This window comes from Drosophila montana, unplaced genomic scaffold (genome assembly GCF_035044405.1).
Source record: "Drosophila montana isolate Dmon_TW-CO22-7 unplaced genomic scaffold, ASM3504440v1 contig_3733_1, whole genome shotgun sequence".
NCBI lineage: Eukaryota > Metazoa > Arthropoda > Insecta > Diptera > Drosophilidae > Drosophila > Drosophila montana.
The window spans coordinates 4,983,427-5,054,553 of NW_026998620.1; the positions used below are offsets into that span (position 1 = coordinate 4,983,427).

The 71,127-nt window shown below is 39.8% G+C and overlaps 4 protein-coding genes across 4 annotated transcripts; all 4 read left to right on the forward strand.

Annotated features, from left to right (window-relative positions):
• The first annotated feature begins 9,248 nt into the window (after nucleotides 1–9,248).
• Nucleotides 9,249–10,703, forward strand: LOC135436865 (uncharacterized). The gene has a single exon (XM_064694623.1). The coding sequence runs from the start codon at nucleotides 9,342–9,344 to the stop codon at nucleotides 10,224–10,226; it is 885 nt and encodes a 294-aa protein (XP_064550693.1). The 5' UTR covers nucleotides 9,249–9,341; the 3' UTR covers nucleotides 10,227–10,703.
• A 1,731-nt stretch (nucleotides 10,704–12,434) lies between these two features.
• Nucleotides 12,435–17,278, forward strand: LOC135437012 (uncharacterized). Its single transcript, XM_064694814.1, has 7 exons — nucleotides 12,435–12,713; nucleotides 12,784–12,958; nucleotides 13,728–14,803; nucleotides 15,214–15,420; nucleotides 15,507–15,672; nucleotides 15,737–16,520; nucleotides 16,589–17,278. The coding sequence occupies exons 1-7, from the start codon at nucleotides 12,489–12,491 to the stop codon at nucleotides 16,995–16,997; spliced, it is 3,042 nt and encodes a 1,013-aa protein (XP_064550884.1). The 5' UTR covers nucleotides 12,435–12,488; the 3' UTR covers nucleotides 16,998–17,278.
• An 806-nt stretch (nucleotides 17,279–18,084) lies between these two features.
• On the forward strand, nucleotides 18,085–24,557 carry LOC135437013 (serine protease gd). Its single transcript, XM_064694815.1, has 8 exons — nucleotides 18,085–18,374; nucleotides 19,243–19,408; nucleotides 19,473–20,103; nucleotides 20,171–20,576; nucleotides 21,212–21,433; nucleotides 22,981–23,146; nucleotides 23,210–23,903; nucleotides 23,973–24,557. The coding sequence occupies exons 1-8, from the start codon at nucleotides 18,156–18,158 to the stop codon at nucleotides 24,397–24,399; spliced, it is 2,931 nt and encodes a 976-aa protein (XP_064550885.1). The 5' UTR covers nucleotides 18,085–18,155; the 3' UTR covers nucleotides 24,400–24,557.
• Nucleotides 24,558–41,109: 16,552 nt separating this feature from the next.
• Nucleotides 41,110–54,843, forward strand: Dop1R1 (Dopamine 1-like receptor 1). The gene is made up of 4 exons (XM_064693821.1): nucleotides 41,110–41,246; nucleotides 44,859–44,988; nucleotides 51,408–51,653; nucleotides 53,382–54,843. Exons 1-4 carry the CDS (start codon nucleotides 41,216–41,218, stop codon nucleotides 53,917–53,919), a joined length of 945 nt encoding a protein of 314 aa, XP_064549891.1. The 5' UTR covers nucleotides 41,110–41,215; the 3' UTR covers nucleotides 53,920–54,843.
• The last annotated feature ends 16,284 nt before the right edge of the window (nucleotides 54,844–71,127 follow it).

Consider the following 71,127-nt stretch of genomic DNA (forward strand, 5'->3'; position numbering starts at 1 on the left):
GGTGCAGCCCCAACCCAATATAAAATAATAAATAAAATAAAAATAAAATACAACTCTGAGAGGGCGTAGCGAGCATAAATCTCATCAATCAAATGGAATTGTGCGCATAAAGTTATCGGCTCAGCTTAAAGCAGATAACTCGCCCGAACTCAACTCGACTCGACTCAACTCAACTAAACTCAGCTCTCAGGTTTCGACCTTTTTGTTTGGGGCGATTTCAGTTTATTGTTACAATCTGTTAAAGTGGCCCACAGGCTGGGCTACAACCATGCTCGTATTACAAAAACTGCGTCGCTGTATCTCTAAATTTTACATTTAGCTTGTATATTTTTATGCTTTCAGTTTGTTTTGTTTCATTTTGTTGTTATTCGCTCTGCCATTAAAATAACAGAGACAATCGAGTACATAAAAAACAAATCTATTGTTTTTCCTTTTTTTATGTGTATTATGGAACTACTTGTGTACAATATTCATTAAATAATTCGATATCAGTTTAAACTGTTTTGGTAATGTTTTTAAAAATTATTCAGATAAATATTTTATAGCAATTTACTGATCCAATATGACGACTTTTTAAAAATCAATTGTAAATGCTATATTTGCAAAATATGTCTACCAATTGTAACTTCAATTGATTATTTCCATCATTTAATGTTTAAAATCAAGATAGTTTAGCTTTTTGGTTTAGCGTTTTTAGTTTCCTCAAGGAGGAACCTTTTAATTTTGTACCCATTAATATTATTTATTGGTCTCATACATATACTATATGTAAAATATTTATTCTATACTACACTTACCTGTAAATTCGCACGTCATTTATCAGTAGGCGGGATGCGAACTTTTAATAAGCAAATAACTGAAAGAACAGAAAAGCAGAGATAATGTTTATTAGCTTAAAAACTCAGCTTGCTTGCTCAACCTTACTTAAATTAATGAGAATTGCAATATTTGGAAACACGTTTTTTTTTCATTTTCCGGTTAGCTCATGTGTGTATTAAATACATTAAAACAAACATGCATTCATACGAATATAATAAGACATAGTTATGTTTTTAATACATAGCAGTTTTTTTAATTTCCACTTTAAAAATAGCCGCCTCCTCCGCCAAGATCATAGCCACCGTCGCCTCCTCCATAGTTGAAGCTGCCGTCCATCCAGAGACTTGAATTCATGAGAATCGCGTAGTAGGGAATTACTAAAGAATACGGTTTTTTTTAATTTGCAGCTCTGCTAGAGGTTAACTTGGTCTTGCATATAAACGTACAAAATATATGCATACATTCATTTACATATATACATGAATACAAAATATTTACATTTATACATGCATACACACATGCATATATTACTGAAAAACATACATCGATTCTTATATACATACATACATTCATATTAAGATACAGTAATACATGTAAACAATCACACATAAATGAATACAAACATGCTTACATGTATTTAAACATATGTATATACTTATATGCATAGGCACATACATACATGCATACTATATAATACAAGCATACGTACACACATAAATACATGCACATATACATACACACATACTTAGGCACATACACACATGCATACACATATACGTACATACATAAATTGACATACAAACATACACACTTACATACATTTATACACCCACACATGCACGTATACATACATACCCATACGTATATATAGCGGGTACTCCCTGGCCTTGTCCGTAGCAATTTCTACTTTTTATTTGAAAATTGTAATTATATTTTCCGTGTAAAATTTAATTCTACTTTACAGGCCACATCTAATTTTACAGAGATATTTGAAAATAAGTTTAAAATCAAAAAGTTGGAATCAACTGTTTACAACCATGTCAGTCTTGTGGTGATAATCTTGGAGCCGAAAAAAAATATTCGTTCATAAAACCTTTCATCCGCATTTTTTATACGGGAGCGTATCAAATTAATTTTCACAAATATATTTACACCCTGAACGTATTTAAAATGGTAAAAAAACATATAATGTAAATGTATGTAACAGGCAGAAGGAACCCATAAAGTATATAATTCTTGATCAGCGCCAATAGCCGAGTCGATCTAACCGTGTCCGTCTGTCTGTCCGTCCGTTCATCCATCTGTCCGTATGAATGAACGTGTCGAACTCAGAACATAAGAGCTACAGACTAGAAATACTAGATGTATATTCGTGTTACAATAGGCAGGACGAAGCTATCATTTTTAGTTTCGATGCTTTCTCTCACATTTTATATATTTTGGATTATTGGTCATAGTTAGAATATTATAAAGATTATAATTTGGTTTGTTGGTTCTGGTATAGTATACACAGATACCTCACCTACATTTGTTAATATTATATAATATTTGTAAATTTGCATTAAACACGTTCAGCCATCTTGTAAGCAAAAATAAAGAATAACAGAATATTATTAAAATATGAGTGCAAGCAAAATACAATTCTTGCTGCATTTTGTTTGATTAGAAATATTTTTGTACGTTTGATCGATCGATGTCTAGTATTCTGAGACAATAAAATTGATGTAAGCTACGTATTTACATTAATAGTATATATGTTTAGAGGTGTGCTCGGGGTATCTCTTAATCGGGCACTGCCGATAAGAGCAGTTTCACATGTTTTTCACCTGTCAATCTGTCAAATTTAAAAACCTATTCAACATGCACTCAATCTCGATTATCTGCTTGTTAAAGACAAAGTATGAACTTTACAATTAATTATTGCTAGCTTGCCGATAAGGTGTTTTTAGCTAATAGACTTGAACTGCTTCCCAGCAAGTGAGTAGTTTGTCAGCAGGATGAGATAATGTGTCGAACAGCTTTCAACGTTCTATTTTAAGCTTAAAAACCTCTTCAGTCATTTGCTTGAGAGCTTTGGTTTGGGCTATTCGTTCGTATATTGTATGGTGATTGTTTTGTATTCTATGCGGCTTTCAGCACATTTTTTAATTGCGCTGCCAAGCTTTCAAGCGCCTTGTCAATATTGACAGCAGATTGAAAAAACGAAAACTTTGAGTACCATAACTTTTAATTATGTTACTTAATTATTAATAAACAGTCACTTACCTTGGAAATATTTGGCAATGCGAGCACCAAACAGCTAGTTCACTTAGCTGCCTGCGACTGTATTGATTGGGTGCGTAAATATGTACGCCCAGGGCCGATTTGTGTCAATATGCTGTTGAGTGGCGCTCGCTTCGAGTGACGTTAACGGATTGTGATTATAGCCCGACGGGATGCTGTTGCCGCTTGACATTTGTGTGTCGGAAAATTGCGAAATTGTTGGGCTAACGTCAAGTGCAGTTTGAAGGACGCTGAGTCGCTAATAACGGCAATCAACCCGCAGATTCTCGGTAATAAAACGCTTAACGCTGTTGGGTAACCTCCTATGTATAAACTTTAGGGCTGTCGATATTTTGAAAAGTTGTTGCTAATTTAGCTGAAGTACTTGAACCACTGAAATTTCGGGTAATTAACAGCAACGTTTGCTGACGGCGTTCTCGTCGGCGCATAACTTTAATAGACTTGAACACGAAATGTGTGTAAAGTTTAAAATACGTTTGAATAATGGAGAAAGTTTATGCAAAACTTTGAACTAATCGATAAGTGAGGTGAGGCGAGGCGCAAGCAATATGCTATATTAAGTATACGTAATGCTGGCCAAGCGTCCCAAAGGATGTGTTGTGTGTGTGTGTTTGGTTGTGTGAAACAAAGCATGATTAATGATAACTGTGGCCAGCAATGTATATATCATTTCGGTTAGCAAATAACAAATATCAGAGCGAGCCACAGACCGAGAAAGACCCAGAGCCAGAGCCAGAACCAGAGCCAGAGATATCAAGATAAATAGCGTTTGAAATGTTGCTGTTGCTTTTCAACTGAAACAAAATTTGTTACACACTCGAGTGAAGCGCAGAATGCAGACATGTTCTTACTCACTCTTGCCCACTCTCTCTGTGTCTCTATATAAATAAAATGGTACAGCACGCTTAGCAGGCAGTAGCAACAACAACAACAGCAACAACAACAACAGCAACAACAACAACAGCAGCAGCAGCAATAAGCAGCCACAGCGACAACGAGCGCATTTGCAACATTTATTGAGTCGTTGAACGAGTTGAATGAGTTCGGATTTTATTTTTAAACGCTCACTGGCAGAAGCGAACCTCACATGGACTAAGCGAGCGTACGCTGTTTAAATATTGATTTCCGAGTGGCGACAAACACACATAAACACACACACACACGCACACTCATGGACACACATGCAGACATACGCAGAAATATCCAAATGCAGGAGCATTGAGTGGCGACCACACAAATTGATAACAAGCAAAGAAACGCAAAAAACGGCAATTGAAATTTGTTTTTGTACCCTATATCCTTAAAGCAGAGCTTAAGGGCATATCACTTACCGATTAAATAATAAACAAAGACATTTGAGAATTATATTTTAATTGAAAATATATTCTATTTTTTATATCGGGCCCGATCAAGAAACTTGTCGATAAACAAAAATAAATAAGTTCCTGTAGCCAGATTGCTAAGAAACTGATTGCATATGTGCTTACATGCATGTACACATATTTATATAGTACATACAAACGTGATACAGGGTATTTGTTAGTCCTAGCATGCTTTTCAACCGTCGAAACGCGTGCATTTTTGTACAAATTGACAATTTTATTAGTAGAAAAACATGAATTTAAATAAAATATGCATACATGCGTGCAATCAATAACATAAATGCCGCCATAAATGCATTCATAATTGGTAAAATTAATGAAAATAAAAAATCAACTTAACTGCTGTAAATTAAATTATAAACGGTTACAACTTGTTTGAGCAAAGTAGCGACTGAGCCTCACCACAAGCAATCAACGCTTTGGGCTCTGCTTGAGAAGGGCGAACTCGACAAGACCTGAAACTGCTTGTGCAAGCATCGTCGAGTCCGTGGTGACTTTAGGCTATCAGGAATCTCATCAGATGGCACGCCAGAGCCAGGGCAAGAGCGAAGCCAAAGCTAAAGCCAAACACAAACACACGATAATGAGGCTCATTGAGCCAAGATGCCTGCGGCAATGACTGCTCGGCGGCTGACCTGCACTTAACATGAGCATGTGGCGAATGCAGCTGGCCAGTGCTTAAAACCGAACGACTTGAAAGCCAAACGCAATTGCAATGAAACTTTTAAATACTATCGCCGGGGTTTATTGCAGCATCTGGGACACCAGATAAATGCTTGCAACCATTATTCGTAACGTGCAACGTGCAAAGCAATTTACCAGCTAATGAAATATTTGCAACTTTGCGGCATTTGCGAAAACTGTCGGGTGCAGGACGCAAAATCGATAATCTCTAAGCCGCAGAGTCTCTGAAGGTATGCAACACAGTATGTATCCACCCAAACATACATCAGTCAGCCAATCAATCAGTCAGTCAGTCAGTCAGTCACTGAGGCAGTCAGTGAAGCGTTTCTACTTCTTCCAACGCAGATAAAATACTAACGCAAAGCATGCGTTTAAATAATCCTGCCAAGCTCCAATGGATGCGAGCTACTGCGTGCTTCATGTTGCACTCGCTGTATGCTAAACTTGCAACTCGAATGTTTTGTTGATGGTGCAATTCGCCGTTCATTAAATTGCATTTAAAGACTAAAGTAAAATAAAAAATAAATTTGGCTGCCTTTGAAACGTTTCTCCATATTTTGTTGTTGTTCTTGCCAATTGACTAAGTGCTGCTCCATTTGTTAAGTCCGCTTGCCGCTCATTGCCTTGAACTTGTGACTGTCCAGCTATGCAGCTCTCTAGGCTGACTATCTGCTTCACAATTTGAACAAGGCCTTTTCATATATTGCCGGCGCTTGAGTTGAATGCATTTCATGCTGCAAGAGCTGAGAGCTATTCTTATGCGCCAGCAAACAAAATTCAAACATTTACCTCTGAATATTGCACGAATTTGCCAGCCATTTAACCTTGCAGTCATTTTGAGTATTTACATACGAGCAGCAAAAGCAGAGAAATGCTCGAGGAACTTTATATTTATACCAAATATATATATTGTTTTGGTTTTTAGAGTGGTTATCCCTGGGTAAACAATTGGATTATACTTTCAAATGGCACCAACAAATACGCAATCACATAAATGGCATACAACTTTTACATTTTTTCTGCTTTAAATCTCTTTGAAAGCGAATACTCTAATCTCTCTATGCAAATGGAATTTTAAATGCTTGTGAAAACCAATAAGTTTGTGAATAGCCAAAATGGTTGTAAGCTCAGCATGACATACTTTCATTGGTTTCATATTTAATGTGTATAAAATCTGTTTTCTAAAAATGACGATTTTGTGGTATACATATACATTTACCTTTACTATAAGAAATAATTGGTCTATCATTTTACTAAATTGGGCAAAGTATGTTGTTTGAGAGATTTATTTGAGTCCCGTATTATGTTTAAAAAATATATTTATTCATGTATTTTATGGGTATTTGATTACATTAAACAGCAGCTACGTTGACAGCTCTGCAATTATTTCTATGCTAAAAAATTGAATTGTGTATTGTTTATAAAATTCAATAAAAGGCGACATGTTTTATTTTTTGTTATATACAAAAAATGATATGGATGACAGTGTTTGCAGCTGCAACATGTGACGCAGATGCTAACTTGACTAGCGCATTGATTTTGCTTTATCAACTCACCACAGAGCATTGCACTTGAGTCCATCGATGATTGATGTTCGGCGACGCGCACATCAATCATCAAGACTTACGCTTCAACGATAATTTGATTGATTTTCAACATCCCCAACGTTAGGGCAGCAATAAGTTCGGTCACTTGTTACTCGTACAAGTACGCTATGCATTGCCAATGGAGTTGTGAATTAAACTTGCAAAAATTGTCTTTTGATTTGATATGCAATGAAACTTGGCTGGCAAGGCGGCCAACCCCCAAGGGCTGGCAGTGGATCAAAGCGCGTACTGTGGCTGACTGCAGCCGAAAGGCTTGCAATGATGCCAGTGGTGTCAGAGTTGCAGTGGTTTTTGGCACTCAAAGCCAAAATTGCATACATTTTTCCGACACACTGCCATCCTCTTGGTTGGCTACACGACCTTACACAGTGGTCTTAAATTGGACGTGTTCTGGTTTTTTTCCGCTCTAGCAACGACCTTTTGATGTTTTTCTTGCTGGTCGTAGACTTGGCTTAAAGCTATTTTAAAATGATTGGCTTTTATGTCAATATGGAACTTAACTACTCGTCTTTCCTTTTTTGTTGTGCTTGTTTTGGTGTCTGCTTTCATTTTATTTTTATTTTTGCTTCAGTATTTTTCTTTATATATTTATTTTCCTTTTTGCTGCTCAGTATTCTCTTACAGTTTGAATTTTGAGTGCCCCAATAACAGACAATAAATATACAAATAAATTTTTATACGCTTTAGCTGGCGTTCCGCCTGGAGGCGAATGTCGCGAAATTCTTGTCGCATTTTAATAGCGCTCAGAAATGCTGGTAGAAGCAATTTTGGCAAGGGGATGCTATTCAGCTTAAATGGGGAAACTTTTGCCGGCACTTTAAGTTCGGTCAGTCCATGTGTGGGCCTTAATAAGTGGAAGTTCGAGATCGAGCTTGTTTTTCATATTGAAATTCGGCTTATATATTAAAAACACATTTCGATTTCCCCCATACGCTTTCATCTCTGGTTCTCTTCCTCTTCGTAACCTTCGAGCGCAGCCGGCGTTGGTAAACGGTCTGCCATAAATCTTCCATCGCACATGTAAAAGGCAATAAGAATTCACGCAGAATTAAATTAAAACGGCCGCTTCTGCTTCGGGGCACAAATCAAATTTTAGCACCGTGACGCCGAAAAGTAAAAACGAATGAATAACAGAATTTGGCAACGAAAATCACATTTGCGATAAGTTGTCGGAAAGTGAAGCGTAAAATAAGCATTCGTCACTAAATTTTATGCCTTACATTTGGCTGCGGCGGCGAACTTGAAATAATTGTGTGCACATAAATTTAGGTCTAAAAAGACCTTACAAAAAAAAGTTAAAAACAAATAATGGGGCTCCGATTTGGATTCTGAGTTCGACTTGTTGGGCAGCAGGTGGGCGGGCAATGGGCGTGTCAGTTAGTCACTCGGGCGCGTTAAAAGTAGCACGCACAATTGATTTATGAAAATGAATTGCACACATGTGGCGTATACGCAATGTTTGCCAGACCTGACGCCCTGTGGTATGCAACACATGTTGTTATATCCATGCAGAGGATTTAAGCGTGCATACCGCAACATAGCACGCCCAAAAACAGGACAATTAACGATGACGGCTTTGCGGTGGAGTTTAAGAAATGAGAGTATATGAGAGTATATGGGAAGAGTATCTACATGTTTCTATAAGACGACTAAACTATTAAAACATATTTAGGAAAATGTTATTAGAATATCTCCCTAGTACGGTAGGAAACTGGTTTAAAAGTGAATTAAAATTAAAATACAAAATTTATCTGGGATTTGAATAAGTAGCTTTCAGATTGTATGTATATATAAATTAAGTATATATAAATGCAAGTATATATAAATTTAGTTTAGATAAATAAGATAAAGAATGCATAGTTTATTTACTTAAGCGTTGCAACAAAATCATCTATATAGCTACTATTTTAGGGATGAACATTGACGAGAGCGGAATAAATATACCCATGTTTGGCATCCGACTGCTGTTTTTTTTTTTAAGGTAAATGGCATGTTTGATATGTCGCATCCAGCGGCATGCCTCAAACATTGTTGTACGTATGGGCAATAAAATCCGAGGCATAAAAGCTAATGAGCCCGAAAAAACAAACACAAATTCGTGGCTGTTGTTAGAGCTGCCACGCCCATCGCTGCCTTCATCACGTAATGAAAATCTTTGGCATATTGAAGCGCTTATATTGCTTCATAAAATTAGGGACAGTCCAGGCTCGGGCGAAGTCATAAAATGACGACGATCGGCGGCTACCTACGACAGAAATGGCATAAAATTTACGCAAATTGTTAGTGTTGTTATTGCTGGGAGCGTCCATAAATTTGAGACAAATATAAACAAATGTGCAGGGAATGCGAGTCAGCAGCTGATTTATGCGCTGATAATAAAATGAAATTGTTGCGCATACGCCTCGTTGAACGGCAAAACACAACAAGTGTGCATACTTACTATAAAATAGTATGCTAGACTAGGCACCATGGCAATGCTTGTCAGACAGACACTACTTACGAGTACATTCTTCGAAGCACTAAATAACAATTATAGAAATTCCAAATTTTTCGAATAAGCCGCAACATGGACACAGACCCAGACAGTAATAAGCGTGAGAACGGACCATCGTTGGATAGCTCCTTTTTCGAGACGCTGTGGCCGCTGATACTGGACGATAATCAGTGTCGTGTGGGAAGCGAATCTGTTGATTTCTTTGTGCCGCGTAAGCCATTCGATCAGCTGCGTTGGCATACCCTGCTGGCTAAGGTGGGCTACCCGGACTATGAGAAGCCGCTTGATCTGCGCTGCTGTGAGGCCGCCAAGCAGCAGGAGGAGGACGAGCAGATGGCCGAAAAGGCGGTTGATGAAGCCGTTGAGCATCAGAGTGCTGTTGCTGCTGACTATGAACCAACTGGCTCGCGGGCCATCAGGCGTGTGGACAAGGAAATCGAGTTTCTACAACAGCAGCAGCACCGCCGACAGCACTTGGCCTATTGCTTTGCCAACCGCAAGTATCCGAGAGCCATGCAAACGCCCATCCATGAAGTCACCTTTGTTCTCACACGTGAGCTGCGCGCTGGCTTCCAGTGCCTCATGGAGCACGAGATCCTGGAAGGCATTTATCAATATAACTGCAAGCTGATTCTTATTGATGCGAGCACGGAAGTCTGTGTAGATGACTTTAAGCGCTGGATCAAATTCCGGCCATATGCCCAAATGCTTTGTCTTGTGCGCTGTCCGCGTGTCCAGCGGCACTTGCAGTTGCTCAAGGTCTTTCACACGCTGCTGATAGAGGAGGATGTCCAGAACTCTTGGCACGACGAGCTGGAGTGCTCTATCCGCGCGGGTCTCAAGGAAGCCAAGAGGCTGGAGCTCTTCCCCAACTGCGCCGATGCATTTGTTTTTATCTTCTCACGCTATCGCAGTCTTTGCACTTGTGATACCTACAAAATTTTGCGGCGCATTTAACTTTTGGATATGCAATGCACAAATTTACCATTTTATCATTTCCAGATTTATGTTATAAGCGTTGCACAGTGTGGTCTTTATCAGAAAAACGTTTTAAAATCAGTACGAGTGTACGAAACGCAGGTTGACTTAATCAATTGCCAAAATTTTGTTGAAGAAAACACATCATAACGAAAAAAGTTTTATATTGTCAGTATAAGTAGGCGAGAATGACGGCAGAAATATAAAAATTAAAAAATTTACAAGTAGAAGTGGTTCACTTCAACATATCCTGTCTGCATCACCATCTACGAATTTCATTTTTAGGAAAATTTTTAAGTGAAATGGATAAATTGACTCCTCGGAAATGATGATTGCACCTCACCATTCATATGTTGATAACTTTAAATTGTCATTTATACTTTGCACTTATTACGAATATGTATCTAATATTTTAAATGAATGTATTGATTATATTATATTTTAACTGATAAATAATTGCTGCTATTATAATTTATATATTTTATATTGCAGTAACAGGCAAAATGAAGCATTTCCAAACCCATAAAGGTTTCAGGCCGAGGACTGCTGCCTATCAATATGAACGCGTCGATTAAGGGAAGACGTCAGAAACTTGAAGTTTAAAACATATATATTCTCGTACACTCATTTTAATACCGATAAATATCGTTTTGTGTAATGGTTTTTTAGCTTCTTATAATTCGTAGATTATATGGGAAACCCCAAACTTGTTTTGTCGGTTCTCGTATAAAATACATAGTTTAAGAAAAACTTTTGGAATATCTATCCCTATTCCTTCCAAAACTAAATAAACTCCTTTTACAAAATTGGGTGTCAAATGCAACGAAAAAGTCTGAAAAGTCTGACCATAAATTGCCGATGCTCAGCGGTTGCTTATTGGTATGGACTTATGTATAAGTGCTTGTGTAGTGGCTGACTAATGTTCCAATTAACGTTTCCCATAACGCCTCAATGGCAATCAAAGTCCTTCAAGTGCGCACAATTTACATCGCGCATGCACTTCCTGCAGCTGGTAATAGGCAGCTGCCATTGACTGGGTGGCTGTTCATAGCGGAAGCAATTCACCTTCAGGAGCAGTCAAATTGGTCGGATATGTGCCGTTGGAGTATGCCGGCTGTGGCTGTGGCTGGGACTGGAGCTGTCACGAGTGCCAGCAGCGCCAACTTTGTCGGCCATTAGCTCCATAACTTGGAAGCAAGTTGCGGGCCAACAAGAAGTATATTTCATTTCATTTATTTGGCAAAACGAATGAAATTTACGCGAAATCCCCACAAATTACCACAAAAGCTTAACAAACTTGAGCTGATTATAAAAGTTGCTGTGAAAAAAGAAGCCCTCTAAGCCATAACAACAATGCCACCGACCCAAAGGTGGAGGAATTTTGTTCCTTCAGCTAAACATCGAGATTGGGTGCGTTTATTGTTGTTCAAAAGTTTTGCCAACGCTTTGCTACTTAAACAAGTACATACTGACACACTCGTGTACCATCATTTTCAATAATATATTTGCATGCAAACATTGCGTTACAATATTAAAAGTTGCCTTATCGTGTGACAGGATCTTTAACTTTTCATCTAATAAGCGAAAATTGCGGTGCCAAAGCAAAGTTTTTTCAATGACAAAGTTTTGCCTAAAAGCAACGAATTTCCGTCTAAGCTGGGAATCGATGAAAGCAGGGGAAATTATAGCGGGGTATATAAATATATTTATTCGCACGATTACATGGCATGATTGCATCTGCCGCTAAACACGTTCTGCTCAAGTGCACCTATGCTGCAGCTAAGAGCGAATTGATTGTACACAAAGAGCGAGAAAGAGAGAGAAAGAGAGAGAGTTGAGAATTATTTAAACGAGTTTTACAGCAAGATAGAGACGAGAAAGGTTTTTATATTTATGCCTGAATTGAAACGTAAACAAAGCGCCGTCATACGCTTATTACATTGAAAGCATACTTTACTAGGGAAGACGTCAAATCACAAATTAACAATTATATTGGTATACACTGGAATATACATAGTAAATATCTATCTGTTTTGATACAGGTTCACACTGTGGAGGGGCTGGGCAAAGCCCGCAAACCAGTTAAAACATGAGCGCCGCCAGTCGCTCTTACGTTCGGGTATTTCACAGCGGGCAGAGAGCTAAGTTACGACTAGCCTTTGAGGTTATCAACTTCAGTTAGAATCTAGCAGCTCAGTTCTCGCTCAGCTGCTATCAGCAGCAGTTCTTACACGACATTCAATGGCAATCGTCGCAACTCAGATGCTTAAGCTGACGCTGACGCTGCTGCTGTTCAGTCTCAGTCTACGCATTGTCTTGACCCAGCGCCAACCACCCTACGGGTGTGGCAATATCTTCGAATATCAGATACAGGGCGATCGTTGGATAGGGATTGTCACGCCCCCAGAGGATGGACTGAAAAGCGTCGAGTGGCTGGTGCGTTTTATGTCTCAGGGCACAGACCAGGTACGTGTGTAGGTAGATCCAGAGAGCATCATTCAAAAAGACCCGTTCCTGACTTTCTCTGCCCTTACAGCCTGGCACAGTGAGTTCTCTGGATCCTTATCCAAATAAGCAAACCGCTCTGCAAAACATGCACAACGGCGGACGAGCCGAATGCTTTGTGCGCTTCGATGGCTACGAGCATCAGCAGCTGCCCAAGATAGTGCGCATCGAGCTGAATGGGCAAGTGCTGTGCACTGCCAGTGAATGTGAGTAATCGATTGATTTTGATTGGCTATGCAATTATTTTGTCGAATGCCATCAAAGCAAACTATTCGGCATATAGTATATTATTTTAAGTATATGATTAGACGTAGACAGTAAAGGTTCAGCTGCTCATACAAATTTTCTTTTCCGGGTGCCCATTAAATACAAAGACACATTCAGAAGGAAAGTATTCCGACTTCTAGAATTATAAATGCTTTTAAGCAGGATGATAAACTTTACATAATATTCCCCTATTCCACTAAATCGAATAATACAGATTTGCGGGAAACAATAAAAAAACATTTGTGTGTTAGGAAATATCTGAGCTGAGAATAGGGTATTTCCAAGTTGATTTCGCTAGGAAACTGTTGCCACACAGAAATTGTCTTAATAATAAAGTACTTTTAGCGAAAAAGCGACCCCATTTTTGCATACTTACTAGATACTTTTTAAACACTGTTAACAACTATTTTATATTCTGGTATGCCTAGTTTGATTGGGACTAGACTTGTTGTCACAAAAACTATTATTGGCTTAATAATTATATATATTCTTGCTCAGCAGCCCCTTTGCAGCCCTTTGCATCATCTTTGATTATGCAATTTGAAATCAAATTAGCTTAAATTATCGAAAATTTACTTCGCTTCCACGACGTCAAATGCAACGGCATATTGGCGCTAGGCCCACGTGGTTTGCTCGTCAGTTAGTCTTGATCAGAGCTATCTTACCTGCGAATATTACAACTAAGTCTCAATCTCTTATGTTTCTCAGACGGAGCACCCTCAACAACGATGACGCGCGAGTTGCACATGGCTGTTTCGTCACAGACTACACATGAGGTGGCAGGACCAAGTCCTGCACCACCCACAACAAGTCAACCACAGTACATTTCGAAAGAGCCTCAATTTAATTTCGATCAGCCAATAACTCCTATTGGGTGGCCGGCAATGACTACTGCAAGATTGGCTGCATCGCTTGGGTCAAATGGGGGCCGCTGGGATGCCAATCCGTTTTTGAAGCCGCTGAAGAACCGGAATTCTCTTTTCACTGTGGATACGCGTATTGACCCGGCAGAAGAGGAGTGCGGCGTGGAGGGTTATGTTGCCTTACAGGTTGGAGGTGAAATCGTGCCCAGAGGTCGTTTTCCTTGGCTGGCTGCGCTCTATCGCGACACCAATATGGACCCCAATAAGATTGAGCTAATCTACAAATGCGTGGCGACGCTGATCTCCGCACGCACCGTCATAACGGCGGCCCACTGCATCTACGACTATACGCCGGCCCAGCTGAGAGTCTATGTGGGGCGTCATGACACAAGCTTGCATCCCGAAAAGGATGCTACTTTGATGACTGTGGAGAGCATGCGCACGCATCCGGACTTTGTGGGCAATGTGGTGCCCGACTGTGATGTGGGCCTACTCGTGCTCACCGAGAAGGTGCAATTCTCTGCCTACGTGCGTCCCATTTGCCTGTGGAGCAACAGCATCTCGCTCGATGACAGAGAAGAGACCACTGTCGCCGGCTGGGGCAATGATGCCAATTTTAAGCCAACGCGTTTTCCTGCAGCCGTCAATGTGAGCCTGGTGTCCAGGGAGGAGTGTCTGCTTGGAATGCTGACTGCCAGGGACTTTCTGACGCCTCGCACACTCTGCGCAGGCAACAGCCAGGGGCATGGGCCCTGCCTGGGCGACTCCGGAGGTGGATTGATGGTGCTGCGCAATGGTCGCTGGTACGTGCGCGGCATCGTCTCGCTGGCTCAACGCGCGGGACTTGGCTGCAACTTGTCGCGCTTCGTCATCTACTCTGACGTTGCCAGTCATCTCAGCTGGGTGGAGCGTAATATTGTTAGATGATAAATAAAATAAAAAAATAAAACAAGACTCGGGCCGTGTATCTAATCTAATGCCGACGTTTATGTGTTGTTTACGCGCTGGAGCGGTGCCCCTTTTTTTGTTTTCCGCTTTCCTTATTCAGTTTTCACTCAATACGCCAGACTCAAGATTCACTATTGAAGATCTAAGTTCTGTTCTGCTCGCTTCATTAGCTTCGGCACGATGCGGAATTTCCAGTTTGCTTAGCATACTAGCTTGGCAATGCCGTCGACGCTCACCGGGACTGAGCGCAGTCGATTGCAGTTATATTCGCCCATTGACGCTCGTCGCGTGTGCATTAAACAGACGAGATTTCAATTAGACTTTAATATTTTTTGTTTTTGGTTCAGTTTTCGTTGTTGTTTTTTTTTCTTTCTATACTATAGCTGGCGATGAGCACGCAACTGCGGCTGCTGCTTGTGGCCATCGTTCTAATGGCATCCGTTGCTCAGCGTCTGCCGGAGAACCCGTGTGCACAGTACTTCCAGTATGTCCAAAATGGCATTGGCAGCTATCAGGGCGAGGTGACGCTTGGCTTGCAAAATGGCCGCAATCGCATCGATGTGCGGTTCTCGATGCGCGGCATTCTAGATGTATGTACTCTATAAGCTGCAACTGATTGTCTTGTTGCGATTCAAATACTGATCTGATTGTGCTACCACACTCCAATAATTGACAGGTAACTGTATTTGGCGCCCTGCAGCCATATCCTGATGAGGCCACAGTGCGCGTCAGTTTGGGTGCTGCTAAGTTTCGGCTCAGCCTCTGGCCGGATGCGTCGGGTATGCTGCCCAAGCTAACGAGGTTGGCATTCAATGATTTTACGCTTTGCACAGCCAGCGAATGTGAGTAATAATTCTTAATCAGTTGTGGTTAGCCATTAAGCTGACATTTGCATTTGATTTTTAGATGATCCGCCCACCAGTTTCTTCAATCGCTTTTACGAGCTCCACATTAACACTCCGCAATCGCCGCGATGGTTCGTTCCCACGCCTGGGGTGCAAAAGTTTTCGCAGGGGCAGACCGATGTGGAGATCAAAACAGTCATCTTTGATGGGTCGGAGGACGCAATATCTCATATTCTGTCCGATATTGTCAATGAACAGCGCTCCAGCACTGCTGCTGCTGCTCCTTGGTCACCTTGGCCGACGGAAACAGTAAGGAGCACTGCAAGCGCTGTGATCCGACAAAGCTGGCCCCCACCGACAACACCAACAGTACCTATCGCTGCCTTATCACCTTGGCCCCTAGCAACGCCTGCGCCGCAATTAACTCCAACTGCCAATTGGTTGAATCCCAAAGCCGTGCCCTCACCAACTGTTTCCAATTCACCATTCGAGTGTGGCCAAGACGACACGTTAGTACCCTTCATACAGCGAGGTGAGGGATATCCGCGTGGCAGATTCCCTTGGCTGACAGCTGTATATTACAAGCAGTCATTTTCGTATGACTTTAAGTGCGGTGGCTCGCTGATCTCGACCAGTATGGTTATCACGGCCGCCCACTGTGTGTACAATGTAAAGGAGGATCGCGTGAGAGTGGGCGTGGGACGCTATGATTTGCGTGATGACAAGGAAGAAGGTGCTGAGGCGCGCGACGTATCACGCATCAAGGTGCATCCAGAATTCTCCTTGCGCGTGCAGCTACAGCCGGATTCGGATATTGCGCTGCTCACGTTAGAAACTCCAGTCATGTGGGTGAAATCAACAATTAATTGTATCCCAAACTCTGGCACTTAATTTTTGCATTTCTTTTTTGTAGCTTCAATGACATAATCAGTCCAATTTGTCTGTGGGAGGCAGCTGAGAGCGAAATTGCAGCCGAAGTCGGCTCCATTGCCGGCTGGGGAACAGATGACAAAGGCAACGATGTGACACGTTATCCGAATGTTGTCGAGGCGAAGATTGCCAGCGAGGCGGATTGCGCAAATAGCTTTAATGGAAGAAGAGTTCTCGTGCGCACGCTGTGTGCCAGCAACCTAGATGGTTCTGGTCCATGTCTTGGTGATTCCGGTGGAGGTTTGATGGTTAAACACAAAAACCGCTGGCTGCTCCGGGCTGTTGTGTCTCAGGGCCAGCGGAGCCCAACTGAGCACTGCAATAACACCATGTATGTGCTGTACTGCGATCTTGCCAAGCATATGACCTGGATTAGCCAGAACATAAACTAGAGTCTAACAAATTGTTTTAGATATATCTCATAAAATACTAAAAGAGGCTATGCCATACAAAATTCACGCTAGAAACAAGTAAAAACACGGAGGGAGGTTCCCAACAACAACAATACAGAAATGCATTTCAACATTTCTTAAATTGAATGTAAATTACGTATTATGTTAAATGTAGGAAAAAGTATGTGCAAAAAATCTAAAACGACACAACGACTCATTTATGCCCTTATCTTTTGAAATTGTTAATAATAATAATTATCAATACAAGTATGAACTAGCTGAAGCTAAAAGATATTGAAGAAAAATAAAAGGTTCTCTTAATATTCAGAGTTATCTTATACCATAGACCACAGAGGAAATGTGTTATGTCAGTAAATTTGATGTCTCGAAACTAAAATCTATAAATAAAATAATAATAAGAGTAAAAAAATAATAATACTAATGCTTATAATAATTATAATATTAGTAAAAATAATAATAATAATAATAATAATAATAATAATAATAATAATAATAATAATAATAATAATAATAATAATAATAATAATAAGAATAATAATAATAATAATAATAATAATAATAATCATAATAATAATAATAATAATAATAATAATCAAAATAATAAGAATAATAATAATAATTATAATAATAATAATAGTACTAATAATAATAATAATAATAATAATAATAATAATAATAATAATAATAATAATAATAATAAATATATATTTTATTTTTTTTTTCATTTGTTTTATAAAGAATAATAATAATAATAATAATAACAATAATAAAATTGATTTTTATAATATAAAGTATTAATAATTTTTGAATATTGTGTGAAGGAAATGACCAATAAATAAATGCAAAAGTCTTTATCCAATTGGGAGAACTAACTAAAAAGAGTATTATTCTTAAAGAGCTGGTGCTCGCTTGTTAAGCTATCCGGTTTCGCCCGAGAACTCAGAGTATACCACATCGAAACACGCTGATGGGACAGCTATTGAGACTGTGATTGAAATTCATTGAGTGGAAGTAAATACAAATCATTCGTTCGTCGAAGTCCAGAGCGCGAGGTTCGGTGCGGCTCTGTTTAATTCGCGAGCTTGAGAATACTTTTTGTTTTGGTTTCGAGCAATACAAAGAGACGCGATAGATAATATGGAAAAGCTGTTGCTGTTGTCCAGCATCTTGTTACCACTTCTTGGCATAATATCGCCAAATTCGGCTCAGAATTTGCCGGATGTCGCCTGTCCGCAGTACTTTGAGTATCTGTCATTCAATCAGCAGTTTATAGGACACATTTCGATACGACATGACCCTCAATATGAAAGTAACGAGCTTTTTGTGGAGTTCTCACAGCGCGGCGCTTATCAATGGGTAGGTACATAACTACGGTTAAAAATATGTATGGAGAGTGTTTGCATACAGATTTCTAAATCGGCGGAAGTTTATTTGTAGTTTTTTCCCAGCTGTGCTCATCTTTCTGCTCTTATCACACATTGACCCTAACAAGTGTATTTACTCTGTGTGTTTTTCCCGCCGCCTTAACAATATTGCATTTGCAAAGTCAAATGGAAACATTTGCGAATCCTTATGTCGATAGCTGTGAGTGATAGCATACAAAAAATCGTTGTGTTTCTCTTTCGCGTGGTGAAACCCTTTACAAGTACATATTTCACAAATTGATTGGGTTACCTTCGTTGAAGATTGGCATTCCATTAACCGAATATATTCTTTCCACCGTAAAGAACAGAGTATAAAAGCAAATCGTTGCAAGCAAAGTGAGGTAAATAAATGAGATGCATAATTGATTATGTCAATATGAGAGCGAGCGATACCTTAAGGAGAACCTTAGAGAACAGTTATAAATAGCCACTAAGAGCAAGCTCCACAAGCTGAAGAGGTTCGCTAGCCTGCTTCTGGTACTTTTTGTGTGGTTTGTCTCGACGACATGGTAATAATTATGCATGTATTGATTTTATGGCCAACCGTGTGCACAAAAAACTCGACCAGTTTCCAGTTTTTTTTTGTTGGTTTTGCCAACTCAAGTGGAGGTCCCCGGCATCTTTAAAATTCAATAAAATGCTCAAATCGAAGCAAGTCGTTTTTCCATTAAATAATGAAAGTTTAGTGACATAGTGAATGTGGAATGCTCAAGCTACTCTGTTGAAGGCAATTGTAATTTGTCTTATTTTATTTATTTTGAATTAATGTAACGCACATGGTGTTCTTTCCATCCACTTAGGACTTTGCTGGCAGTATAGCACTGCTGGACGATCAGGAGACAACAAAATCCCGTTTACGCGATGGCGAACCCATTAACTATCGCGTTGACTTTCCCATACCCAGCTTTCCGCCCAAATTAACACAGATCAGGCTCAACAATGTCGTGCTCTGCAGTGCATCAGGGTGTGAGTAAAACCCACAGCAGTTAGTACATTGCCAGGCAATAAAAGCATTTCAATTCTCATGCAGATCCGCGACCGAAAACGGCAATCGCACTCATGCATTCATTGCGTTCCACGACGGTGCCGCTTGCCTTCTTGGACACACGGCGTGTTACGCCGGGGTCTAATCAACAGTGGCAGTTCGGACCGTCCGTTCAGCCCAAAGAGCAGCCTGTTTACAATATTGAGGAGACTCAAGTTCCGGCAACTCCCAGACCAACTCCAGTGGTACAACAGCAAGCTGACTTCCGCAATAGAGTGGAGCCAAGGCCTGAGCTAATTGACCAGTCGCTGAGTACGGTTTGTGGTCGCGAAAGAGCCGTGACGACGCCGCTCATCTTCCAAGGCGAGCAGCTGCAGCGCGGCCAGCTGCCCTGGCTTGTTGGTCTCCTTGAGCGTGGTACGGACAATGCCCTGATCTTCTTCTGTGGCGGCTCGCTTATCTCGTCCTGGACAGTGCTATCGGCGGCACACTGCTTCCGATTTCCAGGGCGTGATCTGCCGGCCAATCGAACAATCGTCTCCCTGGGACGCAACACCATCGACATCGTTTCGGATGGCGAGTTGCGCGAAGTAACGCAGCTGCTTTACCACGAGGAATACGTCCCGTTTAGAGCAAATGCAGATATGGTGCTCATCAGACTAGCCAAGCAAATTACGTAAGTAGACAATGAGTTGCGGATTACGGTTGTTGTTTTATTTTATTTTATATTATTTTCCTGACAGCTTCAATGATTACATTGTTCCCATTTGCCTTTGGAACGAGAACTTTCCGCTGCAGCTGCCGTCAGGCTATAAGACCTATGTGGCCGGTTGGGGCGCTGATGAGCATGGCAATGTAAACACTAAATTCTCTAAAATCACGGACACAAAAATTGTCACAGAGTCCGACTGTCTGCGCGAGATGGTACGCTCCCTGGTGCAGCCGAACACGATCTGTACCAAGCGAAATGGCGCCGGTCCATGCGCCAGCGATGGAGGCGGCGGCTTGATGCTTAGGGAGAACAACGTCTGGCTGTTGCGTGGGGTCATCTCACTTGGCACGCACAAGAATAATACCTGTGATCTCTCCCGGCCTTCCCTCTACACGGATGTGGCCAAGCACATTGCCTGGGTGCGCCAGAACATGTGGGAATAGCTAACTCCAAAACAGTGCCAGAAGAACGCCAGGCTCTAGTTATTTAGATAGCTTTAAGTAAAATTTTACCTGTAGATAGTAAATGAATAAATCAAATTTAAATATGCACATACGTTTGGTAAACATACGGAAGATTCACGTTCTAATGTACGTCATCGGCGGGTAATTTATATGTTAATTATTCTCATGGCATACTATCAATAATAGTTTCAGTCTAAGCACCAGCCAATTTACAATGCGAAACATCGCTAATTGCTAATCTCGACCAGAAGAGAAATTAAAAAGAATTGTTAAAGAGAAACTTAACAAATATATTAGTTGTTTACATAGATGTCAATCTAAACAAATCGAGAGAAGCTGTCTGGCACGCATAACAATTGCTTGGCTGGTTAAGAGATAGAAAGAGAAAGAACCAGAGAGAGAGAGAGAGAGACAGAGGAGTCATCTGGTTTTTACCCAGATCATCGATTCGCATCGACCGCTGATCAGACTATCTGACCGGAATCCCACACATAACAGTCACCGCTTGGCGCTCTTTCAATGAGGTCCGGACCGTGAGTGCGCTCAGTTAATTGTTTTCGCGTGTTCGTCCAAGTCAGTGTACAAAAACTGTAACTTTGTGTGTTTAGAACATGGAACAGCTATTTGTAGTGCCCGGCATTTTTCTGACACTGCTGTTCTTAACTTGGCCCAGTGCAGCTCAGCGGGTACCGCCGGTGGCCTGCCCACAATACTTTGAGTACCTGTCCTTCAATCAGGAGTACGTGGGCCGTATTTCAGTACGGCATGATCCACAGTACCAGGAGAATACGCTCAGTCTTCAGTTCTCGCAGCGTAACCGCTTAAACTCGGTGGGTACAAATATTATTTTGTTGTTTGTATTTGGATTTCTCTCAGTGTATTTGTTTTGTACTCTTATCACCGACTGACCCCCAAAGAAGATTAGAATTGTGCTTTTCCCGTAGCAATGGAAATTGGCTTTGAATATGCAAAAGCATAATTTAGTTGATGATAAGGTTTTGAAAACTAATTCAAACAGTTTCAATATGGCATTTTAATACATAAATTATGAGAGTTTTTTCTCTTCATTTCAAGCAATGTGAGCATTATTAAGATTCACACATAGGATTGACTTATAGGCAATAAACTATATATATTATTTATTTTATAATTTTTTGTTTGGAATATACAAAGGTTTTTCAATCATTGTTAAGCCCATGCGTTGTTTATATACTATTGTAGATTAAATAAAAATAATAATACGTAGCTCTCTGCGTCGGGGGTTTAGTATCTGAAGTTGTGCGACCGGTTTCTTTTCACCTGTTTGAATAATTAATTTTACACTGCCGCTATAAATCTTATGTGTATTTGTTTTAGTAACAAAACCACAAAGATGCTGGTTTTACCAAACCCATATATATATAGCCTAGCTTGACATATTTCAAGTTCTTTTTTTGTATACCATTCAATGAAGTTGTATAACATCTAAAAAGCATTACCCAAATGAGTTGTCAGGGAATTACAAGGCTTCCTCAGGCCACCCAAAGCGTGATGACTAATTAAGCAAATTTTATAAAGTAGGAACGATGCTGTCGGGAACGATGCTATCGGCGCAGTAAGAGTTTGAATAATGAACTGCACTCTTGGCCATAAAGTCCCTTGTACTTCTCAGCCAATATAATATATTGGTTTATAGCACCATGCTTTGAACTCTTCAAATCACAAAATATAGCCCAATATGAATTTCAAAATGCTTTTACAGGTACTTAAAGATGCATTTATGCACAACACACAAACTCATGTACGGCCAACTGCGCAACTTACGTAGCGGAAGCGGTTTTAAATAAAAAATTTAAATTTAATTTTAATAACTTCTATGTTTGCTGTCTATTCTTCATATAATTTAAGGCTATAAATATGGTACTCAAAGGTGTGTAAGTACCAAAGCACTAAGTTAAAGGTTTAAAAATAGGGGAGAAAGGGAGGTGTTATCCAAAAAGTGCATAACAAATGTGGTGTATCTAGCTCTTATAGTTCTTGACTTATGCTCAAAATGGATTCTTATTGGGCTCATGCTGATCAAGAATATATATACTTATGGTGTTAACATACATTGTTTGTATCCATTTTAAATGGGAACAGTGTATAAATATGCTGTCTGGCAAATTCGTTATCAGCTGTAGTCCCTATTCCAATAAATTCGAAACAATTTATCTGACGAGGGTATACGCGTGTACATATGCCTCTAGCTTCAATAGCTCCGAAAAAGGCGATTATACGGACAGACGGACAGGCGGGCGGTCTTTGCACAAAACTAATAAACTCTTTACACTTTGTAAACAAGTATAAAAGGAGTTTTTTGTATTTTATTTTAATAACAACCCTTCTCGTTGTACAGAATTACGTTGGCAGCCTCACACTGTGGGACGACGAGCAGGTAACCAAGTTTAATCTGCGCAATGGTAACCCTATAAAATATCGCATTGATTTTCCCACACCTGAAGAGCTGCCCAAGCTGACGCTGGTGATGCTCAACGATGTTGTCTTATGCAGAGCATCGCCATGTAAGCGGTCCTCAGTAATTTGTCTTTAATGGTGGCCACTAAGAATTCTTTTGTCTTCTGCAGATCCTCCTAGCAGTGTTACGCTCTCCTTGTCTCACTCGCTGCGCTCAACGACGGTGCCGTTATTTACTCAGCAGCCTCAATTTGTACAGCAAACAAATCCCCGACCGGTGCAGCGGCCGCAGCGCCCATTTTGGCAGGACACTTTTGTAGAACCCGAGCCGGAGGAGAGACTCACATTCCGTGTCCCACAACCGCCTGCCCCGGTACCAGCAACACCAGCACCACCCGCGCCAACACCAGCGCCAACGCGTCCTCCAACTCAACCTCCCAGAGCACAACCGAGACCATCAGTAGTACCCAACACAGGCGGCCAGGGACTTCGGCAGCTCGGTGGAATTTGTGGACGCGAAGGGCCCATCACATCGCCGCTTATCCATCATGGCACGCAGGTGCGCCGCGGACAGCTGCCTTGGATGGCGGCACTGTACGAGCGTGGAGGAGATGGTCTGCGCTTTTTCTGTGGCGGCACGCTCATCTCCGCCTCAACAGTGCTGTCGGCGGCGCACTGCTTCCTTTACACTGACCGAAATCTGCCCGCCAACCGCGCTGTCGTCTCTCTGGGTCGCAACACACTGGATCTGGTGGCGGATGGCCTGCTGCGGGAGGTATCTGTGCTGGTCGTACATGAAGAGTACGCGCCACAAAACTACACGGATGCGGACATAGCGTTGCTCAAGCTGGCATCTCCAGTGAGGTAGGCGCTTCCACAGTCTGAGCGTGCGAAAACTTTCTTCAAAGTGAAAAATTGATTTATTTCTTGCAGCTTTGGTGAATTTATCAAGCCCATATGCCTGTGGAGCGAGAACTTTCTGCTGCAGTTGCCTTCGGGCTATAAGTCCTATGTAGCTGGCTGGGGCTCCGATGAGAATGGAAATGTAAACACGCGTGTAGCTAAGATGACAGATACGGATATTGTCACCGAGTCGGAGTGCTTGCGCAACCTGAGGTCGACCGAAGGCGTCAGACTTGTCACGCCGAACACAATTTGTGCGGGCAACAAACAGGCCGCCGGCCCCTGTAGCGGCGACTCCGGCGGTGGCCTCATGCTTCAGGAGAACAATATCTGGCTGCTGCGCGGCGTCGTCTCGGCCGGCCAGGTGTATACCAACCGCTGTGATTTAACGCAACCCGTCATCTATACAGATCTAGCCAGGCATATTAGCTGGCTGCGCGAGAAGATCTGGCTATAAGTCACGTCGTTTCTTTTAAGAGATTAGTTAACTTGTGATAGAAAAAGAGAGCTTTCAAATTGTGTGCCAAAATAAATGCTAGCTTAGCTTAATGAAATTGAAAAATTGCTGCGCCAGTGCAATTTGTCAGTGCACGCAATTTAGTTTCATTACATGCACTTCAGGCTGTCACAATGGGCCGGGCGGACGGTAATGAGGCTAAATTGAGAGCGCGGGCGCGGACGCGGGCGTACAGTCAAATCGCCTACGAAACGCGCAGAAAACGCGCCAATGTTACAATGGCACAACAGGTGCCTGACTGATAAGACCGTGTGTGTTCCTCACATTCACATTCACTCTCTGTCTCTCTTTCTATCTGTCGCTTGCTCTCTCCGTCTTTCGTTTGGTTAATTTCTCTCTTTCGGTCGACAAAGCTCGCTCTGCAGTGCGCGGCGCATATGGTTCGCCTGTGATACGAATTGGCACATCCTGTTGAATCGTCGGAGCCTTCGCCGTCAGTCGCGTATGAAATCGTCTCAAATTTGTTGCATACCGTGCGGCGCTGGCAAATGAACGCACGGCATTCGCCAGCGTTCCGCCCGCCATTCGTCTGCCTGCCCGCCACACAGGGCTCAACGTGTCGCTCGTGCGTGTCTGTTAACGGGCAGTCAATGTTCAGCCTTCACATCGCACAGTTCGGCGCGGCAGCAGCTCCAGCAGCCGACGCAGAAGTCCAGCCAGTCCGTGTGTGCCTGTGTGTGAGCGTTGTGCGTGTGTGTGTGTCTGTGTGCGTGCACGAGTGTCGATCAATTGTCGCTGTAATCGTTAAACGCTTCTATCGCGCGCAAGTGCGCGTGCCCAAAAGAATCGAATACAAAATACAAGTTACTTATTCAAGACGTTTAAGTTATCATTAGGCCCAATTGGCACAAAACGCAAACGAATAACGGTCTAATCCGCAATTGGCAGCAATTTGATAATTTGCTTGATTGCATCAGGGCGTGCCATAGGCAATCGTCTAACGTCAGGCTGCATGCAGTTTTCGACTGAACTGTTATTTACGGGCTTTCAACACATAAATACATTTGCCACCGAATGGTCAAGTCTTGGCCATATTATAGTCGTGGCTAATAATAAATGACTCTGCAGACTTAGCCACACGGAAAAACTGTTGAAAATATGCAATTTCCGTTTGGGAAATGTGGCATGACGATGAATGGGCACAGCTCGACATACGCCTAGGACATGTTGATTTACATAGTGCAAACGTGAGCTCGTGTGTTCCGCCAGCCAGCAAATGGAAAATGAAAAATGCATGGCAGCATGCAGCTTATGAATAGACCAATCGCCCTCAGCAACAGTTTCGACAAATGCTCATCGACAGGATTTGTATTAAGAAAATAAATAAACACACAGCGAACGAATTATTAGAAATCATAATCGAAGCTAAAATGCCAAGCCGCAGTCGCCTGGCGAATTGTTTATGCTGATTCTGAGATTGAAATTCGAGCGCACATTATAACAGGCGGCGACTGCATAAGAACCACTCAATCTATTATTATCCAATTCCCTATCCAATTCACCTAATTGCCCCACCCACCCGCTTCCCCAAAAACAATATGACCAATGCCGTGAGCGCTGCAACGGCCATCGCCGCCCTGGCCGCAGCAGCAGCAGCAGCATCAACTCATGGCAGCAGCATCAACAGGACCCTTGGCCAGAGCAGTCTCCTGTCAGGCAGCAACAACATCAGTGGCAGCAACAGTGGCAATGGGAGCCGCCGCAACCACAGTGCGCTGTTATTGGCCGCCGATCACCTGCCGCTGCAGCTGACAACCGCCAAAGTGGATCTGGAGTTCGAAATCGACATTCAACTGCTGACAAATGGCTATGACGGCACCACGGTGAGTGTGTGGGCAATAAGGGTACAGCGGGGGATGGGCATCTCAATGTCAATTTGTGCTCTTTCATTGGGCATCGATTGTGCATTGGTTTATTGGCTTGCTTTCTGGTTTCAGCTTACCAGCTTTATGTCCATGTCGAGCTCGTAAAGTTATCCTTTTGCGCACAACAGATTCAGGTATCCGCCGCTGTTATTGCTGTTGTTTCTGCTGTTGCCTTAGATGCTCCTGTAATTTACTGTTTGGTCGGCTGTATGACTATGTCAGCCATCAGCCATAAGCTTTTATGAACTTCGTTTTTATTACGCGCCCGCATTTCGATAAACATTGTAGGTTGATTGCATGCGGTTTATGGAGCGTATACGTAATAAATACACGCACTAGCCTTTAACCTCGTATGGCGAACGAGTTGTCAAAAAAGGGCTTCAAATAATAGAATGTTTTGAAAAGAGTGCAGGCAAAGATATTATCTCAATTCCTCAAAATTTGTTGAACTCGTTATGTAAAAATCGACACAAGCATTTATCGATGATTTGACAGACATAAATAATTTTAAAAACCGCAACAGATAACAGGAAAGTGTTTTTTAAAGAAGAGAAACAGTTAAGTAAGGGCCGCTTATATTAAAAAAAAAAACAAAAATAACAACATCAAGCTATATTTTTAACTACGAGATAACCCATGGTCGAATCTTATAATTTCTGTTTTTATATAATATGTGAATATGTACTTACCCACAAGTTTTAAGGAATTTTCATATATTAGAGATACACAAACATTAATATATACGCATCCCTAAAAACAAAACAAAAGAAGGAGAATGCGTTAATGCAAGAATATAATAAGGAATAAAAGGAGAGAGGGGAGAGATAGAAAAAGATGGAAAGAGCGAAAGAAATAGAATTCAAGAAAGTTACTAGAGATAGTATAAGGAGCGAAAATGTTTTACTTGCGAAAATTGCATAGGAGGGAAAAAATGTGTTTTTTTTTCTAGGCTAGCTTTGTCTTAATTTTGTACACATATTGCTTACATACAAATATACATACATTGCATTGGGCTAGAAATGGTGTGCGGTTTTTCTAGTTAATGCTTGTAATATATTTGTATTTCTTTACGTTCACAAGGTAAAAATAGTATTTTTGTATTCTGCAAAGTTCGTCTGTTCGTATGAACACATTTTTTTGCAGCTGTGAATGTACTTTACAAAGTCGATTGCAGAGAGTGGAAGGAGAAGATTCCTTGAGAAAACATAAAAATAAACACATCCTTAACCTTTCTCTATTCTTATCATGTAAATTTGAACATAAGAGCCATCATTTTAAATTGAATGAATTGAATTCTTTATTATTTTCAAATATACATGTGCATACTTTGTAAACTAAATAAACATTTTTTAATGTCAGGTTTGCTTTAAAAACAATAACAAAATGTTTGATTACTATTTACTTATATATATAGAGATCACGCTTGGCAGAACAAATTAAGTATAAAATATAAAAACTATTTACTTAAAGAAACTATCTCAAATGCATTTGGTATTTATACATTTTATAGTATTAATCACCTTGAGCTGGATTCATGCGACTGGCAATCAGGGCACATCTAAACTCATTTAATATAGAGTTACCCACAGTGCATTTAATTGAAGTAATTATGAAATATGATTGGATAGGGAATACTCATATTTATATACTTATATATATAAATATATATTTATTTATATATATGTGTATATATTTCTTATTTCATTTCTCAGTAGCCAGGTGCTAAATGGATATGAATGCGGGACTCATTAGCAGAGCACGCACAAGCGAAACTTTTGCTCGCCGCAAACACACATACACACACACACACACACACACACACATTGCATGTACGGGTACCTACATATGTGTATATCGATGCATAATCCACTTTTGAAAAGGGTGCACAGATGGTAGGGGGACGCCCAGTTACGTCTAACTTTATCCTTTATTTGGCAAACAAAAAATTCCGTGCTACGTAAAGGATATGAAAAATACTGAGAAAATACAGAAGCAGGAACACAGTTACGAGCTTAGTATAAGGTATATGGCAAGCATAACTGAAACTCATGTTTCAGGCAAGGCATGATAAAGTTTGCACTGTGCAGAGCTGTTCGCACGTTTAACTTTCAATCGAATGTAAATAATGTGTAGCACATAAGTTGACGTGCAGCACTTAGAGTATCCTGCAGCACAGACGCAGCTGGCAAAACGAGTGATGGGAAGCTGGCAACATGCAGCGGGGAACGGGCATTCAACGTTGCTTGACATTTTACGCGTAAATAGATTTTTAGCTAATTTATGAAGAGCCCTCCAGTAAACAGCATTACAAACATTGCTTACATCCTTTATAACTAAATTGTGCCAATTTTGTAAACAATGTTATCGAGTTAATTGACAGACGAGCATTTTGGCCCACATCAGTCGAGTGCGACGAGTCGTGCATTTTACTGACAAATTCTGTGGAAATTTTTAATGGGAATTTCTATTCCGCTGGCACTGGCACTGGCACTGACATTGATATTGCATCAGAGCGACATTTTTCATAATCTTTCGAAAGCACAAAGTCCGCTTGCATTTAAATCGCACATATATGCATTTTTTTATCTAAACTCGCTCGCTGGAAGGCATTTTGCATATTAAGTATAAAACGCATGCGACGCATTGTGCAATTCAATTGAATTATTAATCCACACGACCGACATTTCTATTGCACACACACACCACACACACATCCAGAAACACACACAAAAAGTCGCTTGGCTCTGCTATTGTTGCCATTATATATTAGTGTTTGTGTTTGAAATTAATTCCATATTTTGTATTACCCGGAAGCAACAGCCGCATAAAAAGTTCAGTTTTCCCCATTGTTTGGCGTCTTGCATAGCCAGCAATAATCATAAAATATTAATAGTATTAAGTATTGTTGTTATCGCATAACATCGCACTGATTGCTCCACATTTGCCTCTGCTGTGCCAATAGACCACCGGCCATTGTTGGCCTCAAATACAAATACAAGCACTCCCACACTCAACCTCACAGCCATAGAAACCCACAGAAAGCATTTGCAGCTATTGAAATGTGCCAACATTTCCGCCAATAATTTGTTGAATTCGGCTGGGATTACATCATTGCCAATGGGCCTGACAAATGATATCGATTACCCTGCCAATCGAAATATGTCTACGAAAAAACAGCGCACACTAATTCGGAGAGAAAGATAAGATGATTAAAGCCAAAACATACTATTTTTCTTGAATTTTTATAAACACACTGTATATGTACATACATTTATTTTTGCGTAATGTTTCCACCAAGTAAACAATATTGATATCGTTCATGTAAACCATATTGATTACCCGGCCAATCGGAATGTATCTACGAAGAGAGCAGCACACGCTGCTTATCTGATAGAAATATAAAATATTTTATTTAATTTTAATGAATACATTGAAGCTGTTCATAATTTGCTGTTGCTTTGACTTGATTTATAAATAGGTCTTAGTTGTTGCTACCAAGGAAACGATATTAATGTCGCTCATATATAATATATATTATAATATGAACACACATTAATGAAGTCATGCCCAAATGTGCACTTGTCAAAAGACAAAATCCCAGCAATTGAATTTAATTAGGTGGAATTAAATACGACCAACAGCAATTTGCGTGTGTGTGAGTTTGAGCGTGCATATGTGTGTGTGTGTGTGTGTGTGTGTTTGCGTGTGTGCTGCTGGCAGTTGCCTGCCATTATTATGGGAACAGCCGCAAAACAAATGAGCGCTTCAAGCGATGCGCCCAAGCTATCCTGACCATAAATTGGGTTACAAATATAAACCGCAAAAGGGAATGCAAACAGACACACACACACACACACACACACACAGACAGACAGCTTGCTGGCCAGATGCAGTACTCTGTATGTGTGTGTTTACCATTTAGGGGAAGCGACTCGGGTTTTTTCACACCTCGATTTGCCCATTACGCGCAACCACAGTATCCGCAATATGTTTGTATAGGTGTTGTCAAATAATTGCGCAGAAAATTATGTCCTCTGCCAGTCCATATATGTATCTATTTCCCTCCATTTCTCACTTTAGCTGTATAATCCAGCCATGTTGAGCGATGGAGAAGCGCAGGTACTTTCTGATTTTTATGTTGTCTGCATTTCAGTTTTCACTGATAGGTCGTCTCCTTTTGATGAGGGTCAGATGGCAGCAAAAGATTTTTCAATGCGCAGTCCAAGGGTTTCAATAAACTCAAAAGGCTCTCGTTTTATTGACCATAAAATGTGCGCCAGTTTTTTGCTACTTTCATTACATTTTTTATTATCCTGCTGGTTGGGTGCGCTCTTCGATTTCCAGCCATGGCTCTATTCACGCTGGGATCGATAACTACAGCTACTGCCAACTGCAGCTCAAGACTTGCAAGTTGAGCATGTAATTGCGGTACAACAATGAGCGATTACATTACAGCAGACACACGCTATGATAAGCACACATTACCTGGACTACAAGTATGCAATAAAAAGGTCTGCCAGATGCCTTGTACAATTTGTATGTACACACCTGATTTTGGAAGTCAATAACTATTTATGATTTCCTACTTGCCAGCCTCAATTGATGCACATCGTAACGATTCTAACACTTTTGAGCTAAGGACAACATCGTTCCTCTGCTTGTGTTTGTGTGTGTGTGTGTGTATTTGGGTGAGTGCGCAACAATAAAAAGAACTCAGCCAACGGCAGAACCAAACATATTCTTTTTTAGTGCCACAAATGCAGCTGAGTGAGTATATGTGTGTGTGTGTACTTTGCTGGTATATCAACAGAGTACAGTTTATGGGAGTGTGAAAAGTTTGCCAAGCATACAACGGGCTGAGGTACAGACAGAGCTTGCCCCTCGCACGACAAGTCTTCCACTTGAAATTCGCTTGCATGGCAAGTGCAAAAAACGGCACATGGCATAAAATCGATTGGCTCTTACTCCTAGTTAAAGTGTGATGAACCAGCAACAGTATAAGCAGGAGCAGGAGCAGGAAATGCAGATTGAAATCGACAATCGAGGATTCGATTGTGTGACAGTGTGCAATACGCAATCAGCTTAAGTCAACTGCGTTGGCTGTGGCTCCAGCTCAAGTAGCTTGCAACAAGACCCACTGCTCCCAACAGCTAATTATTGTACCGTTTATAGCCCGAATATCTGCGGGCAATCTGGTAGCTTAATCTTAGACAAGGTGACGCTCACAAAGCCAAACAATTCCACAGCAAATTGACAGTGCAGCACGGCATTTCCGTCACACACACACAGCCGCAGCACAGGACAATGCAAAATTAGCACTGCTCCTGCTTTGCAGTTGTTGTTCTTGTTGTTTTTGGACTGTCTAACACACACACATCCACACACTATACATATATGCAAATGTATTTGCAATGAGCACGATTCTCAATTATCAAGACACAGACAATTATCATGGATAACTGAGGGTAGCACTCAATTTAAGAGATATTCTATATGGCTAAGCTGAAGACACGAATCCTCGGCTAGATAAGCTGCAAATTGGGTCAGTTGACAGCTGCTAAGTTCACATGCTCGGAAAGAAAGAGAGAGAGAGGCCACTGAACCATAAGAAATCTTAATAACTTTAATGCATTAACAAGTATTCGGGGCACACTGTTGACAGGGGGCCGACAATCTTTTTAATTATTTATCTAGTGCAACATTTGATATGTACGCACATGTGGCGGGCGGAAAAGAGCACCGAAATTACTTAGGGTGTGGCACCTGGCACCTGCCACCTGGCAGGCATGTTGTGCACCTCAAAAAGGTCAGAACAGACCCTAACGCACACCTCACGTGTGATTCTTAGCCCACGGGTATTTAATGTTCATTTTGCGTGCTCAAGTTATTTTTGCAGGCACAGATCTAATTAATGCTTAAATAATTGAAATTGCCATCAAGCATTCATCACATACACTTTTCACATCCTAGATAGCTGGCTCTCATTTTTTTTTTAACAAAAATCTTGGTCTTATCGTGTTTTTCACATGTTATTTCTATCCATTAAATTTTCATTTGCATTTCTGCGCTGGCTCGTTAAGTCTTTTGGAAATTTCATAGATGCTCTGCTTCAATTATGACGATTTGCTAAATTTTACGGGCAGCAAATGTGTGTGTGTGTGTGGCTGCATACTTTTAGGCGTGCCCAAGTGGCGCAGCACCTATTTGCGTAATTACAACAGCTACAACATTGTGTGTGTGTGTGTGTGAGTGTGTTTTTAGCCATGTTGACACGACTTTCAGCTGCGTTTAATTATGCCAAATGCCAACAATGAACACAAACAAGACACAAACAGTGGCAGACAAACATATGTGCACACAACTTGTTCCTTGACAATCGTAGACAAATGCAAACAGGGACAAATCGACGCAGACCGAGGCGGACTGCAGGATGACACAAGCAGCCGGCCTGCCAACTCTATGCAATTGTCAACTGGCACACAGCCATTGACAGCTCCAACAATGGCAAGAAGCATACTTTGACAATTGTTATTTCAGTTTACATCTGCTTCAAATGAGTGGGCGTGGCAGACACCTTAGGCGTAGTAGCGACACAGTTGCTATGCACGACAAGAGTATAATAAGTTTTCTCGAAGGTATGAGAGGTATATAAACGAAAGCAGTTGAAAGTATGTCGTTCAAATGTTCTTTATGAGATGTCACTAAAAGGTGTTTTCACTTTTCAAAGATTTTAAAAAGTGTTTATGGTCTTTAGATTTGTTTAATGATCTTCAGATTCGAACTAGATTCAATTGAGCTTGTTCTATTACATTTTTTAAAAATTAAATAATTAAAATGAAATATTTACTTTATTTACCGAAAATCTCGAAAAGTTTTCATTTCAATTAATAGGATGGGACAAATAAAAACTTAAATAAAAAATTACGTATTTATTTTATTTTGTATAATAAATATATATATTACTTGAACTTTTACTTTATATATTTTTTATCTTATATATATTAAGCGGAAAAGTAGTCTGCACTTTCATATTATATGGTTTTACACTTTTTTTGATATTCATAATGAATTGATTGCTAGGTAAACTGTGTGACGTCTAAAGCAAAGTTTCGGCTTAGCCATCGCAGGGTATCTCACAGACGAAACCCTTTTATGCCTGATTATTAAATGTTTACGTTTTACAAACATACATACATATGTTCATACCGTAAAGCCCATCCATGAAACGACTTAAAGTTGTTGGAGAAACTTTTTAAAGCCGACTTTAGAGTTTGGGCAGCCTCAACAAATATTTGCGCAGCGCATAAATCAGCATGTTAGCACTGTTATTATCGTATCTATGAGCAAGCCAAGCAGGGCCAGAGCATTCCAAACCATGCTGTGCATATACTTATATAGCCACTTCCTTCTGCCCAATTTCCTGACATGGCAAACTAAATACATGGTGCATGAATAAGTGTGAGTGCGAGTGTGTGTTTATTGTAAATAGAGCTGAGCAGAAAACGCCTACGAAAATTTCTTGTTTATTATGCGAATTTAAATTTATGCTAATCATTGTTGTGGCTTGTCTGATCGTAAAGTGCAAGCCAGCCATGCCACAGTTTACAAGTCAGCCAAAATAACTAACTGCTTGGGCTTGTGGCTTTAAGAATGAATTCATATTGAATACGTATTCTACTTGTTGTTAGCATGTATAAAGTTTTGACATGAAAGCTGCATTATCCAGTCATTGCAGTCAAAGTTACGCTTCAAGCTTAAAGATTTCAAAAACAACTATGACAAAAGTTGCAAACTTTTATTAGCTGATTTCTATTTGGCTCAGTGCAGTCATCCAGCTGAATAAATTGCTTGTGCACTGTAAATATAGCTCCACGAAATGTGCCAATGAAATTTTAGAGAAGCCAATGCGAATGAAACTGTCGACTCAAAGCAGTCAATTTAATAACGAGCTTAGCTGCACTGGCTTGAAGCGAAATGCTCATAGAAATAAAATAAATGTCAACGGAAAGATGGGATATATTGAAGGTTGATTGCTGCCATGTTAAATACGGCATTAATTTATAATGTCAATAGTTTTTTCTTTCACAAGACTTTTTCCTTTTAAATGAAGTAAATATTCATAAGGGTGTATTTAAATATTCGGTAATTACTATTATCAGGCTATGTTTTTTAAAAATATATATAGTGTAGCTATTACTTGGTGATGTGGGAAAAGTTTCGATAGTTCTACTAGAATCGTTCATATTTTTAACTGTGAATAATATACATTGGACGTGGTTTTCCCGTTTCCTTTTGCATATCCTTGTAGACGGCATATAAACTTTGCATCTGTCTAAAAGATAATTTTGTGTTTTTCATGGGTATTTTTTTAGCTGGTGCTTCTTGTCTTTGTTTCGTTTTCTGTAGCTTTACATTTACCTATATACAAAACTGTTTGTGAGGACAGACAGTCCGAACAAGTGACTCGAAATTAATGCGGAGCCCAAAGCGTAAGAATTAGGAAGCTGAAAATATTATGTAAAGATCAAATGATGACAATCGCGCTTCGGCGTTTCGCAGAGTTCCAGACTTTAATTTCCATTTACAATATCTACATATGTACATATGTAAAATCTAACCCTAGACATAGAGACAAATATTTGTGCCGGAAACTATAAGCCAGTATACAAACTAAATTATACTATATAGTATATAAAATATGTTTATTGCTTTACTACATGAGTCGTTTAATTAAAGGAAGGATAGTAATTTTTATCGGTAATCAGTTATAGAATCGACTAGCCAAAACTATTTGTAATCGAGATACATTGACTCACCGATTTTGATTGTTATCGAAACACCATGTAGCTGGAAATAACAAATCCTCTTATAATAGAATCTTTAAGAGTTGTTGGCCACGTTTAGCATTTTCCAAACAAAAAAAAACAATAGAAAAACTCTCGCAGAGTAATCATACCAAGAGCATGTACAGGATGTGTGTAGGTGTTGTTTGCATAAATGAATACGAGAGGGTGCTCGTGAGTGTGTGAATGTGGAAAATGCAAGCGGCGTGTCATTTCCTGTGCGGCAACACAGTTGGGAGCGGGGAGCCCCATAGTGTTACCGCGATGGATTCATAACATTTAAGTCACGTGCTCGGATATTTGCTTCTGTGAGAAATGGGCGCAACACGGACAATGGGGAGTTATTCGCCGGATACTTGCTAGCATTATATAAATCTATTCCATGTACTTATATATATGTGTACTTGTCCAAAGTTATTTCTCATTTTAATGGATTCTTTAGAAATACTTGAGACTGGCTTCTCGAAACCTAAGCAACTAGTTGCCTGCCCTCATCGCTGATTGTCCTGAAAATGAAATAACAGCAGTTCAAGTGGCGGAACTGCTCAAATGACACTGTAAAGCGAGTAAAATAAACAGGCTTCATTGGTTCTTTAAGCTGGCGAAACTGGCGAAACGAAGATGGGCGCCCAGCTCGATGTGCCTGTTGCCTTTAGTGTTGCCGCTGCTGTTAGTTTTGCTTATTATGCGCGTGCTGTGTTGTGTTCTTGCTGTGCTTGTAAATCACACTACTTCCGGCGGGCGCTTATATTTACACTTATACACTTGCCTACAAGGAAACGCACAAACAGACAGTCAGACAGCCAGACAGTCGGACAGACAATCCGGTAGATAGGCAAGAGGCGTGCTGCCGTTGGCAACAGTTTTCTGCAATTGTCTCAGTGGTTGTTGCTGTTATTATTGTTGTTGTCATTGTTGTTTGTGCACAGGTTTTGCGACTTGCCTTTTGCGCAATAATATTGTAGTCGGCTTTGTTGCGTTGCTCGCTTGGACGCCGCTGGCTGCCAATTTGCCCGTCTCCTTGTTGTGTGTGCGTAAGTGTGGGTGTTTTGACGTTTAATCAACGCATTGTGCCATTTAACTTTACAAACAGAGCCTAAGCGCCTACCCACACACACGCACACACGCATCACACACACACAGTGCGGCCTGTTGTTTTGTGTCCCTGTTTTCTGTATCTCCTGGCGACCCTCTGCTTGTCCCCTATATGTATCCGCCTGCCTTATCCGGAGCAGTTTAATAACAATCCGGCTACATAAAAATACTTTCAAGTGCTGTTTAAAAATGTATAAGAAGTCATATTGGTCACCGAAGGCTAACTAGCAATAAGAGCTGGCAATGTTGCATTCCAAATGCAAACCACTTTTTGTTTTCTTTAATTTAGGTTCCTTAAATATTCATCATGTTCAAAAATTTGGCCCAAGGAAAACTACAAAGAGAATTTCAGTGAACGATTTCTAAGTATCTGACACTGTATTTAATTCCGAAAACAGTTTCAACAGAAAATTGCGTATTAAAACAAATTAATATAATAAAATGAGAAATAAATTACTTGGAATAGCACATTGCAAAAAAGCAGTAATAATAATAATAATTTTGTCTGCGAGTTGAACTTATTTGACTTTGTAGCTTTACTTCATTCTGGCGAAAATAAATTCTATGAAAACATTAGTATAATTGTTTTATTATATTTATAGACTAAGCTCTTTCAATTTTAGTCAGCAAAGGAAGTAATACGATTGTGCTGAACAAAGGGGAAAAGCCGCAAGTGTTTATTTTGGGACAGAAACATGAGCCTTTTCCTTGTAGGAACTTAGTAAAACTTTTCAGGCTACCCTCTGTAGCTGTCTTCTGATATTTGTTGTCCAATTTTATTGCCAATTAAATGCAGCAGGTGCTATTCTATTAGTGTCTAACTATTCTGTCTAGTGTCTAACCTTTGTTTTTTATTTTATTACATGCACACATTCACAAAGTGTTCTGAAGTCTATGAAGCGGATTCTGTAAAGCTCTTTCCATGCTAACTGCTTCAATTGCAACTGTTGAAATTAAATAGTTAAAAATCAGGATTTAATAAAGAATTTTCTGAATGCGTATAATGCCATAAAAAGTGGCGGTCATTTATCGATGGCACTTTTATTTTATTTTATTTTTATTTAATGTTCATTGTTGATTGTTAACGGGATTTTAATAATGTAAATAAGGAAGGAAAACACTAACCAATTCCATAAGTTATACACTGCTCGACTGTGAGATACCCTGCGCTCAGACTACGGATTAAAGAATATATTGATGGAATGATGAACAATATTCTATCGATTATTGTTTGCTCAATTTTGATATTTCAGTCAAAATGCACTAAAAAATTGGTATAGCTGGAGAGTTATAACCTAATCTTCTGCGATATAAAAGTTAAATGTTTAAATAGTCACAAAAATGCTGCTCTCTTTTAAGATATTTTATAATACCAGTTTCAAGCATGCACTGTCTGCAGGGTATGTAAACGTTGTGATGTTTGACAGCGTTTAAAATCTGTTCATTTAATGAATATGTTTCTGTCAAACCGTGACATACAAAAGCAATTAATGTAATTTTTGTATAATCTCAAGTGTCTTTTTTATGCACACAATGAGTTAATGATCATCAAATGAAAAACTAAAGCTCTTCGTGCCAATTAAGCCCATTTATTGTAAATTCAAGCGTAATCCTTAAATATTGCACTTAAATAATTATATAAATATTGATGAATCTACACTGGCATCTGACTCAGATGGCCATTTACTGACAATCAATGTTGGCCAAGTTTTGAATTAATAATTCATATTGCTTAAATGTAAAGCAGCGACACGAAGTCGAAGCTGAAAACACCTTTGGGCTCACTGTGAGCCGGCGAATTACTTACTTAAACGTAATTATTAAATTATGAAATGTTGATTTAAGAAGCTTATGTTAATATTGAAATTGAAATTAAACCCATGAAATATTCAAATCAACTTCACATTGAAAAGCTCACAAACCAGGCCCTAAACTCAACACGTTTAATAATTTATACAAAATCGCTTTGAATAACGCTTTGTTTCATTCAATACATCTTGCTTTGCCCATATCTGTAATTCTAATCTCGACGCCTAATTGGAATATACATTGCACTCTTGGCATCTTGTTATTTATTGAATTTCATTGACGCTGAAAGCCTTGAGGCATTTCTGACCTCATCTATTGGCATAAAATATGGGTTGAGCGCCGCCGGGTCATGTAAATAAAGCTGCGCTTTTCAAGCAATTAGCAGCTTTTAAGCAGCTTAAAAAGTATATCCGCAAGAACTCAAAGGCGTGCAGTAAAATTAAATTAATAAATTTAGCAGCAGTAAACAGGTGTACACATACTCCCATGTTATTTTCTCTCGTCGGCTGCAGACAAGTTAAATATACTTTTGCAGCAATGGCAATTTTATGTTTAAATTAATTAATTGCATGTGTCAGCGGTTTTGAGGCCGCTTTTTATTATTCTCATTTGCATTTTTGCTGCCTATGTTTTGTATGCGTACATTTCTGTGGGAAATAAATGTTACACATACGCCGAGTGGGTCGCACAAAAAGAGCTGTCAAATGTGCGTGCGCTGAGAACATTGAATACTCTTTAATAAGCTGTGCATTTTATTTCATAAATTTACCTTTGTATTTTTTATAAAAGCAAATAAAATAATATAAATATAAGAGACTCGATTTAAAAAGAAATGTCTAATGAAGTGAAACTGACAATTAGTAATTAAAAATAATTTATTTAAAAAATAATATTTAAAAACTCGAACTGATAACTGACAAAGTAAAAATTAAGCATTCGACTTATTGCACTTTCCTAATTTTATCCACATTTTGATTCCTCTTCTATTCCTTAAAGCCTAAAAAGAGTTTAAGGCTTCATTTGTGAGCGAAAAAAATCTGTAATTTAAAGTTATCATCCAAGCTTGTGCTATCGTTTTGAAATAGTATAACAATAAAAACGAATTTAAAACTCAAATACGGTTTTAATCAAACGCAATGTTATCGTTTTACTGCCAACAGGTAGTCACTGGTGTATGAAATATATTTAATTTCTGTGTAATGTATACGGGATTTCATTTTATTTTTGTAATGAATGAAATTAATTTTTTTTTAAAATTCAAAACTGTACAGTACTGCGGACGAGTCCTGCTGCCTATAAGTCTGGAGCGTTGCAAACTTTGAGTGAAAGTAATTATACCTTCGTCTGGCGCCTGAAGAGTGAAAATCATTATTCACAAGGGCTGTCTGGCTTGCATATTAATGCCGCCGAGTGGTCATAACAGCAGAGCTGGAAAGCCTACGCATTCGTTATCCTTGGACCATTTAGACCTTCTAATATTTTCAACGTTTTAATTGAAATTTTTTTATTTTGTATTTGACTCGGCATTGAATGCTGAGTTTTCGTAGCTGGACTCACAATTAATAAATTCATTCGGACAACTCGATTCACATGTAGGAGCAGCGCTCCGTTGTGGTTGGCAATCGAATTAAATTCATGCTAGTATAGCATTGGCCACCTACCCGAAGGCAAAGATGAGCCAACCACAGAAATGCCAACATGGAAATACATATATAGCCGAAATGCCAAGCACACACACACATATGCACACGCACTCGCACTCGCAGACAGACTTGCGGACTGGCAAAACCGCACTGCAAATCCGCACTGACAGACACACATCCCAGCTGGAACGATATTGGATTAGTTTTACAAATTAATTATATAATGGCCTAGAAATTTACCATTTTAAGCGTAATAGTATAGAAGTTTGTCGATTTTAATTATGAATAATGCGGTTTGCTTTGCCTTCTGTCTTATGTCTTGGCCCCAACTAAGTGCGTCGCTCCTAAGCAACCGCATACGCCGAATGATTGATAGTTTCTATGATAGGCCCAGCCAACCGCAGCAAGACATGTTAACCACAGACAACAAACCACACGACTCTGTTTGTTCAAGGGGACGCTGGAGGAGGGAGGAGGGAGGACACATCGTAATTGAACATCGGAGGCCAGCGAAAACTTATGCTTTTCGTTTAATTAGTGTAAAATGTTTCATTCTCGAGCAGTTTGTGTCACATACACAATTTATATATTTAATTAGTTTAACGTAAGGACAAAGTCAAAAGCCTTTGATGTTAATTAAAACTTGGCGTAGCCCCCGCACTCTGTTTATACTGAAAAGCCGCGTGGCCCCATGTTTTCCATGCGGCAACTTAAATGGCAAGTAATTAAGAGGGAAATTCATAGAGACAAAGGATAATATGCTGGCATGGGCTGGCAGCGCATATGTTGCCAATGCAGAGATAAAGTGGCTGGCCATAGAATAAGAGTCTTGTTGGTTTTGTTGTGGTTTAGTTAAAAGTCACTTAAAATAATATTCTTTATCTTCTTTTCACATTGCAGCTGACATCTTATTTCAACGAGACGAGCTGGACAAACGCCTCTGAAATGGATACAATAGTTGGTGAGGAACCGGAACCGCTCTCACTTGTGTCAATTGTAGTTGTTGGTAAAGTAAATGTCGTTGAACGTCTAACAAGCGAAACAGACACCGGCATCGTCTCCACCCGCAACATTCGCACCCTCCGCACCATCCACTTGCACGCGTACTTGTCCACTTTGCACAGTACACAACAAAATATTTGCTGTTCAATTAGCGCACAGAAACGCATGTGGCCTTATTATACAAACACTCAAACGCGGACACACTTACGCATACACGCAAACGCACACGCACACGCACACATGCTTGTCATTGGTTCGACCCCCTTATGTATGCTATATTTATGAATGTTCACGTTTCCTTTCTACAATACACATGCGTCTAATCTGCCTCACTCTCTGCCCCGCCGTAGGCGTCTTTTTATCGCTGCTGATATTCCTTTCGGTTGCCGGCAATATACTCGTCTGCCTGGCCATCTATACGGAGCGGAGCCTGCGCCGCATTGGCAATTTGTTTCTGGCCTCATTAGCGATTGCGGATCTGTTTGTGGCCTCTTTGGTGATGACATTCGCGGGCGTCAACGATTTGCTTGGTAAGTACGAATATCATTCGCAGACAGTGTAACGGAAATTTGCAATTGAAATTGTCGAGCAATAAATTTATGTAAAATGCTGCAGGCTGTCGCGCAAATAAACCACTCGACAACATGCAAAAACTGCGGCTCCATGGGGCTAATGGAACCAGTTGGTTGGGTAACGGGGGCGTTCGTGTGAGCCCATTTGACATGCCTGGCAGCGCTTAAAGCGGGGATCTTGTGGGGCTCTCTGTACAGTGCCTTTTAAAGTGTCAGCTGCACTGTCGCGCCGGTTGAGTGCTCACAAAGCCAGTCCTCCGCTGAGTGCACAATACACATGCCGCCGCATGCAGTCGCCTGCAAAAAGGTGAAACTACTTAGCCAACAGGAATTTTCATTTTTTTTTGGCATGTCTAAGCCTCAGATTCACTGCTTTTAGCTAATATGCAAAGTTTACATGCCTTATAAAGGAATTATTATAGTTTGACTACACTCAAGCATAATGGCAGAACCCAAGTGAGCGGCAGCTGTAGCCTGGAATCCTTGAAGTCTATAAATTTGATGTTGACAAAGTTATCAGCAGGCAGGCGGAAGCTAAGGCTCTCCGAAGCGCCTGCTCTCTTGAGAGTTTTGCATTTTGGAGTGGTCAAATCGCGTTCTTTAAATTGAAATACAAGTTTCGAATGGACGACTTCGTAAATGGCTGGCAAATTAGCGATAGGCGAAGACGCTTTGAAGACTTGCTGGCCGTAACTGGAAGCTACTACAACTTATATAGACGACAAGTTCGGCCTGAGACAGCATGCAGCTGACATCAATGCGTGTTCAGCGAGTAACCAATGAGAGGGCAAAACACAAACAAATACTTAGGTTGGAGGAAATGTGCTGAAGTCTAGTGATGCGTTACATCGGCAGCAGAACAGAAAAGAGATACATACTGGTCTCTATGTGTGCCATATATGAAGTTGTATGTTTGTGATTCCGTTTGTCTGCTTGGGCGTAAAAATAATAAACGGCTTTGTTACTTCAAGAAGGATTCAGAACTTGGTCCTGGATTCAGACACTCCTAATGCTGCTGCTGCTGCCTAAGCGGAAAGTGTGAAAAAATAAATAAAAATGCTCTGCTTGCAGAGTGTTGAAGACAAACAGCATCTGGAGCGCCAGCTGAGGTGCCTAAGGACCAACATATATGTCGTAGTACACATGCGGATCGAGAGCTGTTCAGCCAAATTATTTTCGACAAAGTGCCGGCAAACATGAACCTGTGAGGGTGCCAGTAAAACAACATTTGGCACGCTCCAAGGCTGGCAAATCAGCAAATAAACGCACAAGCGCCAGCATATTTATACAAATTTGAGCAACAACAGGCCACAGGGACTCTGAGAGGTGGCAACAGCTGCGCCAGTTCACAAAATACACAAGCAAAGTCATTGAATATACTCATATCGCAGATTGGGCACAAGCACTAAGTATTTATAAATATGTATAGTCCTATATGAAAGCAGCTCGAATTATTTGACGATTCGTCGACTTGCCTCGCCTGTCAATGTAAGTGCTCGTTTCAAGCAGCCGGGAGCAATGCTTAAAAACTCACAATGCCATTGTCGAGAGATGTGAATGTGAATTCACACTAGTCTAAAGGTGTAACCTGCAATGCTGTGTCATATTTTATATATACTTTTTTTGTGTGTGTATATAGACATATATATTCAACAAATCATTATTGTCGCAATATTTCATACATCTTGACAGACGGCCTGAAAGGGCATATCAAAATATTTGTCATAAGCCTTAAATTGTCAAAGGGTATGCATTAACGCAGCATAATTGATACCAATTCCCAGCTGGATTGCTATGTGGCGCTCCCAGGCAGTGAATAAACAGGTTGAGTGGTTAAAATTGAAAACTTTTTTTTTATTTCAATTACATAACTTGCTTTATTAGTGGCCATCAGCATGGTTATAAAATATTTAAATTGTGACTTCAATTAATTTTAAAAAAAATAAATAAATGTAGGTCCAGTTGGGCAAAGTTTGTTTGAATCCACCGTTCAAAAATATCAGGTATTAACTTTTTGCAGTCAGAGATATTTCTTTCCACACATAAAGTATGACCTGTGACACAAGGTCTCTTATTTATAATAAACTATTTGCAAGTGAATAAAAAAGTCAAGCATATTTAAAAAGGTAACGATGGATTTACGATAAAGAAACCATTGAGAGTCGATATCTCGCAGCCAGATATCTGCAGTAGAGTGCGGCGGCAGATAACTATTGAAAGCAGTTTGTGATGATGGAAGTGGCCTTTTTGCTTACGCGTCACATCCACAGCGCTAAAGAGCTATATCCTGTGCCACACATGGCGCAGCATAAGCGCCACCATAAGCATGATGTATGCATATCATCAAATATCATGAAATCAGAGCTCACCCACGCATAGTAAATAAATGTGTTTGGCTTTGAGATCTGTTATTGAATTTATCATGACCCCACTTTTATGTATTTATGCGTGCGACGGTGATTTCCTACCCGGGTTCAATGGACACAGCGCCGGACTTCCGTTACGGTTGTTAGTTCAGAGCACGCACAGAGCATTCATTCATGAGGTTCTGGAGGCTCGAATCGCTTGCCGATTCCTTTTTTATAATTACAGCGTACTTACTGAAATGCCATGAAAAGGGCTCATTTTATTTCTGCCACAAAGAGTCATATGTTAAAAGCGTACATGAACATACTGAAATACAGAGGCTGAAGCTGACAGGAAACGGAAATTAATTTATGAAATCGTTTAAACTCAATTTGCGTTACGAATAAGTAAACAAAAACGGGCGAGCTTGCAAGACTACTGTATATATGAAAGCCTGATCGACAGCCAGATTCCGTACAATTTTAACCGAGAGGGATTATCGTGCTCTCGGCTTAATCATACCATTTGGTAAGCCGCTCAAAAAAAAAAAAAACGTTTTCCAATAAAATATAAAGTTCCCCATTCTTAGCCTCGCCAACAGTTTTAACGTTTCTGTTTTTGATAACAAACTGAAAACGATGCTTATAAATTGTAAATCAAAGTGGTAACTTACCTTGTAAACATTTTCAAAGATGAACAAGTATATTTGATAATTTTCCAAGCAGATTCAGCTTACTTGAACAGGAGAACAGAGTCATTTAAAATATTCATAAATCCTTTACATGGAGCGCCTGATAAGCTGCATGTTAAGCTTACAGCTAGCATGATGGGCTCAGCTTTAATGGGTACGTTTTCTTTTCATATGCAAGCCACTTTGCATTTTCTGAGCATACCCTTTCATAAACTAAAGGATATTTAAATCGATGGACTCGGTGGCCTTTTTTTTTTGTTGCTCGTTACATATGCTGTTGTTACATTTACTGGCGTTGTCGAGAAAATTAAGAATTTCCCTCTTGCCCCTGTCAACCGGAACATGGCAATTTCCGCTCCAGCTCGTATTTATCCACTTATATTGCATTTACCCAGTGGAGCAGTCGTATGCAAAAAGTTATTAAGTATTTTTCACAAGCAATCAGTCCGGCAGTTAGTCAATCATTCGGCCAATCAATCAATCAATCAATCAATCAAGAGCTCAACTATTACTCTTTTTTTACTGTATTACAGGCTATTGGATCTTTGGTGCAGAGTTTTGTGATACTTGGGTGGCCTTTGATGTCATGTGCTCGACGGCATCTATTTTGAATCTGTGCGCCATATCCATGGACCGTTACATACACATCAAGGACCCGCTCAGGTGAGTACCGTAACTAATCATGATGATGACAACGTTGATGAAACTGTCACATGCATGAATTACACAATTTATCAATAGCTATGGCTGCCTGTCATCGCGTTCTCCACATGAATCTATCGAAATTAATTGTGCATCGAGTCCCCGGCCAGTAGAATGTCCTGTACTAGACGAGCACATAGAGCCCCGCGCCCCCCCTATTGATTTTAGCATTGATGCCAGAGTTATACGTATTTAGAGCCGAAAGCAGCGCATATTTGTTGTCTGTCAGCAAGTGAGTGGAAAATATTATTGATGTGACATTGACGCTCCAATGAAATCCCGATTAAATATCGATTTATTAAAAACAGACCTGCCAAGTGGCATAGACTGCCCCCCTGCCCCCTGCCGCACTGCTGCACGAGCGGCATTCTATCTCATGCATATTGCTCATCCGCCGCGTTGCCATGCACGTCACGTTTCTCATTGCCAGTTCTTGGTCGTTCACTTTGCGGTGCTTCAGGCCCTCGACTTGTTTATGGCGCCACCTCTCATTAATCGCAGCACATAATTGTTTCATTAGTAACAGATTTATTGGGCATTAACAATATTTTATTTATTTTTTGCTTGCTAGCAGGATCAGTACGCTCTTAGCATGGATGTGGCTTCATTTTTTGGCTTTATTAAGCACTTTTGCTGCATCACCAGCCCCTGGTTTGTGGCTTTAGTTAGCCAAACAGGCACTTAGTATATACTTCAACTTATTCCGCAAGTCATTCCAATAAGCCAAACGACTATCCTAATAGCTTTTCAATTGACCACCTTTGGCACAACTGCAAGAAAGCTGAACACAATAATTTAGCCACTTTTGCAATTTCCTGATTGAAATATCCAAATGACCTATTTCTTTTAAACACATTTAGAATTACTTACCAGGTGTACTGGTAACTTTTAGTCGAGCTTAATCGCACTATGACTGACTCACAAATATTAGTTAAATACGTTCAAAGAATTAAGGCATTTTGTTGACTATGTTTTAAAAAAATTACCCATATTTAAATTTCGAGGCCGGCATTTCAGTTTATATTCTATCATAAACCGAACCTTTAATTGTCGTTACCCAACAGCAGTCAAACACAAATCCGAGAAAACAAACCGTTTTTAACAAAAGCCAACATGAAGCATAAATAACAAAGGCCACAACCATTTTATATATATCTAATCATATTTGCTTAATGTAGGTTGAGTAGAGATCAAAATTAGTGTGCAACTTATTTATGAAAATATGTTCGACTTAAAAAACAAAGTCTTCAACCAAAGCCCACGTTCATAAATGTGATAGGCTCATAAACAGAACAATCAGCTTTTAGCCCTAATTTGAATCAAAAGTGGATTTGAATTTAATCTCTGCTTGAAATGATTTTCACCCAATACTTAACGAATTGAAATATTTATATATGCAAGAGCTAATATGTATAACCTACTGGCGATTAGGCTTATATATGTCCAGTGACAAAAAGATTAGAATTTAGTATAGATTTTTTAGCTTCATATGAGCTAAGTACTCAAGGAAATTGCCACTCAATTTTTATGTGCTTCCTTCGCTTAGGTCATAAAGAATTCCAGCCATTAGCGCTGTTCGAGTTCTGTTATTTCTTAAAGGCGCACGAATTTCACCTGCTGCCACCAATTTAAACTTAAGCTTCCATACACCCACACAGATATATATATATATATAATATGTGTTGCCCTGCAAGTACATGTGTGTGTGTTTGGCAAACACAATGAAATTGTGCCAACTCAGCTGGTCGCCAGCGTTGCTGTGCCGTGCCTGATGCCTGGGTGTGACACAATGTCTTGATCGGCTGCTTATATTGCATTCTGTCAGTTGGCCAACCTGCGGGCCATATGCAAGTGGCGTGTAACGTTTGCTTTGTGGTAGCTGAGCAACTGTGCCGCGCGTTTGAAATTGACTGCCGAAACAAGTAGCAGGGACGGACAATGGACAATACAGAGAGTGGAAACAACTTTATCAGCGTTTCGTTTGGACCTCATTGTGGCACAACAATTGTGTGTTAATTAAATTTTTTTGGCAACGCCGCAACCACAAAACGGGAAACCAACCAAAATTCGGAAGCTCAAATAAAACAATTTTTTGACAAAATCAAACGATAAATTTATGACATGTCAGCGACAAGCAACAACAAACAAAGTTGTGTGGGTGTGGGTGTGTTACTGTGTGTGCGTACTGTTCAAAATGGCGGTGGCCAAGTCGCTGACAGCCAAAGACAAGTTCACAGCAGCTATACAAACGAAATTAATGTGGCTCAGCGGCTGTTAAGGGCACGCCCAGTGGGTGGTAGGAAGGGGTCATCGTTTGGAAAAAAAAAATATGTTGACCACATATGACAAGGAGACATTTCTGGCTGTGGGTAGCACGCTGGCAGCTGCTGTCGCTGTTGCGAAGAGCCATAATAAATCCTTTGATGCTATTTTCAGCACAAGCCAAGAGTGGCACAGATAAGAGTGCTCTAGTGGAGACTGCCCGAATAGGGGATACCCTGCAATCAGTGTTGAGCTGGCGCTAGAACCCACATATACTCACGAGTTCGCACGCCGCAAACTGAGCACTTTATGCTGCGGCATATGCGATGCATCCCAAAAGTTAAATATTTCGGGTTTCATACCATTCTACTTCTTGGGAGCTACACTATGTGTTCAAAGAACAGGATTTCGATATTGAAGCTCTCATAGTCTCGGAGTTCGACTGACAGACAAACGGACTCGGGTAAATGAACTCGGTTAAACTATTTCATGGAGTTGGAGATGCCTCCTCCTGCCTCTCACATACTTTTCACAAAATTATTAAACCCTTTTTTCTCATTTTCAATGGGCTTAGGGTATAAAAATATTTAGCCCATCACCAGCCACCAGATTCCCGCTGCTTGCTGTCCATCGTCTGTCTATTTATGCGCTTACTTTCTAGCTTACCGGCATTTGTTGCTCCACTTGCACCTGCCACGTCTGACATGCCGCAAACTGAAGTTTGTTCGTTTATTAAAAATGTTACACAACATTCGTATAGAATCGCCACACGCCCTCTTGTTGTATGTGTGTCTTTGTGAGTTAAATTAGATTTTTTATTTCGAAACCTTCTCGAAACATAACGAGTTGATGTACTTTATCCACTTGCCAAAGTTGACTTGGTCGTAAAGTGCGGATTTAGGTGGCATATTTTTTGCTGGCCAAAACAACGGAATGCAAAAAGTTTGCTGGCAATTTTATTAATTTTAGAGTGATTCAAAGCTGCTACAGTAGCTTCTCTTAATTAAGCCATGAAAAGTTTTTTATATTAAGTGAAAATTTATTAAGCCATAATTTTTTAGATAAATGGCAGTTCAACTTAATCAAGCTGTGAATGCTATTGAGTTAACAGCTACATTTTGTAGCTTAAAATAATTTGTTGAGAGAATTTCTTTGTTGATTATTTTAGAATTTAATATTATTTTTCATTATCAGAGGCAAACAAATTTTTGTTTCTTAACTGAATGTGGCCGGAGGAGAACAAAAGCATTGCGCAGTTTTTGGCAAATTTGCATTTGACCTACAGGCCAATTTAAATACATTTAAATCTAGTTTGGCTACTGCATACCCCTGCGTTTAATGGACATTATACTGAGGCCCGAGTGTGTCTGCGGCCCTCACTTAAGGGGCCAAAACCCTGCCTAGCACTCCCGCAAGAATGCCACGCCCAACTCCCTAGTGATTCTCTCTGGCAGCAAAAATCCCACGCGTAGCAACACACTTCTGACTCTATTTCGTTTATACTCTTTGAAGAGAGTATTAAGGCTGCGTAATAAAGAATAGCAAAAAAAGGAAAGAATTGATAAAATCTAGGAATATAAAATGCTTAAAAAGTTTTAGAGCATTACTAAGAAAAATTAAGTTTCTTATAAATAAGATGAGAAAGAAAAATTAATTAAAATAAATCTAAAAAAAATTAAATTTATTCCAATGTATGTCTCCGATGTATTATTCTTTCTTTACTGAGTTCAAGAATAATAAATTTATTTCAAAGATTTTTTCCTTCCTATATCTCTATTCATAAAGCAATACATTTTTTTTCTAGACTACGTCTTAATATTTGCTAAGCCTCTAACAATGCAAATATACGGTGATGCCTAACTGAGTTTACTCGCTTTATAAGCTATACTTAGGACAGACTTTTGAAAATCTCTAATTAACAACTAAAATCTTCAAGTGTATTTAGTCTTCGTCACGCCGAAGACAATTTATATTATTTTTACCGCCTGGATGCTGATGGGCGTCTGCGTCTGGTTCTGAATACTGCGTGTCTGGCGGTATTAATGCTGGCGCAGCAGGACGATGGCAGCAGGCGTTGGTCTTTATGCAAATCTGATTTATTTGCATGTCAAAGTGGGGACAGCATTTGAGTTCTTCAGTTTTTCTTACTGCTGCCAAAGTTCGCGAACTGCCAGCGCTGGCGTCTCATTAGGGTGGCCGCCTCTGCAGCTAAAAATTTTGGCGTATTTTCTTAGCGTCTTAGAATAATTGCAAGCGTTTAATTTAATTGCGCCTGCCAAGATTTGCGCGCTGCCAGCAAAAATTGGCAAAAATAAAGGCACAAAAAAAACATAATTTGAGTGAAAAGCGCGTGCAAATCAAATTAGAAGCAGGCGATGACAAAGTTAAAATTATGGTAGAATTAAGAAAAAAAGTTGTTTTATGCGATAAAGTTAAAGCTGGGGCAGCGCCTGTTATCATCGTAACTGTCAGGCCCAGAGCGAACATATGAGTGCATGCATAAAATTCACTTTAAACTGCAATAAAAGTGACGCCAACTTTTATGGTGGCCAGAGAGAGAGAGAGAGAGAGGGCGGACTGTGTTGGTTATGCATGAGCGAGCGAGAGGTATAACAGTTAAGCGACAAAGGCCAACGAGAATGTCGCTTTGGGGAATGTTTGTAATTGTGTGTCTTTTGGCCTGGTTGGGCGGGGTTTTGGTTGTGGGTTAAGCACACTGTCATATGCCTGCAACACTTGAAAACAATAATAGCAACAGCAACAGCATGTGCTTGCAACATTTAAGCACGCTCGCAAAAGCTCATAAAACATCACATGACAAGCGGCAAACAAAATAAACGCCAGAGTTAGCCGAACTATGCAGTCTTACCCCTCCGCAAACATAAGCAAAATAGATGGTTGTCATTGTGCGTGCCTGACTGTAATTTCTTAAGTGCGTGTGGCACACACACACTCACACACACCTACACACTCTGGAAACATTAAATGCAAATGCGGCCAACTTTGCTCTGAGGCCGAGGCACACACACACACACGTTTTCAATTAGCTCTTTGAGGCATGATTGGCTGCTCTATCAATGGGCGCGTGTGACGCCACTTGGCACTTGCATAGCAAAGTCTGATGGGTGATATGGGTGATGGGTGCCAGGTGTTTGCACTTACAGGCAACGTCTGTGCCTCTCTCTCTCTAGGCCTCTGCCCCAATAGGGCCGAATAGGCTTTGGGCTGGATGCCAACTAAATGGCAACCGCTGCGGGCTGCTGCCGTTGCTGCTCGAATGGAAATCAATTTTGGTGCCATATGAAATCGAATTTGTTTGTGAATACAATTACCTAAACTTCCTTTTCCGTTTCGTACGCTCGCTTGTCATCTGTAGTATTTTTGGTCGGCGCATTGGCTGAGTGCGTCTTTGTATTGAAATCGAATTATTCTGTTTGATTTCCTGCCCCATGTCTACCGCACAGCCAGCGGTTACATTTGCACAAGCCAAAATGCTGCGGCAAAAGGCAATATACACACACACACACACACACGCATACACAACCACACGCACATAAAATGCCAACAGCCTTAGGTTTCTGCCTGCTCATTTCCGCTGCTGTAAAAGCAAATTGTGCGTCCGCTGTCAAAATCGAAGTGCTATGAAAAACCGCACACCATGATTTGCATACGTCACTAGCACCACCAAGCACCACATTGCGTTTGCGAATGCTTAATTTTCGATGGTTTGTGCTGCGGCTGGGTCTCGGTTTAGGTCGATTTACCGCAGACTGTTCCGTTCTGTTCGGGTAATTAATGACATGCAACAAGGCCGTACCACTGTGCGTATTACACGAACGCAGCTACGCCTCATACACACCTTGGGCCAACTAAATTCTGGCCGCTGCATTCCAACACTTGTCGCACACGCCCCAGAGCTGATGTTGCCCCAGCTGCCTCCAACATGCAAAGCCGCAATCACAACATGGCCCATTTTCTAGTGACTGTTGCTCTTGCTGCTACCATGTCCAGTTCTTGTTTTTGTTGCCTACCCTTTGCTGCTGGCAACCGCAAGGAACAATCCCAAACACTTCCTATACTTGAAATTGATGTGCTCCTTTCCCTCGCTTTCATTGCAGATACGGACGATGGGTGACACGCCGGGTGGCTGTTATTACCATTGCAGCTATTTGGCTGCTGGCAGCGTTCGTCTCGTTTGTGCCCATCTCGCTGGGGATCCATCGACCCGACCAGCCGCTGATTTTCGAGGATAATGGCAAGAAGTACCCCACATGCGCACTGGATCTGACGCCCACGTATGCTGTCGTCTCCAGCTGTATCAGTTTCTACTTTCCCTGCGTGGTCATGATTGGCATCTACTGTCGGTGAGTATGGAGGACAAGGCCGACGGATGTCATAAAATGCCCTGAAACATTTGCACATAAAGTACTTATAGTTGGCCCAAAAGCCGCAAGTGCACAATTATTCAGCGCTAAAATATGACATTAGAAACAAAAAGAAAAGCCACAAAAGAAAATGAAATTCCTGGCAATAACAGGAATGCGAAAAGTTTGAAATGATATTTGCTTTGACGGCGCGTGTCGGAAACGACCCACACACAAGGCCAAAAAATACTTTAACCTTTAATACTAATTTGACCTGTTATAATTAGCTAAATATTTAAAATGTGCTACGAAATTAACCTTCGTCTTATACAAATTATGTATAACCTAGTTCCCAGGAATAGGTACAACAAGTAGACCCTTCCACAGCTAACTAGGCTCATTAATCTCAAAAACATTAGTTGAGAATAAGGTTAAGTTTTACTGTGCCAACTATCAAATGCGGCCCAAGGAAAAAAATAATAAGAATTTGAATATTTTTATGTGTTTCGCAAAGTCGTAAAACGTAAATAATAAAATGTGGTAAACACTTTCGAAATTGTTGTCGCAATGCTGAAAGGCCGCAAGGACTTTGGAGCTGATGGTGCCCAGGCACGAGCTGGCAGTTGCGAGAAAGGGAAATAAGGCAAACAAATAAGCGCACGCATTAGTGTCCAGCTAAGTAATCCCCTAGCAGGGCCGAAGGCGGACCGCCGGTCAAAGACTGGGGCGTGTGCGTAAAGGGCTAGACAAAACGACCAAGGAGGGCAACAGGACGCCAACATCATCAACACCAACAGCAGCAACTACAACAGCAGCACTTCGATATGGCTGCTCATCAGCAATATACCCGTCGGCGAGTGGCACGTTGCCATTTTAGCTTAACGAGATTTGCGGCCAATGGGCGAACGCAACAAATGGACACAAGCTGCTGGCTACACGCCCATGAGCGCTTTCTACCGCCCATCAAGTTCGGGGCTCATGACATCGACTAGAGTGTCTGTCTGGTTGCTGTCATTGGAATGTTCTATCAAATTTCGGTTAAATAACAGAATAAATGGACTTTTATCGTCATAATTTGTGCACAGCCTTGTTATCCTTTTCTTGTAGGGCCTGAGCATATGTATCCTTTTGCAGATCAGTAAACGAGCCACCTAGCACGTGCCCTGTGTACGCCAGTGCAAACAACCAACAAACCATGTCAAATATTAAGTATACGCACTATGTGCCCCAAACATTTGTCGATAAGGTGGCTGGCCCAGCAGGACTTCCCTGGGGCGGGCTGTTTAATTGGCATGCCAAGACAAGTAAATAATTATCATATTAGTTACAACAACAGAAGACAGACGCAAACACTCAGTTGACCTACAATTAGACAGCTAGATATCGAATTCCCTTCATTGGAGTACATTTCATTAGATTAAAGCTGCTTAAGGGCAATATCCATGTTACAAAAAGTACTTTATGAATAAGCAGAATAATTACAGAGTAATTTATAATCAGAAGTGAACCCAAGCCAGAGCTGGTTAGTGCATATAATAGGGTAATTAATAAAACAAGAAATCAACATCGAGTAAATTAATTAACCTTGATTGCACAAATCCAAATTATCTAAAATCGTTTATAATTAAATTAAAGCCAAATTCATTTGATTCATTTACCTTTAGTTGTATGCCTACCATATATATTTGCATTTTAATTACCTAAACCATACTCTTTCCCTCTTGTCAGGCTTTACTGCTATGCCCAGAAACATGTCAAGTCTATTAAGGCGGTAACACGACCCGGCGAGGTGGCCGAAAAGCAACGGTACAAGAGCATACGTCGACCCAAGAATCAGCCAAAGAAGTTCAAGGTGCGCAACTTGCATCACAGCTCGCCATATCACGTATCCGATCACAAGGCAGCGGTCACAGTGGGCGTCATAATGGGCGTGTTTCTCATATGTTGGGTGCCGTTCTTCTGTGTGAACATTACGGCTGCCTTTTGCAAGACGTGCATCGGCGGCCAGACATTCAAGATACTTACCTGGTTGGGCTACTCGAACTCCGCTTTCAATCCGATCATATACTCAATTTTCAACAAGGAATTCCGGGATGCGTTCAAGCGCATACTGACAATGCGCAATCCGTGGTGCTGCGCCCAGGACGTGGGCAATATACATCCACGCAATAGCGATCGCTTCATCACGGACTATGCCGCCAAGAATGTGGTGGTCATGAACTCGGGCCGCTCCAGCGCCGAGCTGGAGCAGGTCTCTGCAATTTGACCAAAAAGCTGCTGCAATGCAACCAGTTGGCTCCTGTGCAGCTGCTGCTGCACCGACAGTGGCCTCAATGTGGATGATGATGATGATGGCGCATTGACCAACCGATACGTTCCATGAGATTCGGTCGCGGCGGCCACAACAACCATCGTGGAGACCGTGGAGGCCGCACAAATGGAAACGGAGCTGGTCTAAAATTGGCCACAAATTGGGTTCCTACACGCATCAATAAATGCGTAGCAATCCCAGCCCAAAAGCACGATTAACTAATCCCAATGCAAGTGAAAAACCTGTAAGTATTATCAGCGCATCCTAGAATCCTAAGCAATCTACTAACCGTTATTTCTAAGAGTGTTTATACTTAACCGTAGCCATAAGTTATATCTTCATAATTGTATGAAACTACTTACTAACTAACAACCGAGTCGTGATTAGGTCTAAGATCCCCACACCAAAGAGCTTCTAAATAGTTGAACTGTTAAGTTTTTGTTACGATTTAGCCATGCTATGGCAGCTATCACTAAATGTTATCAACACAATTTGAATGTGGCCAACGCTCGAAAGGATTAAGTGTTCCTTTGGCCCCTTGACAAGGTACAGCAGCTAAGTCAAATAATGGCACACGTCAAATATATATTTCGAAAAACGGACAATACACACTCACACTCATACACACACATGGTTTGACATAGTTCGATTCACAAGTGGCAACAAAACGTAGCATACAACTCGGCGCTCACTGGCAAGGGCCATATACGGGTGGCAAACAAAGCTTTAGATTTGAATTATTGATGGGAATTTATGTGCCATTGAGCAGCGTCGAACATTAGATGTGGCACAAAACTGCCAACTGCAGTCATAAATCAGTCAAAAAATTATAACGATTTACGAGCATTATAAGTAAAATGTTTAAATCCCCGCAATATACAATGCAACGTTTACCGTTTAGCTTATGCTGCTATCGAGTTTCTCAATCGGATTTATATTTATGCAAATTTATCGCGTTTATTTGGGCATTGATTTATTTCTGTTACAGAAATAGTAATAAGAGTTCCACTCAAGAGTTTTGATTGACGATAACTGCCGTTGTTAGATATATAAATTAAAATTTATCAAACAGTTATTGGCATTTCCGATTTGAAGTAATTTATTGATTTGTTTTATTATGAGGAAAAAATAGAAAAACGATGTCAAATTAATAATAATACATTTCAGCGCGCATTGCATGGCTCAAAAAAAACATTTTCATCGAAAATTATATTCAATAATTACGAAGCACACTTAAACGTCAAGTTGAAATTTTAATTAGTATTCAACTGTGATTGGTAGACGCGAAATTTGAGCACAATGCGAAAGGCAAGTTGCCGAAGATGTCGTTAGAAAGGTTAGCCAAAGCGTTGGGCTCTGATTACCGAATGATTTAATGAGCCTCACCTGAAGCGCCGTAATGCGAATTCGCATTGTTGACGGCGATAACACCTTAGTTGCTCCACTCGCTCCCCTACTGTCTGTCTGACAGCCAGAAGATAATGAATATGTGGCCCCCGCTCGCTCCCTGCCCGACAGCTGAAGTGAAACAAATGTAAACAGTTTGCTTTTCATGCCAAACAACACCAACTGCTCCCAGCCCGTAGTCATATAATGAAAAATTACGCTGCTAGAGCTCAACATTTCTACTTCTTTGCTTTGCTTTCGGTTGAGACTTCAGATACATTTTCACTTAAGTATTTGTGTATGCTGAAATCCCTTGCGGCATCCTTCAACCGCCTCTTTTGCGCAACTCAACTCTTTGCTCTGTTAATTATGTGTAGTCCCTGACAATCCGCTCAAATATTCGCAATCAAGCTTATGTCTTCTTTTTATACCCAATACCAATTAAAATGGCCCAGTCGGGTATAAAGCAGTTCAGATGTTTTTAGATACATTTTCCGTACTCTTCCCCAAAATCACACAGAACTTCTTACAGTCCAAAAATTGGGTAAATTTTATTCCATTTTGTTTTTCTTCGTGAGTAATGCTAAATTATTTTATTATTTGTTATTATTCTAAATGAAGGGTATCTTTTCGGCAAGCTTAACAGCTTTTTATGATTTTTGTTTTATATTTGTTTTGGCAGTTTATTAAAAGCAGCTGCTGTCGTCATTTTAATTACAATATACTTATTTATACTGGCTCGACGTACAGCAAAGGAATTCACTCATTCATTTAGCCACGCCCACCGCCTTTGTGTGTATGGTAAGGCTTGCCAAAGCTTTTTGGCTCATTTCCCTTTAACATCTGGCACGCAATCAATTCCACTTTTGTTTGCGCCGTGCATGTTGATAGCACGTGCCAACTTTTCCGGCATCGAAGTTAGGAACTGTGGCCGTAAGTCAGGCAAAGGCTTGAACTGCGATGTGCGACTACTGTGCCCAGCACGCACCAAGGTGGCGTCAGGAGTTGGGATGGAGACAGCATTGTCAATACTATTGCCGCTGCGATTGGCATTGACTTTGGTGTTTCGTAGCCCGCCCAAAAGGCAAATGGCATGATAAATATTCGAAGCGAAAACGCCATGCGCCAGTTATATGTGGTTATATTTAGCGGCCGCATTGCTGTGCTCATTTCTGGTTACACAATTCGACACAAGGTTGCATTGCGTACACCCCTCGCGCCCCTTGGAAGTGCCACGAATGGGACAGAAGTTGGCTTTCGCTCGCCTTTTGTCTTTGCCAAACCCTTTATTGATGTATTTGCTATTAGGGGGCGTAAGAGCATGTCAACCATCTTTAAGGTATCGTGCACTTCATTCTGCCTCCTTTTTCCACTTTTCCATTTTTTTATTTCCTTTTTTTGGCTGTTTGAACTCCAATCTTTACAATTTGTTTGATGCTTGGCTGCTTACTTTCCTGCAATTTTAAAACTTCCTCCTTGGCATTGCATTTCGCTTGGAGCGCTCTTAGCTTTTGGCTTTTAAGGTGTCACGGATTTTGGGCATTGATTTTTTGCGACTCTTAATTGAAACATTTGTCGTTTCGTTTTGTTTGGAAGCGATTGGCCAGGAAGTTGTCCAATTTGTGTGTGCGTGTTCTGCAATTATGTCAGCGAGTTCCATGCTACTGTGTACATGTATATATTTGTACTTAGTTCGCTACGTGCCGTGCATGATAACAATCGAGTTGGTCCCTGGATGCCTAGCTGGGTAGACCTCAATCAGCGCAGCGTTGCGTAAAACAAACCAAAGATGCCCGTTCATTAGCATATTTGGCGAACAAAGAATCGGTCGTGCTTTAACAGTCTGTCGACAGACGCTGCTTGATGGCCCACTAGCTGCATTACGCATACGCACCGTTGCACATGCTGCTGCTTAAACAAACAGATTTCTTGTAATTGCTTTCGCAATTCAATTATTTGCCACAAAGACTCAAAGCAAGCCTCGGAAAAAGAGAAAAAAAATATACACAACCATCAGTGTCAACAGCCAGAGCAAACAATTAAAATTTCAATGCAAATACAAATACAATTCAATTACTGCGCGTGTTCGATTTAAAGAAAAAAAAAAATAAAATAACTCAAATGAATGTTAAATAAACATTTACCTGCAATTAAAGCAACATTTAAAAAATGGCTCCCTCGCATTAACAGCTTTACACAATTTAAAAGTCCTTTAGTTCAATTCGAGAGGCAAGAGTGTCATAAATGAATTAAGTTTAAAAGTCCTAAGGATTCTGTTAATTTTTTTTTTGTTAATTTTTAGCTTGCATATTAACAGTTAAATCATTCTTGATATATTTTATCCCTGCGATTTGTTAATAATATCAACTGTCTATGAAACGAATAATTCTAGCTACATTCCATTCGATGCAATAAAACTTGGTCCTTGTCGCAGAGGACTTCTATTTAAAAGCTGGCTACCATACAATTTTGAAATTTAAATACAGCCCAATAATCTGAAAAGCTAACAAGGCAGCAGCCCTTTGAAAAATCCTTTAGATACATATATCTTTTGAGGCCCTTTGAATGTTTGTATACAATTTATTTATATTTACACTTCGGGACGCTTTTCGTGCGCTTTGAGCAAAACTACAAATCAAATAATGTGAGTGCACAGAGTTCAAAATGTCAGGCGATAAATGTCAACGTTTCGCATAAATTGCATGTCGATTGCGAAGGAGCCAACGAACTTGGCCATCAGGCTTAGGCGCGCAAAGCGCACTGATTGATTGATTGATGGACGGATGGATGGATGAATGAATGGCTGACGTTGCGACGAGCTGACTGTCAGTTACATTTGAAACATTTTTTTCGGGAGTTTTTAAGTGGTTGCCCTGCTGCACAGATTGACATTTCATTTGCAAAGTGGGACGAACTGAACAAACTGAACTGAGAACCTTGCAGCTGCCACTAACCCCTCCAATGGGTGGTTGGGTGCTCCAATCCACTGCAACAGCGTAAGTCGAGCCCACCGAGCAACAGTTGTCAACAGTGGGCAATAACTCACGCAAAATGTCGCCCTGAGCTTTAGTTGGGTTTTAGTGAAACTTTAGTGGCACGCAGAACCGCGCGAAACGCCCTCCACTCATAATACCCGAATAATACCCGCCACACCCTCTGGGCGTTGAATTTATTTTGGTGTTTTTATGACTTTGCGCCTTAAAGTGTTTATTTCGTTTTACGACTTTCTACAAATTCTCCTTGGCGCGTGTCATTCGGCTGCCTACTTTCAGGAAAAGCGCTGGTGGCTCGTATTACGTTTACGTATACGTAACGTGTACTTCTACGTATACGTAGCTCAAAACGTTTTATTGCCAGCGTTGTGGGGCGTGCTAATTTATACATTCGGTTCGGGTCCCGTTTATTGCCCTGGGTCACGACCCAATGCTTCATAAAAACACGCTTTTAATCACAATTTTTGCTTATGCGCCTGGATTTTGGCAAAGCGCTTGATGGATGTCAAAAATTTTGCATACATGGCCGAACTAGATAAAGATGCTGTACAGCTGCCCGACCTACACCTTGACCTTGTGGTCGGCATTTTGTGGCCAAGTGAGCACAGGGGCAGCTGCCTCGCTGACCTAGCAATGCAGCGACTTTGACTTTTAACAAGGGCAACTCTGCGTATGCGCAATCTTTGGCATTTGGCAAAACTTAAAGCGCTTCAAGCTGGCCCAGCGAATTTTCAGCTGCCACATAAAGTTTCGTTCTCTATGTGTCTTTTTTACCATTTGTGGCAGTGCCCAAGTTTGTGACGGCAAAACTTTCTCGATCTGCAACAATAACAGTGCAGTAAAGTTTTGACAACAACTCGCTGCCGCCCACCACACCGCAGCTCAGTCGGCTTAGTCACATTCAGCCACCTGGCTAACGGGCCACGCCCTGCTTTAGCTATTGTCTGGGAAACAAAATGCTCATAGCCTCCGCCTATGGTTAAAAGTTTTCAACGCTGCTACGAATTTTCATAATGCACATTTGAACTGGATTCACGACGCTTTACTCTCGATTCTCGGCTCCCGGATCTCGCCTCTCGGAGCTGTTTGCCATTGCCATTTTGTATTTGGCTTATGCCATTTCAATTATGGCAATTTAATTGAAAAACAAATTCAATTTCCAAGCCGACTTTTGGTGGAAAGTTTTAGTTGCTTTCTGGGCGCTTCGCTCCAACTGGCTGACTGATGAATGGCACGAAACTTTTGCCGAACGGTTTCAAATCAAAAATGTATTGCAAAAGCGACAAGAGAAGGCATACAATTGATCTGAGCGGTCACAGAGTATATTTTAAGCCAAGTGGACTGAACTTTTGGTTCTTCAACTTCTTCTTCTCTTTGATTGCAACTCGCACACAAAATAACAATGATTAATTAATCCTTCATTTGGATACCACCACTCTTTCCATTCCCTGCTTACTGTTACGGCTTACTTAACTTAAACTGCACTCAATCGATTTACAAGTACACGAAAAACACTTGCATGATATGCATTTTAATTAAAAAGCCGTGATAAGAGCTGAGATAGGGAGTCCTGAGTATTTCTCTGCACGCACCAATTGCATGCCATTCCATTTTCCATTGGCTACCGATACTTATATATATACATACATATATATATTTGACAGTTTATGCATGTATATGTAGACCTCTGTTATGGCAGTGTTTCGCCTTAACATGTAGGGACACATAGCTTGCAATTTTAAACCCAAATTGAATTACCGCGTCATCGTAGTCGTCGTCCCCGAAGGCACATTTCTCTGCAGCGCGCCTTTTATACCCTGCACTTTGTGAAAGATACAAATTGACCCTAACGATGAAGCAGATCTACATAACAGAGTGATTGAAAACTTACCAATGTAGCACACTTTATTGATCGTGACATCGAGTACAGCCGGGGAATATGGGAATTTGAATACTCGTTTTACTTTTTAAGCAGTGTCTTCTAGTCGGGCCCTTTTATTTCATAAGTTTCTGCAGCAACCTTGTGTCTCTGGTGGTTATCGTGTCTTGTGTAAAAGTTGTCGTTAAGCATATTTTGTAACCTGTAACTAAAGTTATGCGCTAATAAAAAAGCGGTATAGTTGATATGTTGTCCTTTAATATATTTATAGTTCAAACTGATTTTTAAAAAATGCCTATTAAATATGGCAACTTTTCATGTAATTTTCAGACAGACTATCTTATCTAAAGGATCTTAAATGATAAAAGCAACTTTTAAGTTTAAATGTAAATTCTCAGCCAAACCTTTTAAAATCGAATACCAGACGCACTTTATTTCGACAAGACGCCATTCTATCGAACAAAATGTAATACTTTTTAGAAGTAGCACTCAGACAAATGTCCAAAACTTTGAAGCCCTGAAGTTTAATGGCAAAACATAGCCATAAGTTTTCGGTGACGTAGTTTCAAAGTATTAAAGCCCTATGCCAAAAAGTTTTGGATATTCAATAAAATTGAAACCTCTTTGCAACTTTCAATTCCTGCATACATATCAGTCATCAAAATACACAACAAATCTATGTGAATGAAAAGTTTGCTGTATATGGTCTAATATTTCCTAACAAACAGCAAACCACTTTTTATGAATTAATTATAAATAAAATTCATACATTTCAAATGAAAACATTTTATTATTCATAAGCAGCAATTATTATAATGACTCATCAATTTGAATAAATTCCAATAATTATTATAATTGTTGCAGTTTAATTCACAATTTCCAAATAATTTTCACAACCAATTAGCTCGCTTTTATTGTGCGTGCCAAAAAGGAAAATAAGATTTGACAATTTCCCAAAATTTCATGACTCTCCGCCAGATTGTGTTTATGCTCAGCTTATATACGAGTTTTATTAATTGATAAATATTTTCATTAGCTGCCTGCCAGTTGCTCTTACTCCTAAATATAATAATAACAGTCGTCAGCTGCGACAATCCCCACCATAAAACAACTCGAGCGTTTATTATCTTAATGCAATACAAGTAAACAATTTAACGATGGACTTTTATTTTTGTTCACATAGTAATATTTGAATTCCAAACAAATGCGAAACGGACCATAAATATACGAGTGTGGCCACAGCCACAGTCTAACGCCAAAGCCCGGCAGCTCGTGGGCACGGGCATGCCCCTGACAGGCAGCTGGACGAGGGTAAGAACGCGAGTGTTGGCCAGGCTGTGGGCCAACAATGCAGGCGTGAACGTAAATTTCAGGCTTGAGTGAGCCCCAACTCAACTTCTGGCTTCGCAATTCCGGTTGCATGCCGTCGTCCGGGCTTTGTAATGGCTAAAAGTGCCAAAGTTTATTATTAAATAATGTTGTTCGAATAAAACTGTTAAAGAAAAATCAATTTCGGGCGGCAGGCTAACGGGTTGTGTCCAAACCGTGTGTGCTTGTGTCGTGCGAATGAACCCAACTAATCAAATTATGTTTATTTTTACAAAATTTCACCAGTCCAAAATTCGAATCAGCTAAGCAACAAACCGAAAGCCAAATCCAAACCCAGACCCAAACCAAAACCCTTTGCTGGGCAACGCAAATTACCGAAAATTCGATGCTGGTAATCGAATATTTTTGTCAATCTACAGCCCCAAGACGAATTTCTGGCTTTTGGGCTGGCTTGCTGGCCGAGCTGTAAATAGCCCAAGTGCCCCAAAAAATCGATCGCTCCTTTGTATATATATATATATATATATATGCAGCTAGCGTATTTCTATATTCTATATTTCAATTTAGTATTTGCAACCAAAATAGCATGGCGCTTGCAGCAGCATCAGCCACGGCAACCAAAACACGGGCCCTCAACAATTTCAACAGGAAAACTAAACAAGCCATTCAGTTAGACAAAGCCGGACAGATATCGCGTGACAGAGAGGCATATAGCTACTGGGCTTTCTTTATAGAATTACTTCTGGCGCAATAAGTTTTCCAGCCGAACGAGCCGTTGATGGAGTCGCTCTGCTGCTCTGCTGCTTTGGTGCTGGTGCTGGTCCACAGTGTCTGGTATTGTTTCCAGGAGTTTGTGCAACCCTTTGGTCATGCGTCAGTCTGAATGGATGATATCCATTCATTGATTTGCCTTCGCCATGGCCAACTAGCGCTGAACAACGTGCGGCACGAGGCACAGCCAACCATTTGCCCAGCTATTAAAAGCGCTTGTAAGTCAGCTGCATAGCCGCACCGTTGTTGTTGTTGTTGCTGTTGTTGTTGTTGATACTGTTGCTGCTCCTCCGCTTAGCTGTTAGGTGGCTAAGTGGCCGTGTGATTGACCACTCGACTGCCGTGCCGTATGCCCCACAAGACAGCAAGGTGCGGCTGGACCGCATGTTGCGTCTTGTGCAACGATGTCGACATTGATGTTGATGTTGATGGTGATGTCTTGACCGTGGCTCTGCTAATAAATTACAAACGCCTGCGGCCCAAGAAGCTAACGCGGGGCACTTGGCCAGAGGAGCCTTGCCTCGCCTCGGCTGGCTATCGCCAGGACGTCTGTCGGCGGATGATTAATTACACTTAATTGTAATTTATACGCGCCGCCAAGTTCGAGCTCAATGGCAAGTCCTTCGGCGCTGCATTTCCATTGAAGTTTTATTGAAATGTAAACCGCTCGCAGTGCTCCTTTATTATTTTGGCTAATTGCCTATTAAGCCGCAAAGATCTTTTAAAATGCCCCATAATGCTCCTTGCGTTTGCTGGCTTCTGGTTAGACCCACATCCAGGGCATGTCCTGCAAATTGACGCGCCTATAATTGTTTCGTGCCTCCATGCTGGCTGCTGGTCAGCCAAGCAATGGCAACACCCTGGCATTCTCTCTCTCTCTTATTGTGTGTGTGTGTGTGTGTGTGTCTTTTGTTTGACATAAATCATGAAACTCTTGTCTGTCTGTTTTGGCATGGCCATTTCTTTCCTGTTGCCTCAGCGGCAACAATCATTAATCAAGTCGGCTAATAACAGCAATGCTTCAAGTAGCTCATTTTGCTTGACCTTTGCCAAGACGAGGCATTAACTTTTCATTTGCCCATTGGCTATTAGGCATAGGAAAATTTGATTGGCCGACTCTAAGTGTTGCTTAATAATGACCATATTTATTTCAAGTGCCAAATAATTATTATTGAGAGGCATACTTAGCTTTGGCAGCTCCCAAGTATTTATTTGAAATTTCCGAACCAATTTAACTGAAATTAAAATCAAATGAACCAAACCTAATTCAATGACATTCTTTGACAAATTAATTGTCCGTAAATTTCATTTTCACCCCACAAAACATTTACTATTACTTGCATTAACCAATTTGTAATAGCAAACTTGATAGAACTTTGTTTTATTGCTCTTGATTTGGTTTCTTTTGGCCAGCAATAAACTAATCAATAAACGTCATTAAAAAGTTTCCGATACGCTTTTACTTGCAATTTTCCAACCAGAGTTTTCCACTTGAAATTAAATAAATTATATCATACCAGCATTCAATTCAAAGTGTAAGCGTGAAGAAGATTTATCCTTGGTGAACAGCAGCAACTTTGACGGCCGCAGCACGGTACATATAATAATCAGAACTTTCACAAGTATTTAGCGAGAAGATCAAAGCGGAATAGAATAAAAAGATATTCACATAAATTTGTTTTCTTAAAGTTAGTCTTAAGTAGCTCGTTTTACCATCCTTGACAGTTACTTCCATACATGATACAAATAGGTACAACTAGTCTGATGAAAGGTGTAAATATTTTCTCTGCTTTTCGATGCCGAAAAACAAATGATTTTATATTCATTAATTAATAGTGCGGAAACAACGTTAACTCTTGGAGATCTCATGGCAGATCCGTAAAGTTGGAGGGCCTTTTATACTTTGTAAACCCTTTTGAGGTGTGGAATGAATGAAGTGGAATGAAACTTTAAATTTTCTGCATTCTACGTAAAAAGGCAATTAAAACAGAACAGCTCAAGTTGCACTGCCCAGCTTTAATTCAAAATAAGGCATAAAAAACTTTACGAATTTAGCTGAGACCATTGTGCTGATTTAGCCATGACTTCTGGCTTCTGGCTTGATGACCTGCGCCGGCAATGAGCTGGTGAAATAGGTTTGGCTTAAAAATTTCGCACTACTTTTCATTTTAACGATGGCACGCAATAAGAAAGGAAAAAGGATTTTTGAAATGTTTGCTTATGCGCCTCACCAAGCCGGGCGATTTCACCTCTATTTTCCTTTCCTTTTGTGTGTGTTTAATATATGCGATGCACTTTTTTGCGCTGTTATTGTTTGTGTTGCTGCTGCAATTGTTGCAGTAAAAAACTGAAATCGGGGCAACGCAAACAATGCAGTCTGGACAGCCTGCCACACCTTGCTTTCGCTCCACCTACTTTGAACACATTTGCATCCACTCTACGTACATAAATTAATACTGCCGTTTTTTTTCTATCTTAGTTTTTTTTTTTGTTTTTAATTTGTACTATATTGTATTCCCAACAATCAGTGGGCTGCGTATGCTATATGCTCGTTAATGACATACACCTTTTGCACTCAAACTATACTCTTTAAACGGACCTTATTCTTAATTGTTCATAGATTCACATCAACATGTTAAATGGGTATAAATATACAAATGCTCCAAGCTGTGGTTTTAAAGGGAAAAAATGTTTTTTATTTTGTAAATTGCTATTGCTTTGAGTGAAAGTATTCAAAACAACATTACTGCGATATATATATATATATTTATAACAACCTGCACGCCAAATAAGTTGATTATAGCCATGAATAATCTATGAGACCAGTGTGTTGGCCTATATATTCTTATTGTCGTCGGAGATGCCTAATTTATATCAATTATATAAATTTTGCACATGTTTATTAACAACAACATTTAACAACATTTAAATGAGTGAAGATAACAAAATGACGAGACCTTTACGAGATTTTGAGATACAATCAAAATTCAATGTTTTCCATTTGTGAACCAATTGAAATGCTTTGTGCATATGTATGTAACAGGGAGTAGAACAAGAAAGCTTTTTCGACCCTATAAAGTACCCAGGACGAAGAGTCAACTCGATCTATCAAGAACTTAGGACATCAAACTTGAAATATATTTTCTTATATTACAAACGCAGAACAAGTTTATCATTAATTTAGCATTTTCTTTTTCCACTTCCAAAACGTAGATTAATATCAATTTTTACGAATGATTTTTAAAACTTTAAAGAATCAATAACAAATATTGGTATGGTATTGCAGACACAGACTAAGCACGTTTCTTTTTTTGGATACCTCTTCTATTCAACTTTGGTATAAAAAAACGTTTTGTTGATATATTTAAATGCTTAACATTTCATGGATGCACTTATGCCTTTTGCGTATTCATGAATTAAAGAAAAGCTAGAACTTGTATTAACTCTTAGTCGGCAACTTCCGACCATAACACTTTTACGGGTTCATTAAATTTTTCGAATTTCGTTGAGAAATTAGGAAATGACTTTCCAAAAACATTTGGCTTGCTTTCATTGCGAAACGGCACTCTCCTATTTATCCAAGTGCAGTTAGCAGAATCACTGGGCCTTGCTTTCTTAATTACGCTAATAGCTAATTAGTTCACTAAAGTTTTCTTGGCTTTAAATAATTTTCTTCTCTTTAAATATAATAGTTAGCCAAAAGTAGATGATTATCTGCACAAAGCCAAGGCTTTCTCATTTCCCATTAAATACTGTACAAGTTTTCAACTGAATTAAATGCAATTTCAGAACTGCTGCTGCCAGCAAAAGTGTCAAGCAATCACATTTAAAAGAGTTTGTTTTACTAGCTGATGCGGATGCTAAAGCTGCCAGTGGGCCAGTTGCTGGGTCAAATACGGCAAAAACATTGGACAACAACGATTGGCACGTCTGTGCATGCAGTTGGAAGCATGCGCCTGCATTGAAAGATAACATAAAATTGTCAAATGTCAAAATTGTTGAAAATTCTCTAGATGTCAATGTTATATTAACATTTGCAACAGCAGCGGGCATGGATGTTGAGGCAGCATCACATCTGGAGCGCAATAGTTTAATGGCCATACAATTGGCACAAAAGTTGACATATTCTATACGGAATATATGCACGTCTCAGTGCGGAATAAAAGTGTTTTCATACCCTGAACCCATTGAAAATGGTTGAAAAGTATATCATGTTTTTGTGCAAATGTATATAACAGGTAGAAATAAGCATCTGCGATTACATAAATCAAATATATTTTTGATTAGGGCAACGAGTTGAGTCGATCTGTCCTTAAGTTCTAGAGACTAGAAATTTGAAATATATATTCTTCAATACGTTTTTTTTTTCTTTTTTTTTCGATATCTCCTCCTATTTTCAAATAATCGATACAAATACATGTTGAGAAATGCTTGAAATTGGAGTTTAGGTTATCGTTTGGAAAACTTATCCGCATTCGTCTCAAAAATGGAAAAAATTCATTGTAAAAGGTTAGGGTTTGCGTTGTATATAGATTCTTTTATGCGCAATTTTGAACATTTTATAAAGCTCAGACTATAAACATGGATGTTATAATTTTTGGGACAACATGTTGGCGCTGAGTTCAGGGTCTCTCCTAGTCGGATACTCTCGGCTAAATTCATCTGTTTTTGTTTTTGCCCCCAATGCGAACGAAACACCAAAGTATTTAATGATATCCCCCAGAGCTAAGCTCCATTTTGCGAAATATTCGCATTACTCGCAAGCAGACCGGTTTTGATAGACAGACAGGCTGGCAGGCAGAGAGACGCACACACTCACAGACAGTCAGATGGCAGACGAATAGATATTGCAATGTTGCGTTTTTACAAAAAAAAAAAAAACTGCATGACTCCGGGTTGAGCCGGTGCCGAGCTCTAGAAAATGCACAAGGCAACCGTCTGTGCCATTAGTGCAAATGTCAATAAGAATGCCGGATGCGGAAATGACAATGCGGTACAGTGTCGGCTCACGTTTGTCAGCACCAGCGCACACACACATATACACACACACACATTCCACTGAATATACAGTCTGCAGGGTCTAAAGGGATGCACCCTCGACATTGTGAAACATATCAGAAAACTCATACATTTTATTTAAAATGCGTATCGTGCCATTTTGGTAGCATCGGCAACATATCTTTAACACGCAGACACATCCCAAATACTCAAATTATTTTATGAAATATACGTGTACCTTTCTTTAAGATTTAGTACCTTAAACAAGTTGCACTATTAAAAAAAAAAAAAAACATAGCTAACTGTAAATAAGAACTTCGAAAGCTTAGTCTAAAAGTGTAGCCCAGTAATTTGGCTAGAAAACCAAAGAGAGTAGCTTAAAAATATATAAAAATACAATTCAATATGTATAAAAACACCAGATAAATTCTATAATGAATATATTATGTAATATGATATTGACTTAAACCGATTGCAGAACATATTTGCAAAAAGTAGCTAACTACTAACAACTATCTAGAAAATAAATAAATGTGTGTTTCGTTACAATAAATGTATGTATTTATAATACTCAACCTAGACATAAAAAAAAAAACGCGTCAAATAAAAGCTCTTTTGTACCTCTTGCTCCCCACTTTCGAATTTATTGAAGAACCCTACAACTACAAGCGCTAAGTAAAACTTATACATATATTTAACTAAGCAGTAAAAACTAAACTATATGGAATAAAAGAAAACGTCTGACAACAGAAATGAATTTTAATGCTTAAACCAATGCACAGGCTAATCATAAGTAACAACTATGCTAAAAGCATTTAATATTATAAACATACCACAAGAGAAAATAGTTATAATCATTTTAATTAAAAACAAATTAACTGATATGCAAAATCATATTAAAATCTTAATTGAATACTCATATATAAATATATATGTGTATAGTAAGTATATGGTGATTTAATCAGAAATTGTAGTTAATTGTTACTGTCTAATATAACATTTATGTAAATGTGTGCGTTCAATCATTGTATGCATATATTGGCATATAGAATAATCGGAAAAATACATAGTAATCCGTGCAGCAAACACACTGGAATAGGTTTAGCAGTTAAAGTGTCGTAAAAATGTTTGTTTGTGTATATGTCTAGACGCAGAACACTTACGGTACCCGCATGCTATGTATCAACTAAGTTTATTGGATCACCCTACTGGCATACGCCATAACTGTTCTCTTCCTTGAATTGATTATGTTATTGATAATTATCAATTGTACATTTCAAACTATTTGTTAAGTTAAAGACAAACTGAGAATTACTTAAATAAATACTGAATATATTAAGAAGCAAACTAATCGCTTAGTTTAATTACAATTGTCTCTGCCAATTGAAACTTACTGGTGAGTATCTTATCATGACGATTGATAAGCAGATAAGATTATTAATATGTATTTTATTTAATTGTATTTTCTGATTTCAGAACAGAAAATTTCTAGAAAAACAAGAATTTGGTTTACTACATCTCAAGTTTGGATTAATAGCTTATATATACAAATTGTTTTGCATTATCTGCTGACTGATGTCATTTAAGCCTTTTAGGCGAGAAACTCTCGACTTCGATTATAGGGGTTTTGCATATGCAGCCTCAAAGCTAAAAAAAAAATAAAATGACTGGAATTTTGTCTTTCAGTGCAGTGTACGCCTCGTGGCAACTTGGTAAGTAGTTTTTCCGAGGCACTCTGCTGTGCTTTACATCAATTTACCTTTGTTGTTGGGTGTTGATGTTATTGCCAAATTGAGTTTATTAGCCAGCGTCATGTCCGTGTCTGTTGTGTCAATGTGTTGGCACATACATTTTATGTGATAGCTGACTTAACGTGTTACCCACCTGTTTTATGTTGTCTAAGAAAACACGCAGATTCTACGTTTATTGCTGGTAATCTGCGCAGCATGTGCAAAAAAATGTGACTGCCTTCAAAAATGTTTGAGGGAATCCATATTCAAATAGAAAGAGGCACATTTTATAAAAAACCACAAAATATACAGCAAATTTCTATGGGTTCTATGGAGGCGAGAACAACCACAATACACATACGCATACATATGCAAAGCTTTGGGGGACAGAAGTTTAATTTCCGCTTTTGCAGCCGCCATTATAAAGTCGAAAGTAACGAAATTATAATCATATTTATGCACAGCTGTTGTTGAAGGATTTTGTTATTGAAAGTATACTTGCAATTCATAAATAATTTTTCTATCTTTCATATAGATTCTTTTTTTTACAGGTAAGACCTCAACAATGTCAACCCGCTCGACACATAATCAAGTGCAAAAATCTAATAAATACACATATTCAATTTCCAATATTTGGTTGCCTTCAAGTATTGTCTGCCTTATAATGCACGAATGCCAAAAAGACCCATAAAAGAGAAAGGCAGGTTATTTTCTTTAAAACCATAATGGACTGCGTCTACATACATACTTACCATATACATGCCTGCCTTTTTGGGCATATGGCAAAAGCAAATAAAAATAAAAAATAGATGAACTTATTTCGTTTAATGTGCTCATCGCACAGTGGGAACATTTCTTGCAGCTCTTTAAAGTCAAAGCTTAAAAGTGCATGCGAAACTTGAACAGTGAAATGCTTTTTACTAAGCCGTATAATAAAACCAATAAATGGATTTTCCTTCTATTTATAATAATGCACTGTAATTTTTTTGGTAAGTACTGAAAACACTTGTTTGAAAAGTTTCAAATACTTTATTTTTGGAATTTTTTGAGAAAGAGGCCCCACTGTGCGTTATTGCCTCAGCCATATGTGGTTTTTATTTTACTCAGTTTTATGCTGCTTAAAAACCAACTGCGGTACGGTTCAAATAATACGCACAAATACCCTCAAGGCAATGCGAGAGCGCAGCACATTAAAATGAGCAAAAAATTTTAATGAAAAACATCACCCACATAAGTGAAAAAAGCAGCCAACTGATGATACCCCCAAAAAGTGGGCATATCTGGAGGCTGTCGACAAATAAAAGCCACTGCGAAACGACTAATCTTGAATATGTCGCGAATCTGCGGGCAATGTGTGGCATTTGAAGCTCTTAGTATGAATACTTTCTGATATTCAAATGAAAAAATGCAGTACAAGACAGTTATACTCTGAACCCATATAAAACGGGTAAAAAAGGTAAATTTTGCAAATGTATTTAACAAGCAGAGGAAAGCATCTCTGACTCCATGAAGTACATATATCCTCTATCAGGAGAACTTGTTGACATAGCAATCTTCGTCCGGCCGTTCGTCTATGACTGCGTTTAATAAGTAATTGAAATCATTTCCGACCCATAAAGAATCTATATTGATCAGAACGAATAGAGCTTGTTGACCTAGTAATGTCCATCCGTCCGTTTACGATTGCGTCTTTTTCAGCAACTACAGATGCTAGACACATCATGAACAACTTTTCATAATAGCGTAAAATTTCGATATTGAAACAAGGTCCTGCATTTTCGTATAGCGAGAAATTCATGTCATGACAATATTTCTAGTCGAAACTTAATGTCAGGGCAATTTAATTAATTAAATCGCGCGAATGCAACACGGCAAGAGCGTCCCCTAGAAGTTTCTGGTGCTTGTCCATTAAGAAATCTAACGTGTGCTTGCTTTAATACTATATACAGCTAGACACATACATACGCTGTATACTGTATATATACGTATTAAATCGTGGAGAAGGTCAACGGCAAAAAAATATTTGCAAAATTACGCTTCGCTGCCTTCAAGCTAGCAAAGCCCTAACCCAAATTCG

What these genes read in the sequence shown, in the direction of transcription:
- LOC135436865 (XM_064694623.1), top strand. Translation starts at nt 9,342, where the DNA reads ATGGACACAGACCCAGACAGTAATAAGCGTGAGAACGGACCATCGTTG.
- Dop1R1 (XM_064693821.1), top strand. Translation starts at nt 41,216, where the DNA reads ATGACATTCGCGGGCGTCAACGATTTGCTTG. An exon ending in GGGCGTCAACGATTTGCTTG is followed by an intron (nt 41,247 to 44,858) that starts GTAAGTACGAAT and finishes ACTGTATTACAG; the next exon opens with GCTATTGGATCTTTGGTGCA. An exon ending in CACATCAAGGACCCGCTCAG is followed by an intron (nt 44,989 to 51,407) that starts GTGAGTACCGTA and finishes CTTTCATTGCAG; the next exon opens with ATACGGACGATGGGTGACAC.
- LOC135437012 (XM_064694814.1), top strand. Translation starts at nt 12,489, where the DNA reads ATGGCAATCGTCGCAACTCAGATGCTTAAGCTGACGCTGACGCTGCTG. An exon ending in GCTGTGCACTGCCAGTGAAT is followed by an intron (nt 12,959 to 13,727) that starts GTGAGTAATCGA and finishes TATGTTTCTCAG; the next exon opens with ACGGAGCACCCTCAACAACG. An exon ending in CGATGCGCGGCATTCTAGAT is followed by an intron (nt 15,421 to 15,506) that starts GTATGTACTCTA and finishes AATAATTGACAG; the next exon opens with GTAACTGTATTTGGCGCCCT.
- LOC135437013 (XM_064694815.1), top strand. Translation starts at nt 18,156, where the DNA reads ATGGAAAAGCTGTTGCTGTTGTCCAGCATCTTGTTACCACTTCTTGGC. An exon ending in GGGTGCGCCAGAACATGTGG is followed by an intron (nt 20,577 to 21,211) that starts GAATAGCTAACT and finishes TTGTGTGTTTAG; the next exon opens with AACATGGAACAGCTATTTGT. An exon ending in CTTATGCAGAGCATCGCCAT is followed by an intron (nt 23,147 to 23,209) that starts GTAAGCGGTCCT and finishes TGTCTTCTGCAG; the next exon opens with ATCCTCCTAGCAGTGTTACG.